The 72089-nt window shown below is 44.9% G+C and overlaps 1 long non-coding RNA gene across 2 annotated transcripts; it reads right to left on the bottom strand.

Moving 5' to 3' along the window:
- Positions 1-4101: 4101 nt before the first annotated feature.
- LOC112546530 (uncharacterized) lies at positions 4102-24658 on the bottom strand. Of its 2 annotated transcripts, none has more exons than XR_012900868.2 (4): positions 24567-24658; positions 8212-8324; positions 5518-5720; positions 4102-4304 (listed from the first exon to the last, which is right to left on the bottom strand). It is a non-coding gene; the product is annotated as an uncharacterized LOC112546530 (long non-coding RNA). The 2 variants fall into 2 exon arrangements; XR_016348698.1 differs by lacking the exon at positions 4102-4304 and adding an exon at positions 4873-5150.
- Positions 24659-72089: the final 47431 nt, after the last annotated feature.

Raw genomic sequence — 72089 nt, forward strand, 5'->3', positions numbered from 1 at the left:
CACTGGGATAAAAATATTATGAAGGAGATTTGTTGGCATTATTCCATTGTGAATCTTGCCCAAAGTCCTACAGGCAGTCTGTGATTGAACTCAAAACGGTCCCAGGTTTTCAGAATCCCAGTATCTAATCTGCAATATGTTCTTTTTCAGTGGCAGGGACAACTGAAGTAACTAGAAGTACAAATTAGGTGTCATTGCCACAATAAATTACATGTATTTCATGTGAAGAGATGATACTTAAATTGTCTCATTCAGCTTTGGATTTAAACCTATGTAAGTAGACAGTTCTTTCCTGTTTTTAGAGCTTTCCTGTTTCAATAGAAGTGTGATGTGAACTGATGTTTAGAAGGTTTTCTTCACAAGCAAAAGCTCTAGAGTGTTTTTATTTAGATTACAGCTCATGTTCTGCTGAATCTATCACAATGGCCAGATAAATATATAAACAGAACTCTCTCTCATTATATACACTCATAATATACTGTGTATATTTGTTCATTAGCATGTCTATAAGCTAACCCTGCCCCCAAGATAAACCCTATAACTGTTTCATAATACCTGTATTTCAGGCATTGGCAAACTTTGGTTCTTGGTCTGTCAGAGTAAGTGGGAAGTGGTGTGGGCTAAGGGATGTGCTGGTTGCCACTTCCTGCCACTCCCATTGGTCAGGAACAGTGAATGGCAGCCACTGAGAGATGTGGGGCTCCACCCCTGCAGACACTCCTGGTACACAAAGTGTCCTGGTGTGCTAGCGGCTTACCCTGATGAACTGGGAGCCAAAGTTTGCCAACCCCTGATCTACAATGACAACATAGACCCATTGATAAGCTGATCCTCACTTTTGGATGCTTCATTTTTTTTACAAAAAAAAATCGGCTTATGAACAAATATGTACAGTATATACTGTATAAATGGAAATGTGTTCAACATATAGATATATAGTATGTGTACATCATCAATAAAATTCATATCGGTAAGCTGAGTATATTTAAAATGTATAGCAGAGATCAGGATTTATAGTATTCTTCTCATCATTCACAGTGAACGTGGAGATGAGAATCCTCACATCCTGCAATTTTCCTCATTTTTAGAACTTCCACACTTACAAAGCTTGTACACAAGCAGCTGCTCTTCTGTATGGGAAGACAGCATCATTTGGGACCAAAATCTCCTTGCATCCCACACAGATTTGGTGCTGTTGCATGTTTTGGTACGTTGATATATCCGTATAGACCATTAGTTAGTTTGATGTTATAAAACAAAAGTTGAACCTGACTTAGGACTCAGAAATTAATGTGTTCTTTCCTGCATCTTTTTGTTTATTTGGCTTCCTTGGTGAATTTATCCTACCCTTTCAAAGCACGGATGAAGTTGGCTCACATTGCTTGTCAGTTTGAACTCTGGAAATTGAAAGACTATGTTGAGTATCTATTTTGTTTTGTTTTTAAAGCTAATCAGGCTACATTATGTTAGATCACCAGCTGATGTAAATTGGTATAGCTCCAATGAAGATCTGGCATGCTCTCTCTCTCTCGCTCTCTCTCTCTCCTGAATTAACACACAAAGCCAGTAGATGAGAATTTAATTCTAGAAAATAACTTCCTAAATCCACGTGAGGTTTGTGTGCATGGAGGAAATGGACCAATTGCTTCTGCAGCACCATTCATTCACACATCTTCTGACATCTGCATGTGGGGAAAAGGAAATATACAGGGCCAAGGGGCCAACAACCCCACCAGGCTCCTTGGGCAAGGTGGGGGTGGGATGAGGCTCAGTTCTGTGCTCCTGGGCAAGGTGGGGGTGGGATGAGGCTCAGTTCTGTGCTCCTGGAAGGGGGAGGTGTGACGGCGCGTTGGGGGTCCCCCGTCTCCTGCACCCCGAAATGGCACAAACAGACTGCACCAGCCGGTGGAATAGAGGAAGTTTATTGCCTCTCCAGGATACAGCACAGCACAGATGGAATCTGGTCACAGAGCTGGGCTAGGATGCCTCAGGCCCCCTTGAGATGGGGGAGACTGGGCCCCTAAACTCCAGCCCCTTTCCCTAGGCTGTCTCCTCCATGCTTCCAGACAGTAACCAACTAACTCTCTTCCAGCCCTGCCCCCCAGCCAGGGCAGCATTCCACCTTCCTTTGTTCCTCTCCATGGGGGGTGTCTGGCCATACTGGTTTGCATAGTGACTCATCCTGTTTTGCTGGGTCGTGGTACCCACGGCAGCCAGTGGGGGTTACCCCAGAGCCAGCAGCATAGAAACCAGCCAGGTACCCCTACTACGTCACAGGAGGGATAGGGTCAGATTGTTTCTCCACCACACTTCTGATAGATTCCCACTGAATTAACCTAACTGCATTTATATCAACGTGAGAAGGGGGTCTTCAGTGCTGTGGAACCACCTTTAAAGCAGGGAAGTCCTGTCTAAGGCTAGGAAAGCAGCAGTGGTCTGAAGTAGCATTGTACAGGTGTAATGCTGACAGGCAGAATCACGCCTTGGACCTCTGGAACTTTGTTCATGAGCCTCTACAGCATGAGCTAAAAGCCAGGTGGCTGGTAGCTAAGGCTGTAGAGCAGACTCATTATTCTCTACTGCGGAGTTATTTCGAAATAACTGATGTTATTTCAAAACAACAAAGTACGCGTCTACTCAGCAAGCCATTTCAAAATAATTTTGAGATGGTGGACTTCTTACTCTGACTTCTGTAACCTTCATTTCACTAGGAGTAAGGGAAGTCAAAGGAAGAGCATTCTTCCTTCGACTTCCTGTTGTGTAGACAGCGCCAAAAGCTGAATTAAGCTATTTTGACTTCAATTACTAAGTTGACCTAGCTGAAGCTGCGTGTCTTAATTCAACTTTTGCCTTGCAGTGTAGACATACTCTGAGTCAGGACAACTCAACTTTGGAAGCCCCAGGGACCACAATGATACTCACAGCACATGACGAGGGCCACAAATTAAGTGTGGTTGTATATATGCAAATAGCTTCTTTCTCACTGACAGGCATGAATACAAAGATTAAGCCTTAAGTCGTGGTGCCGGACTCACACGTGGCCAGTGTAAGCCAGTCAGCACCTCTCAGGCTCTGCCCACAAGTTTAAGCAGCCAGTGTTTCCCACAATGCCCTGGTGCTCCTGGCACCTCCTTTCTGGGGGCTAGAAACGCCAACACCCTGTATCCATCTGTTCCAGCCAGCCCGTCCACTTGTGTCTTTCAATGCTCTCCCCTCCTGGGAGATACCTCACAGTTGCGGAGCGTGTTCCCAGTGGAGGCCACGTTCAAAGGATCCCACCCATGGGCCATGTGTTGAGCCTTGCGTAAACCCAAACCATGCTGTGGGCCACAAATAAACAGGCCACGGGCCACATGCAGCCCATGGGCCATGTGTTGAGTAGCCCTGCTCTACGTAGTCTCAATGACACTAGGTGGGACAGTACAACAAACCCAGAAGGTATGTGTTACACAGGCATAAGGAGTAAAATTGTGGGGCAGCTCTCTACCAGAATGCCTATACAAGGAGAAAACTCTCCTCACCATTTCTAGGGCACCTTCACATCCTTCACACCTTCTTATGTGTTGTGGAGAGTCAGAAACAGGAGAGAAGTTCTAGTCCAACTCATCATATGGAGTGAAATCCTGGGCCTGTTGAAGTCAAAGTCAAAATTCCCAAGGACTTCAGTATAGCCAGAATTTCACCGTTAGTTCTTAGAACAGCTAGATTTGTGATACTAGCTTCTTTTGCTGAAAGCAATTCCCAGTTTTCTGACAGAACATTCTGGAAAACTCCACAAAAGGAATCTGCTTCTGGGATTTGTGCTTGTGGCACAGTTATTTCTCCTTAGCTGTGTCCAGAAAATGAATCAAACTGGTACTGGAAAAAAATGTGGTAATTTAACAGCAGCATGTTGGGAAGGAGATAAAAAGTCATAAGTATGGTGGGGGAGGGGCAACAGACTGAATTCTCTAAATTTAGATGGTGCCTTAAGAAAGTGACAGGTGGTCCTCAAAACTTACTGGAGCAGATTAAATAAATATAGATCTTGAAATTAGATGGCTAGGAAATAAAATATTAATTTAAAAATACATTTAAAGCAAACTCAGACGGAACAAACAATCCTATTTTCATAATTTATTCAAAAATCGCCAATCCTAAAGGCTCAAAAAATACAAGTCAGGTGCCCAAAAATGAGTGATTCCAATTCATCTGATCTAAATATAAAAAAATGGGGTGCTGGTAATTTGTCTTTGGATTTTGAATCTTCAGAGTTCATGCTTTCAAGGTTTTCTGCATCACAATGAATGAGGGATGGGTGGTATCTGGATATGAAATGAAATTGTCATGTAATAAGATAGTTTCAGGAACTATGACTTTAAAAAAACACCAAATATTGAATGGTTTCCAATAAAATCATGCAAAAACACTGAAACTTGTCAAACGTTTCAGCTTTCATAGTAAAAAATATAAATTGTGCAAACTGTTCCCTGCCCTGCTGCAAGCGTGAGATGCACAGGCTCACATTAGGTTAGCATGCTGTTTATGAGGCGCTTAGAAGTCTGAAGATAGTGCACAGGTTACATGGTGATGACTCTTCTTCTTGCTCCAAGGCATCATAATAGAATACATGGAGATATACCTATCTATAGAATTGGAAGGGATCTTGAGAAGTCATTGAATCCAGTCCCCTGTCCTCATGGCAGGACCCAGTACTATCCCTGACAGATTTGCCCCAGATCTCTAAATGGCCCCCTGAGGGATTGAGCTCATAACCCAGGGGTGAGCAGGCCAATGCTCAAATCACTGAGCTATCCCTCCCATTTTTGATTAATAGAAAAGTAACATAGACCATATGGTTAGTTAAGAAAAAAGCATCAAGAAGAAAGAAAACTGATCACACTAGAAAGCTGTAAAATACTTATACACTTTCCTTATACTTCTTTTCCCATCAGCAATTGCTTTAGTTACCATAAGGATGTAATCTAATAAATTACGGGAAGATGAAGAAGGAGGCAGAAGAAGGCATTATGTGTATATAATTGCAGATGGTGGAAGATTCAGGGGATGCTCTTTACAACGTGATCCATGCTCTTGGAAAGTTTTGATGACCTTGACCTTGACTCATTTAAAGTTCATTGCTTCAGTTTTCTAGAAGTCCTTTGTAATCACTGGCTAACAGAAAATCTAATTAAGCTGCGGAGTCAGAAACCCCTGATCAACCACAAAGGGTCATTAAGACACACAGAAACCAACTGTGTCTTACACATTTTTCATTTCTTGCAGTGAATTTTGAGCAGAATATTTTGAGACAGCTCTGAGACTGTAAGGGATGTATGTATATTTCAGCACTGTTTAAATTTAAATTCCTCACATTAGAATTGAAAGTGACCTTTTACTATTGTGAAGTCAAGGAATGAAATAGCAAATCAAAGAATTCCCATATCTGTTATCAGGAAAACATGCTTTCTCATTTAGAAGGAACAGAAGGAAGGAGTTAGGTTACCATAGTGATCAATGAGGAAAGGACATGGTTACCTGGATACAGAATTGCTTCTATCCAGTGAAACAGCCTTTCTTTTATTTGTTTATTGATGAGAGATCAAAGCTAGCTCTTCGCTCACAGAAAAGTCTAAAGGTTAGGATTGGAACAGCTGCTCTGCCTCAGATTTGTGTGCAGGAGAGCAGAGATTTCCAGAACTTTCTTTCTGCAGGATGTCAGCTGCCTTTTTTTTCCTTATCTGAAAAATAATAGTTCTCATCATTGTCAAAACATAAAAAGAGCAGGTAGCTAAATTGGATTAATTGTCACATCTTTTGCCATCTGAAAAGTATCTGTGTATGCACGCGCACGCGTGCGTATGTATATGTTCAACAGACCATTAAGGACGCCTCATTTAGTCTTTCATTGCATTTGTGGAGACAAGCCTTTCCTCGCAAACTATAATTGTGTTCTACAGACAATATTTAAAGTGCCCACACTACCAGCTGCTCCTCCTTATTAGAGCCCTACTCAAGATCAAAATGTCCCTCCATCCCACACACACCTGGTGAGGCTGTATTGTAATAATGGAGCCATTGAAGCTGAAAATAATGTCACAAAAAAACTAACTTGGACCCAAGAAACAATTGGGAAATTCTATTTCTAATAGGGTGGCCAGATGTCCAGTTTTTTTTACCAGACCACCCTGTCAAAAAGGAATCCTGATGGCTTTGGTCAGTCCCACTGACCAGACCATTGAGTGTCCAGTTTGTGGTGGCATGCCATGGGGCTGATAGGCTTCCTACTAGCTTCTACACCATACAGCTTCCAGGAAGCAGCCAACATGTACTGTCCCTCCAGCTCCTATGTGGAGGATCAGCCAGAGGGCTCAGCATGCTTCTTACACCTCAAGCATTGCCCCTGCAGCTCCCATTGGTCATGGGTCCCAGCCAATGGAAGCTTCAGAGGCAGGGCCTGTGGATGAGGCACTGCGCAGAGCCACCTGCCTGCCTGCAATTCTGCATCAGAGCTGGGGGGAGGAGAGAGTCATACTTCTGGGAGCTGCTTGAGGTAAGCACCTCCCACAGCCTGCACCCCTAACTCCTCCTGCGGCATAGCCCCAAACTCTGAGCCCTCCTGCCCTCTGAACCCCTCGGTCCCAGCCTTGAGTACTCTCCTGCACCACAAACCCCTCATCTCCAGCCCCACAACCAAAGACAAAACCCCATACAGAGCCCTCACCCCTTGAGCCAACCCAGTGAAAATGAATGAGTGTGAGGAGAGAGAGCAAAAGTGGGATGGGGAATTGAGGAAGTTGGGGGGGCTCAGAGAAGGGATGGGAGTAGGCAGGGACTTGGAGGTACAAGGCAAGGGTGTTTGGTGTTGTGCAAAGTTGGCACTTTTTTATATGTTGTGGTTTCTGTGTTTGTATAATATCAAGTTGTATATTTGGTCTTTGCTGAAACCTTTCTTGAGGTCTTAGAAGGACTTGCACAGCATTCACCTAGTATTTCAACTGCTCTGGGTGTTGGGGCCAAAGCCCAAGATCTTCATGCCTGGGATGGTGGCCTATAACCTGAGCTCCATCACCCAGGACTGAAGCCAAAGCCTGAGCCCAGTCTAACACCAGCTCTGGTGACCCCATTTAAATCATTCTGAGGTCCCGACCCACAGTTTGAGAACTGCTGATTTTAGCTCATTGTGCAAGGATGAGGGAAATTCATTCTTCATAAGGCAATCAGATTGATTTCTGATGCACTATTTAATTATCAAACTCTGGCTTTTTTGTAGTTTTGCAACTATTAATTTTTCTTAAAATTATCCTGTTAATGTGGTCTGTCTTTCAATGGACTCTTGGTAGCAAATACTTTCTCAGGACAATTCTATGCTGTGTATAAAAAAAAACTAGGGTCTGTAAAAATGACTGTTCCTCAAAGTACTCCTTTTTTTTTTTTTTTTTTTTTGGCCAGTTCTGTTTTCATTGATAAAGATCACTGATACCTTTTTAGTAGTGTAATACCTAATATGCATTTGAGACCTATTTTAATAAGAAATCACTACTTTAAATTATTTCTGTAGTGCATCCATATAATTTTAAGCTTTGTTAGCCTAACATCACTATAAATAAATACCTGTATTTTCTTTATATCCCGTGCTTCCAAACTTACCATAGAAGATAACTTTTAATCAGAATTCAAGAAGCATTTACTGCTGTTGGTATTAATTCTGCAGTTTTTCAGTCACTGCAATTTAGCGATAAGCATGCTATTTATTTTTAATTCATTCAATCCACTGTTGAGTCATAGACAGGATTTTGATTTTCAATTAGGCAAATTGACAGGAAAAACCTAATTTCTCAGAAAAATAAGTAACCTAGAGAACCTTGTCAATTTGTACAAAAGCCATATATTGCTGTTAGCATTCAATAAGTAATTCTCCAATTACAGTGTTTTCATAGCATACTGTCAGGCTTCATGAAGGTGTACAAACACATATCATTACTGACATTTTTCAGATCCCTTGGAGTTAGCACACTCCAAAGTGCAGGTACTAGAAGCTAGCTTGTATTATTTGTTAACCAATTCACTCCACACAATACCAGGCTTTGAATTTAAACCTTAGCTACCTGCTGTTTTCAATAGATAAAACAGTGAAACGGCATTGAGGAGTGAGAAGAATGTGTGAGATAGGGAAAAGGGTATTTTACAACCTTGAAACCCAAAAATAATGGGGGGGGGGGGTTTCTTCACCTGTTACAAAGAGTAGGAATCAGAACAGGAAGGAACTTCAAGAGGTCAAGTCCAGTCCTCTGCACTCATGGCAGGAACAGTGATAGAAATGTAGCCGTGTTAGTCTGGTGTTGCTGAAACAAAATACAGGACTATGTTGCACTTTAAAGACTAACAAGATGGTTTATAAAGCACCTTAGACAGTCTATGACAGGTATTTATCTAACCTGATCTTAAAAATCTCCAATGATGGAGGTTCCACAACATCCTTAGGCAATTTATTCCAGTGCTTAACCACCCTGACAGGAAGTTTTTCTTAATGCCCAACCTAATCCTCCCTTGTTGCAATTTTGGGCCATTGCTTCTTAAACTATCATCAGGAGTTATGGAAAATAATTTTTCCCTTCTCCTTGTAACACCCTTTAAGGTACTAAAACCTATTATCATGTCCCTTCCCAGTCTTCTCTTTTCCAGACTAAACAAAACCAGTTCTTTCAGTCTTCCCTCATAAGTCATGTTTTTTTACCTCTAATCATTTTTGTTGCTCTTCTCTGGGCTTTCTCCAAATTGTCCTCATCTTTTCTGAAATATGATGCCCAGAACTGGACACAGTACTCCAGCGGAGATCGTGTGGATTAAAGTAGAAGAATTACTTCTCGTGTCCTACTTACAACACTCCTATTAATGCATCCCAAATAATGTTGGGGTTTTGGGTTTTTTGCAAGCGTCACACTGTTCATTCATATTCAACGTGTGGTCCACTAGGATCCACTGATCCCTTTCCACAGTACTCTTTTCTATGCAATCGTTTCCTATGTTGTATGTGTGAATCAATTGTTCCTTCCTAAGTGGAGTACTTTGCATTTATATCTATGGCAAAGATGTATTTCCAGTTGCCTCTTTATTTGCATTACAGTAACATCTAGAAATTTCAAGTGTCAGAGCCCCATTATGAAAGGCACTGTACAGACAACTAGTCTCTTTCAAAGAGATCTGATAATGTAGGTGCCCTAGTTTTCTAAACAAGACAAGAATTTGGAAGTTTAGGGATGTCTCTCAGACTCTTCAGAGAACAATATTACGATCCTGAAGTTCTGCTGAGGACAATCGCCTATTATTTTCCATCAGTGTCATTTCCTTCTTTAGGGCTAGCCTTCTGCTGGGATATTTGTCAAGCAATAAGGATCGGTATGTTGTTCGTCTTACTCAAATAAAACAGCTGTTGCTGATATACACTGAATAATTCATGAACATTTAGACATTGAATCTGTCAGATCTGCTTGAGCTGAGCCTTAACTTGAAGTTCAGTGAATTTGCAAACAGCAGCCCATGCTCCAACCTGTAAGCATGAGCTGCAGTTGACAGAGCTACTAAACTGATTTCCACACACCCCCTACGTCTGCTCATCTTATTCTCCATATATGTTGGAGATACATTCTGCTCTCCATCTTCAGATCAGGTGACCCCCAAGTTCTTTGTAGATACTGGCTGATTAGAATAAAATAAACTTTGAAGGGTCTTTAAGGGAAGCAGAGGAAGGAGGCCACTGTGCCCTATCTCTAGGACAACTGGAGCAAGGAAAACATGTTCCTCTGTAAATGACATAGGAACAGTGAAGACCCATAATCTGTGCAGACAGTAACCAGAGTACCACAGGAGATTCCCTGAATACCACACTCTAAAGGAAACACCTTATCTTTAGTATATTCCTGCTGATTTTCTTATGATTAAGAAAAAAATACCTTAGGTTTATCTTGTGTGTGCACTGCAATCAGGGTGTGTGATTGCAGTATGTGTAGACATATTCCAAGCTAATTTTAATCTAGCTAGCTCAGGCATGACACTGGGAGCTTTAATCTAGCTAGTTCTATGCTTCTCTCCCAGAAAAAGTTTAAACAAATGTATTGAGGGGGCTAGTGTGCTCTGTACCACTGCCCTCTACTGAAGGAAATTATGAGTGGTTACTTGTGTGTCAGATTTTGTAATGTATCCCTTCTAATAGTCATTATCCTTTAGCTGAGGTGGTGGCCTCTTCCTTTAGAATAGGATAATATGATTTCTATTCTTCCTATCACAGTTCTGAGGACAGCATAATGACAATACAATACTAAGTAGTCACATAGATGTGATAGATTACAGCATTTGTATGGTCTTTTCTGTTTTCAAAATGTTGCACAAATATTAGATAAAAAGGCACCTTCTACAAAGTTAAATAAGTTAAAAGATAATGAGAGAAGCAATCAGTAGGGACTGATAATAGATTGTCCTCATAAATAAATTATGATTCATTGCTTCATTATTTACCTAACTTCACAGATCCCAAATTAACAGATTAGCAGCATCAGTGAAATAAAATCCACTGAAAGATGCTACATAATCTTCATATAAGTGGAGAATCAAGGAAATAAAGCAGAAGGCAAAAAGGGAAAATATAAAATTGGAACATTTGTTCAGATGAGAAGTTTTGACAGTGTCACTAACTCCTCTCATTGTGAGCAGTGTTCCAATATAATTAGGCAGCTTGTTACAAAGAATCAGATCTAATGACTTTTCTTGTAAATGTTTGCGTGGTAGGGGTTTCACACTGTCAGAGTCTTGGAAGTATAATTGAACAGAAGGGAGGGTTTTACCTTTTGTCTGGCTTATGTATAGAGACAGGTCTGAGGAGCTGGCAAGCATTATTAAAGCTCTGAAGTGGCAATATTCTCCAATACTACAAAATTATTTCCTCACATCTGATAGATTTTTTTCCTCTGTTTGTTGCTCATTCAATATGATCTATTTAACCCCTACTGTTATCAGTAAAGAAGCTGCAGATGTTGTCAATTAACAGAGCAAATGCATTAATGTCTGCGCCTTTTCATGTCAGGCTTATTTTAAGGGCTGCATGAGCCACAGTGTGGACACTGGCTAAATCTGAACCAGTGAAGGCTGAGGGGACTAATTGTCCAGTGTCTTGAAAAGATATACAAGTCAGGTCAAAGCAAGTATAAAAATGTAACCTGATTTAGAGAGTGGAGGGTTCTGTTTTGGTGGCATTTTGCAATTGTGTAAATGTCTACACAAAAGGTAAGCTGGGACTCTATATTTCTTTTTATGAGTATGTAAGTCAATCCCAAAATATGCTTTTGCAGGTTCATTCCTGGAAGGGTCTCTCTGCTCCCACTGACTTCAGTGGGAAGTAAGTCATAAGTACTCAAAAGCTGCATAGGTTCAATAGGGATCTTTATAATGCTCAATCCATTGGTCAAGCTATTGTTGCCTGCCAATAAGGATGGCACCATCTTTTGCTTTAAGGTTTGCTGTCATTTCACAAATTGGATCAAGTGCCTGTTTACTCTATCAGAGGTGCCACAAATATCTCCTCCTTGAAAGCAGGTCTGAATCTTTTTGCACAGGTCTTGCTGGTACTTCTGGACACGCATTCTGGTTGTTTTCTGGACTGCAGCCTTAGCCTCTTAGAAAAGTACTAGGCTTAGTTGGCTGTTGAAGTAAAGTTAGGTGAGCTTGTGGAGAGGGGGGAGGGTTCTGCTCTGTGAGAGGGAGCAACAGATGTTCAGAGGTTGCAAACCAGTCAGACTGGAATAATAAAGGAAAAACAAAGACATCTTTGGCACTCACCAGTGTCTTATTCTTGAAATTTTCCCCACAAGGTGTCAGAGTCAGGGGAAACATTGATAAATACTAGAGGGGTACAAGCACTGACAAAAGACTTCTTGATAGCAAATACTGTATCACAGGGATGGGCAAAGTATGGGCTGCAGGCTGGATCCAGCCTATCTAACGTTTCTGTCCAGCCCGGGGGCAACACAGCATTCAGGCAGGCTACCTGCCTGCCACAGCTCCATAGTACTTCTGGGAGTGGTGTAAAGCCATGATGTGTGGCTCTGGGGCAGGCAGGCAGCTTGCCTGAGCACCCTGCTGTGCCATGGGCTGTGAAACACCTATGGTAAGCCTCTCCCAGCAAGATTCTGCACCTCACACCCCCAACACCCCTCACCCTTTCCTGCATTTCAACACCCTGCACTAGCCTGAAGCTCCTTCCTGTACCCAACTCCCTTCCAGATCCTGACCCCCTCCATTAATATAGTAATACGTGTGTGTCCCATGATGATTTAGCAAAATTTGTGGAGTGAAAAAATTATAGACCATCCCTGCTAAGTAACCTTAGATCATTTTCAGGTTTGACAGACCAGTAAATGCGATAATTTATTTCATCTAGTGATCCAATTTCAGAAAGTCTCATCTCACTGAGGGCTGCAATATTACATACTGGGTCAGACCAAAGGTCCATCTAGCCCAATATCCTGTCTTCTGTCAATGGCCAATGCCAGATGTCCCAGAGGGAGTGAACACAACAGGGAATCCTCAACTGATCCCTCTCCTGTTATCCATTCCCAGCCTCTGACAAACAGAGGCTAGGGACATGGCTGCTCCCCATCCTGGCTAATAACCATTGATGGACCCATGTCTCCATGAATTTATCTATTCTTTTTTTTTTTGTTTTTTGAACCCTGTTAAAATCATGGTCTTCACAACATCAATATATTCACACCCAGTTGATGTGGCTCTCTGTTGATTATGGCTTTTTTCCTAAGTTCACAGTCTTTCAGTTCATGCCCTGCTCACATAGGGTATGTCTAGACTACATGGCTCCATCGACAGAGCTATGTAAATGAGTTTACTAGACATAGGAAAATGACGTGGCAATTTAAATAATCGCCCCTTCATTTACATCAAAATGGCCACTGCGCTGTGCTGATCAGCTGTTTGGTGGTACAGCGGGGCAGTCTGGACGCGCCACAGTCGACAAGGGAAGTCTTTGTCGACCGCTCTGGTATGCCTCGTGAAATGAGGTTTACCGGAGCGGTCAACAAAGGCTTCCCTTGTCGAACACGGCTCGTCCAGACTGCCCCACTGTGCCACCAAACAGCTGATCAGCACAGCGCAGTGGCCATTTTGATGTAAATGAAGGGACGATTATTTAAATCGCTGCTTCATTTTCCTATGTCTAGTAAACTCATTTACATGGCTCTGTCGATGGAGCCATGTAGTCTAGACATACCCATAGTGTGAGCATTCCAATAAGCAATGATTACAGCCAAGAAAGAAATTGAAGTTTTTAGCCCTTCTTTTCTAGGACTTGCCCCAAATCGGGGCCAGCAGGCCATCCCACATTAGGGCTGCTTGCTTATATGAGCTGCTGCCAGACACCTGGGTCTTTCCCCACCAGGATGAAGGACTGGAAAGCATAGTCCTTTGATGTGTACACTTATACAAAACAAGGAAGGTCAGAGGTCCTCTACCTACTCCTTAAACAAGGACTGTAGAACTTCAATGGTAAGACAAAAAGCAAGACAACTGGCATAGGCCTGCTGCAGCTTCTAGACAGAACACCAGTCTGAGCTGAAGGAAGTACCTGCATTGTCACATCTGCAACTGCTCCTTCTCTAAATGGGTGTCATGCAGGCAGAGGTGCCTCCCCCACCCCTGACTGCCTGTGCAGGACTTCAATAGGCAGCTGCACGGCCACGTACCTTAAAGGAAATTTAGGTCCAAGCCAGAGTGAAATTGGGACCGTGGGTCTGAGCTTTTCAGTGTAGATGCAGCCCTGACTCAAGTCCTGGGATTCCATAAAAAGGATCTCTCAATCACATGGGCCAACTTGAGGTGGGCAAACTATGCGCACGTGAGTCTCATCACCAACTAGATTAAGGTTAAATAGTAATTTCAAATGATGGAAATAACATTTTTGGGGAGAGAAATTGACCTTCAAGGGAGTCTGGCCCAAAGAATAAAATATTCAAGTGACGCTGAACTTGCCAAGACCCAAAGATAAAAAGGGGATTCAAAGGCTGCTAAACATATTGCTAGGGTCCAAGCTTCTAGCTCTGGCCCCCTAGTTGCCCTGCTCGGCCCCCTGGCTCATGGACCCCAGATGCTGATGGGCCCCTGGAATCAGGCTCCACTCTTGGGCACTGGGCTCTGGCCCTGGCTCTAGCCCCAGATGCTAAGCTATAACCTCAGCCGCTGGCCCAGCTCTCTGGACTGGCAACATCCATGATCCTGCTGTACTGGTTTTTCCCTGGTTGTGTTCCAACCCAGGAGTATCCATTGGGTCCCTGATGATGCCAGACCACAGATGTTGTGGGACCAGAAAGGGTTAACCTGTAATAACATTGGGTATGTCTACACTACAGAGAAGATCGAAGCTGCTGCTTTCGCTCTTTCAGGGTTCAAATTAATGGGTCTAGTGAAGACGCACTAATTTGAACTGAGAGGGGTGCTCTGATCAATGCCGATAGTCCTGCTTCCATGAGGAGTAAGGGAAATCAAAGGGAGAGTGCTCTCCCTTCAACTTCCTGTGGTGTGGGCAGCGCCAAAAGCTGAGTTAAGGTACTTCAACTTGAGCTACACAATTAATGTAGCTGAAGTTGCATTTCTTAATTCTACCTACTCCCAAAGTGTAGGCATACCCAAAGAGTGGGCCATAGCTCAAGAACATGATGGGGGAGGGATAGCGCAGTGGTTTGAGCATTGGCCTGCTAAACCCATGTTGTGAGTTCAATCCTTGTAGAGGCCATTTAGGGATTTGGGGCAAAAGTTTGTCAGGGATGGTACTTGGTCCTACTGTGAAGGCAGTGGACTAGACTCAATGACCTTCAAGGTCCTTTCTAGTTCAAGGAGATAGGCAATCTCCATTAATTTAAAAAAAATTAATTTAAAATTTTAATTTAAATAAGGGATTCCTTGACTTTGCTAAAATGTATGACTTTCATCATGAGACATCCCAGATATTCTCAAACCCATGGATTAGCTGAGTGGGGAGTGTGTATAATGAAGAACTTGGTCAGAAAAAGCAATGAATGCAAGAGACAATCCATATTTAGCAGTACTCAGTGTGGAAAGTCATCTGACGAACTCTAAAAAAGACATACAAATAATTGGATTATGAAATATGGGACAAAACCAAAGGATTGCTAGGAAGTCTGCGATAGTGAGGAAAATACTGGGCAAGTAGAATCAAGTGAAATATTACAATAAAGGAGAAATCTTCTCCACGGCTAAAAAACAGACTCAAGGAGAATTTGGCAAGATGTGCGCCAGTCAGTCAAGGTGACAATAATCAAAGAAAAATCACCTTGCTTTTACTGATAAAAGACAAAGGCAAAATCTTAGAAAAGGAAGGTGAATGCATAGCTTAAGACAGTAGTTCTCTGGAGGTACTGTAGGGGGTCTGTGGAAAGTTTAGGAAAGGAAAAGAAAAGTAAGGATAGGGCCCACAGCAGGACTGGGACTTTCCACTAGATTATTCTTGCCCAGGGCTCACCATTCACAACCAGCCACATGCACACTGTCTCCCACTCGTGGGAGGGGATCTGGATACCTCAGGAGGCACCATGCCTCCTCCCACTGCCAGCAGTGCTGCTGTTTATGCTCCAGCCGTCTTCCCCTCCCAGTCCCGCGGTGGGTCCAATCCTTACTTTTTTTTTTTCTTCCCCATAGCTCCGTGCCAGGGAAGGTGCTGCCTTTGGCCATAAGACACCCCCCCTTGTGGTATGCTCCATGGATGAGCAGGGAATGGAGGTGGTAGGAGCTGAGGAAGCAGCGCTGGCCAAGGGTCATGCTGGCTGCCACTTCCTGCCGCTCCCCTTGTGGGGGGTCCGTAAAATTTTAACGGATTGAAAAGGTGTTCGTATCCTCAAAAAGGTTGGGACCCACCGGCTTAAGATACCTAATAGCTGAGCTAAGTGACAGCAGACATACCAGGAGAAAACAAGTCATAACCGACCAGTTGTTGAATAAGACTGAACAGTCTGTTACAGACAAGGATGGGCCCAAGGAGGGTTTTCAGATTGGGAAGATTGCAGAAGCATCCTAAGAGATTGATTGAGACATGCTGTTGCGTTATAACCTGAAGTGTTCTTCAGCCAGTTGCTGTATTTATCATTAGCTGAGTTTAACAGCATTTTACTTCAAGAATTTTAGAAAGGGAACTAAAAAGAGCAGATGTGCTATAAAGTAAATCATCTGGCAAACTTTGTAGAGATACCACACTCCCTATATACTCTGTCACAGGAAACCAAAGCCTGCATAAATACTTCTTACTGGGGCAGAAACAAAGAACCACAGGGTTGGGCAATTGTAGGCAGCAGTTACATGGAACAGCAGAACATTTGCTACCTCATTTCTATACTTTGTTCTATTCAATGACCTTAGCAAATTAGAGAAATGGTCAGAGGTCAACAGGATGAGGTTTAATAAAGAGAAATGCAAAGTGCTCCACTTAGGAAGGAACAATCAGTTCCATACATACAAAATGGGAAGCGACTGTCTAGGAAGGAGCATGGCGGAAAGGGATCTAGAGGTCATAGTGGACCACAAGTTGAATATGAGTCAACAGTGTGATGCTGTTGCAAAAAAAGCAAATATGACTCTAGGTTGTATCAACAGGTGTGTTGTAAGCAAAACTCGTGAAGTCATTCTGCCGCTCTACTCTGCACTAGTTAGGCCTCAGCTGGAGTACTGTGTCCAGTTCTGGGCGCCACATTTCAAGAAAGATGTGGAGAAATTGGAAAGGGTACAGAGAAGAGCGACAAGAATGATTAAAGGTTTAGAGAACATGACCTATGAAGCCAGGCTTCATGAACTGGGCTTGTTTAGTTTGGAAAAAAGAAGATTAAGGGGGGACATGATAGCGGTTTTCAAATATCTAAAAGGGTGTCACAAGGAGGAAGGAGAAAATTTGTTCCTCTTGGTTTCTGAGGACAGGACAAGGAGTAATGGGCTTAAAGTGCAGCAGGGGAGGTTTAGATTGGACATTAGGAAAAAATTCCTAACTGTCAGGGTGGTCAAATATTGGAATAAATTGCCAAGGGAGGTGGTGGAATCTCCCTTTCTGGAGATATTTAAGAACAGGTTAGATAGACATCTGTCAGGGATGGTGTAAACGGAGCTTGGTCCTGCCTTGAGGGCAGGGGGCTGGACTCGATGACCTCTTGAGGTCCCTTCCAGTCCTATTATTCTATGATTCTATGATAATAAACAGTTTCTTGACACCGGTATGTTTACCAGCAAGATACTACACCTCTCAGGGAAGGTGATTGCAACTGATTATCATATCCCTGACATCTGTGGGGATTCAGGCTGTTTTGAGATCTTGTCTTCCACTCATTACTCTCACTAAATGTCCTGAATTACTGCTGAAATATACTAAGCTAAATGTTCAATTTATAACATCCTAAAATGCTTATTTTGGTGTTTATGTATACACCCTAGTAGAAGATCTAATGGATGATCTGAGACAAATTTGAAGGTCTGAGAAAAGCAACAGAATGTTTAGGGCTCTAGAGGGACTGATCTCAGATTAAAAGAAATATCTATTTACAGCATCACTAAACACCAACTACATATCTGAAGACTAAATGGGGAATGAAATTTAGGGTAGTAGTCAGGGGTACTATGTAACTAAGAACAAAACCTAAAATTAAAATCTAGGCTGCACATCAGAGAATTCCTAATATTAGGCTATAAAATATTCTTCAAAAGAAAGCATGGAGATTGTAATTTAGGATAGTTTATTTTTAAATTATATTGCATGACTACAGAACAATTCCACACAGGGAAATGGCTGGTACCTTCTCCTAATTATTGGGCCTTTAACAGAAAATTGTTTGGCCAGAGTTAGTTATCTGAAATTTGGCTGAATTCAACTGAATAGCTATTCAAAATTGGATTTAAATACACATTGAACCTCTCCAAAGTGTGAGACTCTTATCTGGCAACATCTGTGGTCTGTCAGGAGCACTGATATTTCCGGACCAGAGAGCCCCAGCAGACTGGAGTCCAGCAGCAGAGTGCCAATGACTGGGAGCCCTGCCAGAGTTGGGAGTCCTGTTGGACCTGCAGCAGTGCTCCCTTATTCAATCTCAACTGGTTATCTCCAGGCAATTTTCCCTCTCTGGGATATTCACCTCTCCAAACAAAATGCTTGGAATGATCCACTTCCACCCTGACTTTATTAGTTTAATTAACATAAGTAACTTCCATCTATCTAATCTATCTAAATTTATATATAAATATAGAAGTTACTTGTGCTAATGAAACTAATCAAGTCAGGCCTGTGGCATTTAAGAAACTAATAGATTTATTAGGGCATATATATATATATATATATATATACACCTGCTTCTGTAACTTCCACTCCAATTCATCTGATGAAGTGGGTTTTACCCACAAAAGCTTATGCCCTAATAAATCTATTAGTCTCTTAAGTGCCACAGGACTCCTCATTGTTTTTACAGATACAGATTAACACAGCTACCCCTCTGAGACTTCTCATAGACAAAGCAAGCTGGCAGTATCTCTATCCAAGTGGTTTTTTTCCTTAGATGGTGTGAGTAAAGCACGCACTAAAACTTTTGACCTCTGATCATATACATAATAGCCACTTGCTTTGAAATTAGCATTCTCTGTTAAAGTCCTTAAAATTTTCATTAGCATTCCCCAAAGATTCTTTGGCATCTGAGTTATTTAGTTACAGTGGCATTTACCATGTAAAACTTTTGCTATTTCATTCTGATAGGAACAGGTAAGAAAAAACAATGCATGTAACATCTCATTGGTTTTAGGCTGCTTAAACACACCATACACTCCTTATACATGTAAGCAGGGGCTGAACTGCTGCTTGCTATCAGCCAGCTAAAAGGAGGGGTGGGTGTGCCCCCTACAATTGTTTAGCTCTGCAAAGTAATTAACTGTTGATATGTAAATACAGCTCAGGAGAAAATATGAGGTGTGGCTCTGTAAATCCCATTCAGCCAGGGCTGATGGAGGGTCAGTGTTGAAATGGAATGTGGAGAATTGTAAATAATTTGGGACTGTTGTGGGGGGTCACTAATCATGTTACCCCTAAATGTAGAAACTGTAAAACATGCCACCAGTGCTTGCAGGAGAGACACCACCATCATGGTAAGAGATCTCGGAGGAACAAGCCTCCCCCCTTCCAGAGTTGAGTGAACTAAGCTGGGGGGAAGGAGTAAAGGACTTGAGTCAGTCTGCTTCACACCTGCTAGGTGTGAGCTGTAAGACTGACCCAACCTGCCCTTTTTCCCCCTTCGTTTTAAGGACAGACCTAAAGCAGACTCCCTGAGGAGTCTTTTCTTTTGCTAGTCTAGTGGAAGCTGGATTCCTTTGCCAGTCCAGCTGGTGGCTAAAGAGTTGAAATCACTGAGAGCTGAAATGACTGGTTTGGCTGAGAAGCAGACCCATTGCAGCCAGTGAAGTGGTGGCAGCCAGCAGAGTGGCTGGTGGGAATCGCTGGCTGGTGGTGTAATGTGGCTGGTAGGAGTGGTGGCAGGCGAGGAGCGGTGACCAGCGGCGGCAGGCGAGGAGTGGCAGCAGGTGTGGCGCGGCGACCAGCGGTGTGGCACGGTGACCAGCAGCGTGGCGCGGAGCGGCAGCAGGCAAGGAGCAGTGACCAGCGGTGTGGCGTGGTGACCAGCGGCATGGCATGGAGCGGTGGCAGGTGAGGAGCGGCAACCAGCGGCGTGGCATGGAGTGGAGGCAGGTGACCAGCGGAGTGTCCAGTGGCATGGGACAAGACAGTTGGTGGAGAGTGGCGGAGTGTCGTAAGGTGCCCTCTATCTATTGCCCCCCACCCCCATTTCTACCCAGGTTGGGAGGTGAAACCCTGTGGGTGAACTTTGAGACTCTGGGTGGCACGGACCAGGGACAGAGACTTTTGGGATGTTGGACTCTTTGGACTTCAGGTGATACTTGACTGGGGGGGAGGGCTTAGCTCATGTTTGGGTTATGAACTCTGTTTGTGGTGGTTTCCCCAAGTTAATGCCGTATGACTTCTCTCTCTGTTTCATTAAATGTTTCTTTCCTACACTCAGACTCAGTGCTTGCGAGTGGGGAAGCATTGCCTCTCAGAGGCGCCCAAGGGTGCGTGAATTTCCCAGATTACTGGGTGAGGGCTTGAGCCGGTTCTGTGTGAGATGGACCCCAAGATATTGAACCCAGCCCTGGTTACTGCCAGGCCTACCCGGCAGAAGGGTTACATACATATAACAATTACATTGATCTACATAAGTGAATTGACCTGAACACACTCTAGCATGATCTAGTCAGTCAGTATCACACAACAGGTGTTTTAGTAAAGCAAAGGTTGTGTGCCAAAAACAGCACCAATAAACAACCTCAACATAAATATACTTTTGCATTAGAATCCAAATGATGAGCTCAATCAACTGCCCAAACTTTTAGCCTCAGCTAGAACTGCCATATTTTGATTAGTTTGGGATCATTCCAAGTAATTTCTCGTCGTTTCCACTGAAACTAAGAAATTGACTTATGAAGGCTCAAAAGTTGACCTGGGCTCTTTAAAAGTTTAACAAACTTTAGAAACTATTTTAGTAAACTTAGACAGAAATTTGGGTGATAACTTTTTGCTTCGGTCTCATTACAAACCCTTTGTATCACTCTTTTATTATCCTAAATTCCCTCCATCCTAAAAACTTCTCAAGGAGAACTGGTTTTTGCATGGTGGACACATTTCAATGTCTTCCCTCCTCAACCCAAGACAATGTTCTGTTATATATAAATAGTACCATGCTCATCTCCATAGTACCTGAGTACCATCCAGTAGTGCATTGAAGAATGTGACTAGCATTCATTACATGGGGTATGTTTTCTCATCCTCTCCCCAAAAGAAGTATGTGCAATACTGTCTCCTTTTTTTAACATATGCCTGTTAGGTGTATATTTGTTAGGCAAGGTCAAAGATACCCTTCCACAGTATGTTTACTTCCTCACTGAAAGCAAAATATTGGTGTCAGACTTGCATGATTTCCAATATGTAGCAAATTTTCATTCTAATTCAGGTTAAATGTAAGCAAGTCAATGTTTGCCATGAGCCAGCTCTGATTGAAATCAACTGGCTCAACCTCTGTTCAAATTGTCAGGCAGTATTAAGTCGCAGGGATAATCAGGGAGGAAAAGATAATAAAATTACTCTGATCAAACCTCTGTTCTGAAACCAGCACTTTAAATCCTTCTAGTTTATTTCTTTATTTCAAAATTTCCCTCAATTCCTTTTTTTTTTAAACAAACACCCTTTACTTATGACTGTGAAAAAATTGCAGAGTGCAGACATGAACCCTTCAATTATTCAGATGATGAGTAGACAGACTTTAATCAGATGTACATAAATTTCATTTTGATTTAATAGAGAATTATAGTAGTACACCAATTTGAGGATGATGGAATGAAACATGCGGTATATTTGACATAGATGTGTCAAATTATTCAGATAATTTCAATCAGTGAGGAGAATTTTTGCAGTCTACTGTTTCATGAACATTGGGAATCCTTTTGTATCTTCTGTTCTAAGATTAAACTGGATTGCACCTGTAGACTCCCTGTCATTCATTTACCTGCTGATCCTTTTGCCCTGGAACATGTGTGATCTGCTACATATGAGTTGTTTAAACCTTCTGCCTCAAACATTTTGCCATCTGGATTAGCTATTATAAGATGATGTCGCATGAAGCAGTTTCCCATAATATAGATATGGAAAAATCATGATGCAAAGATCTTGGCATGGCTATTCACAGCTAAAGATGGCCTTTATTTAAAATAGTGTCTGGTTATGTGTTATACAGCTGGTCTTTTTAGGGCCAAGTCTATACTGGCAAGTTACTGCGCAGTAAATCAGCCCCCAGTGCTGTCACTTACACTGTGTCCACGCGGGCAAGGCATTGAGCGCGCACAAACTCTGCAGTTAGCGACCTCTAGGAAAACCACCTCCGTGAGAAGCGTAAAGCATGCTGCATTCTGGATAGAGCGCCGGGGTACCAGTGTGAACATCCAGTATTGGTGTGCTGGGGTATCAGAACTGCATCCTGAGTGGCCTCTGGAACCCTACTCACAATGCCTGTTCTGGCCTCTCTGGTCAGTGTTTGATTTCCACTGCCCTGCTCGGGTGACCAACCAAGTGACCAAGACCCACTCCTGTCGTCTTTTTGAAACTTTAGGGCTCGGGGGACATCCAGCAATGGACCAAGGCAGGAGGAGGAAGTTGTGGCCGAGTGTGCTGAGGCAGAGAGGGCCCAGAACAAGAGGAGGACTCGACATCTATAGAGGCTTGCAGCCAGCAGCTGACTTGTATCCCCAAAGAGCCACCCGCAGTCCTCGGCCAAACTCTCCTATTAATATGACAATAGTCTTTCTTTTCTACTCTAAATATGCTATATAATTTATCAGCATGAATATCCTATACCATATAGTTACCCCACTATTAAAATTAATAGATTGTGTGGGAATTTCTCTAATGTCTGTGTAGTGAACGGGGGGAGGACGCTCACTGACCCTGAGGGGGGAAGAACCCTTCTCTAAGCCTAGATGGTCCCAGTCCAGTCCTGCCCCTTTAACTCCCCAGAAGCCAAGGGATGGGGTATAAAAGCACAGCTCAGAAGCTCAGTAAGGCCCCAGCTGCCGGATGAAGCAGAGGCCTGCCCTAAGCTCCCAAGCCAGGAGGGTCCTGAGGACCTTGCAGAGGCTGAGGGCTGGCCCAGTGTAGGGGTTAATTGTAGAAGAATTGTGTACGTGCCAAGTATAGGGGTGGTAAGGCATACATTCTCCCCCCCCCTTCTCCTATGTCTGATGAGCCAGAAGCAAGCCTCTAGGAACATACTCCATTTAAGATAAGCAATGGTGCCAGTGTAGCCAAAACAAGTTAGAGATAAGGGCCGGAATGCATATCAATCTTGTTTGACCTTGTTTACATGATCAGTACATTTGGGTAAAGGACAAGTAGTACCTGATCGATAGTTAACAGCTAAACCATACATTAGCAAACATTAAGTAACCCCCAGAAATTTCCAAACTGCAAAACAAGGTGAAATCATGGTATATAAGCTGCACAACAGTTATGCACTTTGGACCTCACTGATGGACTCTGGTAGCGGTGCCTCTGAAGCCTAGATGACCTCCCACTCGTCCGCAGCTGAAATGGGGTTCCCAGCTTGCAGAAGGGACATCAGACGCTACTTTTCCTATCATGTTGTTCTTTTAGTTAAGGGGTACAGCTGAAAACTGTCAGGAAATAAACTGCTTGTGTTTGACAAATACTGGTGGAATGTGTTTTGTACTTAGAGGGTACGTCTAAACTACATGCCTCTGTCGGCAGAGGCATGTAGATTTGTTTGTTCAGCAAAGGTAAATGAAGCCGCGATTTAAATGATCGCGGCTTCATTTACATTTACATGGCTGCCGCGCTGAGCCGACAAACAGCTGATCAGCTGTGTGTCGGCTCGCCGCTAGTCTGGACGTTCCCCCTGTCGACATCAAAGTCCTTTGTCGGCAGCCCCGGTAAACCTCATTCCACGAGGAATAACGGGGCTGCCGACAAAGGGCTTTGATGTCGACAGGGGGAATGTCCAGACTAGCGGCAAGCCAACAAACAGCTGATCAGCTGTTTGTCGCCTCAGTGCGGCAGCCATGTAAATGAAGCTGCGATCATTTAAATCGCGGCTTCATTTGCCTTTGCTGATCTGTCTAATCTACATGCCTTTGCCAACAGAGGCATGTAGTCTAGACACAGCCAGAGAATCCAGTGTTGGACCTGAGACTTACTCTTGCTGGCAACACCCAGATTACCAGGCCCCTGCTCTGAAGAGGAGACCTTCTTTACCCTGCCAAAGGGTGCAGACTGTGATGATCCCAAGAGCTGGCAGACAAACAGGTAAATGCCAAAGGGGAATTAGGAAATGGCCTGGGGAAGACGACTACTGTCAGACTGATCTTACAGAATTTTAGAGTGTGTCAGCGTGTTGCGGGCCGGATCCCTGCTGACTCCAGTGGGAGCCAAGGCTGCCACTGTTAGGGCCCTGGGCCAGGATATGGTGGAGTAGGGAGGGCCCACATCTCCACTGCTATTCCACATACCAGGTGGCTGTCTATCCCTCTCCTCTTTTGCCTGGGGCACTGCATTTGTGTTGCTGTCCCACCCTGAACCAGACCTTAGCCTTATTAACTATGGATCTGTCTGTTTACCTGCCCTACCCTGAACCAGAGCCTGGGCTTACCAGCTGCTGAACTACTATTTGTCTTTGTTTGCCAGGCCCATACTGTACTCTGGGCCAGGCGTTTAAAGGGGACCCCTGGGCATTTGTTTACAGGCCAGAGCACAGGTCTAGGGCCCAGGCCTAAACCAGCTGGCTTGCAATCTGTTTTAAGGCTATGATAGCAAGCAAATGCCTTCCAGCTTACCACTTAACGCTACTTTGTGTATATCAACTACAGGCTGATATTTAAAAGATTTTTTCTACAAATAGTCCATCCCAGTGTAATAAGAATGTTGAAAACTGTACCTCTGCCTCGTATTTCCTCTGCTTCTAGTGTGACCAAAGGAAGATTAGAAGTGAACAAAACAAACAACACAATGAATATGAGCAAACTTGAAGCCAAACTATTTATAGGATCAGATTGTTATGAAATTATCATTGTGACATCATAGAACATAAAGTCCTCCCAGTGCTTGACCTCAGACTTTATGGCCACTTTTTTATGTTACAATAGGCATTTCTTTTTAAATAGATGGGATATAAACATCCACTCAAGGTGCAGTCAAACAATGAACAGAATGTTGGGGATCATTAAGAAAGGGACAGAGAACAAGACAGAAAGTATCTATATAAATCAATGTTACACTCTCATCTAGAATACAGTGGTTGCTTCGTCTCAAAGAAAATATAATGGAAATGAAAAAGTTTCAGAAAAGGTCAACAAAAATGATTAGGGGCATGGAATGTCTTCCATATGAAGAGAAACTAATAAGACTAGGACTTTTCAGCTTTGAAAAGAGATAACTAACGGGGGGAATATGATTAAGGTCTATAAAATCATGACTGGTGTAGAGAAAGTAGATAAGGAAATGCTATTTTACTCCTCATAACACAAGAACCAGGGGTCATCAAATGAAATTAATAGGCAGCAGGTTTAAAACAAATAAAAGGAAGTATTTCTACTCAGTCAAACTGTGCAACTCTGACAGAACGTCGTGAAGGCCAAGACAATAACAGGGTTCAATAAGAACTGGATAAATTCATACAGAATAGATCCATCAGTGCCTATTGGCCAGGATGGGTAGGGATGGCGTCCCTAACCTGTTTGTCAGAAGCTGGGAATAAGTGATGGAATAGATGACTTGAACATCACCTGTTCTGTTCATTCCCTCCAAGGCAGCTGGCACTGGCCACTGTCAGAAAACAGGGTACTGAGCTAGATGGACCTTTTGTCCAACCCAGGCTAGCCATTCTTATTGTGCTAAGTACCTCTGATGGTACATTAGGTCACCTTAGGAAAATGTACCAGTCATTTGGACATGAAAAGTCTTTTCCCAACAGGACCAAGGAACAAATACATGTGTTCTCTATTTTGGAGTTAATTGATTTTAACTCATTTTAGTCAACTTGTATTAAACCTCTTGGATTTCTGAGCTCTCTGTTGCTTCTCAATTAGATTGCATTATTTAGCACTAGACTATGTAACTGAGGTTCGCTTTAATTTTTCTGCCTTAACCAGATCAAGTAGCTATGTTGTGAATTCCCAAAGCTTAGCACCTGTCTCCTGCCCCTAAATCCATCCCTCGGGGATGCAACTCCATGCTCTAACTAAACCTCTGACTGCCAGAAGCTGGTACTGTACAACAGGGAATAGAACACTTGATTACTCTGTTCTGATCATTACCTCTACAGCATCTGGCACTTGCCATTGTTGTAAGACAGGATACTGGGCTTGATAGGCCATTGGTCTGACCCACCATGGTCATTCTTACGTAGCTACATTAGTTGATTAGATAGAGAAATGTCTACTTTACTTTCTTGGCAGTGACTATTGTGTGACTCGTTGCGAACATGACCTGAACTGAGCGAGTTTGATACTGGTGTTAAGAGATTAATCTTACTTTGTCAATGGATATGTGTGATCTGATGGAAAGTCACTATAGTTTAACCTTTTTTCTTTTCTTTTCTTTTCTTTTCTTTTCTTTTCTTTTCTTTTCTTTTCTTTTCTTTTCTTTTCTTTTCTTTTCTTTTCTTTTCTTTTCTTTTCTTTTCTGAAATCCCCTTGACCAGGATTCTCTAAATAATATTGCACTCAAAGCTAAGCACCTTATTATAACTTTTTTCTCTACAGACATTTTCATTGGCATGGAACTATCAGTTCCAATGTGCTATGACCAACTTTTTTGCAGTTTGCATTTGAAAGGACTCTATTGCTCCAGGATCAATTAAAAGTTAGATGCTTGTTATCCAGAATGCTTTGATGTGGCTGGTCTTTGTCCATTAAACTTAATCCATTCACTAAGGGCAAGAGATATTTTTCAGAGTAAGAAAATAACCTTCAGTTGCTTTAGAGTCCCAAATCTCTGGTGGCTCTGGTTAAATGTAATGGATCACACTTTTGCACAGTTATATAAAAGATACACTTAGTTGGTTTTAACAACACATCTCAAACATAAAACTTGCATTTCTCAAAATGTTACTCAGGATGATAAAAAAGAAAAGAACCTAACTGACTTCCTGTTCTACAAAGCCATGCAGAATTCTGGTGAGTTAAGGCCAGTCAGACTTGCAAGAGATTCTGGGCACTAAGAAAAGTGAATATGATTTTACTAATTTCTAGAAAACTGGGAAAAGCTGACCTTTCTGTCTCCTTTATTCAGGGATATGAGAACCTGCAAGGCAGATATGAACCATTAAAGAAATAGGATTTCAACAGGCAGGGAAAGAACAGGAGGTATTCATATAATTAAAGACTATATCATAATGCATCAGGGTTGCACAGGAAAGCTGCTTTTTGGCCTTTCCTAGCTCTTGAATGCTTGACTTTGCAACCTTAATGTTCTGTTAAAGTGGGGATTTTTGTGTAATAATAATGCCATTGCTGTCTCTTAGCAACCATAACTGGTCTTTCAAATGAAGTATTTTTTGTTTGTTTTGGAGTAACCTAGGTTCTGTTGAATAGTATATTGTTAGTAATAACAGACATGTTTATTTAGCTAGTGGAGAATAGAAGTGACATCTGTTTACACCGACTTGTCTTGCTGTCTTTTAAATCTTCATATAGTACTAGGCTGTAAACTAGTTAGCTAAATCAGTTTGCTAATAACCTCAGTCTTTAGAAGACCATGTTAGGTTATTGGGGAGGGAGATGTATGTTTAGCCATACATGTGCACAGTTCCCACAGCAGGTCACTTTGTGTGCATGTAGGTAATTGCAATATTCCTCCTAATGATATTCCAAGTGTGTGTGTGGTGATCAACATGAGAAAAGCATGGCAATGGATACTGTGCCCTTGTTCTTGAAGTATAAAAACTGATAATATATCTGTTCCATTTACAAGCACAGTAGGACTTCGTTTATTTCTGCTCTTGCTGAGTAAGCCTGAGACACCGACCACAGGGATCATTTTCTGATAGTTAGTAAGTAATTAACTGTTTTGCTAAATTCTAAAAACCTCATTTAGCCACGATATTCTCTGGTGAAGGGGCAAAACAAATTTCATTCCAGTGGTTTTACTCACTGCTGGTGGTACTGCATACAGTAGTTCAGCAAGAACTCAGTTCTCCCTGCTTCCCCCAGGGATGTCCCCAACACCTCCCCTCTCCCAGTAACATGCAGTGTTCAGAATTTAGCCTTTGGCTGGAAATTCGACTTGAAAATGAAGCATTAATATGTATTTTAAATGCATATACAGTATATGAGAAACTTTCTGTACCTCAGAAAACATATTGACAAATATGAACAAAGACTAGCTTCCTCATCCCCATAGTGCTATTATTTATGACCATGTCGACATATTTTTTTTGGCTTTATTGAGCTACCTAATAATTTCAAAATATTATTTGTAAACAAGTTCTGAATGAGCCCTCCCCAGACAGCCACTGATAAGCCAATGATGGGTGGAAAAGCTTCAGGAGCAGACTATTTACTTCAACACATTTACTCTACCTAGATACTGCAGCCAAATCTGTGCTGCCCAAGTAATCAGTTTAGGCTGATGTTGGGTTACAAATCACATTAGTGTTAAATGTGAGGGTCATGTTATCCTTATTGTATGAGTAAAGGCAGCAGAATGTACTTAGCCTATCTGAATGAAGGACTCTCCCTCAGTGCCTAGTCTGTGGTAGGGCTTTCCAGTGCTGAGCCTACCACCTCTAGGGTTGGTAGTTTATAGCCCTGGGTCCTCTGGACTTACTGCATCAGTTGGGAAAGTAACAAACTTGCTTGAGCCCTGGCACCTCTTTCATTGTGAATTAAGTTGAAAAAGTGAAGAACTCTCTCACCATATTCAAAAAAAATGTGCATACATGGCTGATGACGACTATTTTCATTTGTGTATTCAAGTATTAATTCAGTGCCTGTTATCCTGATCTCTGTGGTAGGCCAGTAGATGCATTCTATTTGTTCAGGTTATAGAAAACATATTAGTTGTATATGTGACATCTTAGGAGAGTAAAATGCTTCTAAATGGAACCTCAAACAGATGGCTGCTTGTGCATTTGACAGAGCTACAATCTTCTCTGGAAGATGCAGTGGAGTACAAGCCTTGCTCAGAGAAAAGTGTGACTCTAATCTCTCCCATACACACTATGGAGGCCATCTGTTCCAGCTAGTACTAGCATGTGCTGAAGAATCTTTAAAACACATTAAAAGCCATACATTGAATGGCTTTGTTTTTACTCTTTTTCAGCAAGCATCCAAAAGGACTGAACATCTTGAAAACAAATAGAAGATATACTGGAAGTGAAATGTACAATAGTCCAACCGGAGAGAACCTGGTTTTCTCATGAGCAATTCTTGGCTGGTAAATCTACTACTGTTATTACTGGTTTTTAGAAAGTATGTACCAAGATAGATCTAAGTAGTCAGGTTGGTAGACTAGTCTTATAACTAAGTTCAGAGAAGAATAATGCTATTCTCTCTCTTGTAAGTCTTTTACTGAAACCACTTGTGTCATTAAAACAATGTCAGCCAGGCATTTGCTACACCAGTAATAGATCTAGTCCAACAATAGAAAATACCCTTGGATCAATCAGAGAGATCTATTGAAAATATACTGGAAGAAGCAAAGACTTCAGTCCACAAGTTGACTAATGAAGGTTCTTATATTGACTTCTTAAAAGAAGAAGACAAAGTGTTTAAGCCAGCAGAAAAAGTACAGACTTGCATGAAAAGTCAACTTGCATTAATATCATTAATTTATTGTAAACATAATGTTCAAGGGAGGGAAATAAAATGCATTTTTTTTAAATCTCTGAAATTGATCATGTAAAGAAAGCCGGTTAAGGTGACGTCATGAGTAGACGATATCAGCAACTTCCAAGGCAAAACAGTGTTGTGTATGTTACTGGAAAGCTGGGAGTATCCCCATTTGAATGCTATCAAATAAGTTTTCCTAGCCCTGATGTGTCACAAATAAAGCTTGTCATATATATATAAATTTTTTTTTTACTCCATAAGTTCCACATTTCAGTGAAAACTTTGGAACCAAACTATTTCACTCCTAAAATGAAATATGTCAATTCAGAAATGCCACTGTATTCCCTCATACTCACACCCTCCTCTGTAAGTCTCACTACAAGATCATATTACATCTTAAATGATGCACTTCCCATGACTCTTTAGGTGAATAGAAGCAGCACATGCTGGGCATCTTGTGGCTGAAGTGATATTACCTCGGCATTACTCTGGTCTTTAACTCAAACAAGTTTTATATTTCTTCATTTAAATCTCTCCTCTGGGGTGGGAGTGGAGATGAGGAGTTCAGTATGCAGACTACCCCAGAGAAAGGGACGCTCCCAGCCGTCTATCACCGCAGTAGCTTGGGGCTAGGTGAAAAACTCCTGTCCGTAGCTCTCTGAAATATGTAGTAGATAGCTGTCCCTTTCTCCACTCCTGTCCTATGCTACCCCAATGGGGCTATAGCTGCCCTGGTCCCCAACTCTGTTCCCTTACTGCCCCCATGTGGTCATTCTACATTATAAAACTGTACCTTCTACCAGACCCTCCCTTTCCATTTCATGAGAAACAATCGAATTCCAAGCACACCCCATTGTCCTGGCACAGCCAAGCCCTTACCTTGCTTTAAGATAGAAGAAGCTACATTCCAAATTTGGTGTTCCTAACTCTTACCATTTAGGAGGAGTTCTTGAACAGATGGACTCAGACAGATAGACACACATTTCTAAAATATATAGTAAGAAGATACCATCTGGCTAGGAAGTGCAACCCATAAACGCCATGAGGTAATGAAACGACAGATCACATGAGATGCTTTAGCAGCATGTCAGAATCAAAATATTTTAGGGTTTAGACATTCAATATTTTTCAATAAAAATAGACATTTATTCCACAGAAAGTGGAATTTTTCACAAAATTACGTCAGTCAAATCAATTTTCTGTCAAAAAAAAAAATTCAGTTCAGATGGAAAATTTTCAGCTAGCCCTAGTTGCAGAATATCAGACACTAAACTCAGAAGTGCAGTACTAAATATAGCCCATTCTGTATTTCTGGAACATGTAAATTAGGATGGCAATTCCACACATTTTGGAAACAAAAGGAAATGTGTGTGAGTGTGTGTTTTAAATAGCAGCTGTTATAAACTGCTCAAGAGGTTAAAATGTTAGAATATGTTCAGAGGACAGATGAATTGTTGGTAGGTGTAACCGTCACCCTAAAGGCCACCCCGAGTCTGGGTGGACAGACGTCCCAAGCTAGAGGCCTTTTCTACAGCCAACCATTTATCCACAGTGGGCTGCTCGCGATTTCGGCGTGCTTTGGGCTCACTTGGACCCGAGGGGCCGGGAAGGGGGCTCGGGCCCTCCCTCTCTCTGAGCCCTGACCCAGGGCCCTGAGACGGGGATGTTTGGTCCCTTGTCAGTGGAGGGGGTTAAGATCCCCAAACCCTCCACTCGCGGGGTTCACAGTCCCGCCCTGGGTCCCTTCTTCCCGTCCAGTTCTCAATCGGCTCCCCAGCGTGGGAATAAACTCACCCGGGGTCTTCCCTTCCGGGGGTTGTAGAGTGGCGGGGGTCCCTCAGCGTCTGGCCTCTCCGTCAGGGTGTGGGGTTCCTCCCAGGTCCAGGTGCTCTCCCCCTTCTGGCCGCGGCCCTTTTGAATATCCCGCGGGCCGGCATCTCGGACCGACGCCGATCCCGTGTCCGCGGCTCCGCCCTCCTTGGCGTCCCTGCTGACGTCACGTGGCGGCGTCGGACCGAGTCGCTGGCCGCGCCGGCACTCAGCGCCGCTTCTGGGGTTTCGGCGGCTGGCCGCCTGATCCTCCCTCCAGGCGCTCGGCCCCCGCCCCAGCGTCCGTCCCAGTGCGGGGTAGAGTGGATGAACCGCCTGCCCCGTCACAGTAGGTAAGATGGTTAAAAGCTCATAAGTGCTAGTTATCCCATCGCGCTGTAATTTAACACATGGCTATTACATATACGTAGCATATACAACTACAATAATAATTAAAGAGTTTTACCATCCTCCAAGTCATATAAAAATAATTCAAGACACTTCAGAGACTCCCAAAATTTTCAATGAGCTTTGGATCAAGACAAAGTAGTTCATTAGTTTGCTTTAAATCAGCCTAAATGTGATTTACCATGATCCAAATGATCCTTACCATGGGGTAGGATTTTATTGTGAATCCAGATTTTGCAGCTGGAATTTATTTTTATGATCACCCTCGTTATCCCAGCATGTCACAATCTCTAATTTAGATTCACCATTCCCTGGTGAGGCTGGAAAATGCTATTATCCCTATTTTACAGATAAGGAACTAAAGCAGAGAGAAACTAAGGGCACATCTACACTACATAGAAGACCAATCTTCTGGGGTTCGTTTTAGTGGATGTAGTATAGACTCATTAGATCACCGTCAGCACCAATACTCCTCATCAAAGAGTAAAGGAAGTTGACGGGAGTGTTTGCATGAACAGGGATTTAAGATATGTTGACTCCAGCTACATACTTTATATAGCTGAAGTCGTGTATCTTACTTTGACCTTCCTACGTAGTGTAGAACAGGCCTAAGTGACTTGCTGAAGGTACCCCAGGAAGTGGATGGCAGAGCAGGGAATCCTGATTCTCTTGGGGGTGAGCCCTGAAACTCATCATGTACATGTTTAGGAGCATGATCCAGGTTTTTAATGCAAAGTTACAATTTTAGTGACCATGTCCTGCTACCTAAAACTTTCATTCTTGCTTCATGAAGAGAGAAAAATGGTTAAAAGTGTATGAGTGGTTTAATGGTTCACATGTTGTTCACCTTGGTTTTTTGAACAAGCAATGCAAATGTCTATAGAAATAGATGTTTGGCGGTAAAAGGACAGTGACAAATTCAGTATTATATATTGAATTCAGTGTTTTATATCTCCATCAATCTTAACATTTCCTGTAGCACTCATCACTATAGTTTCTAATTCTTCTACGAGAAAAAAAGGTCTCTTTTGCAATGTGCAAAGTGAAGACTTTTATATTTCCCAAGTCCTGGCCTAGACCATCCTCCCTTCTCAATAATCAGAGTCTTTCCTTGGTTCAGCAGTGTCAAAATAATAATAATGATGATCCCCCCTCATTATACTGTTAATTTCAGCACTAAGGACATCTATAAGTCTAAGACTGCCATCTAGTGGAAATGGGGTGCTGAGACTAGCTGCCCATCAGTAAATATTAGGCTAGCATGGATTTAATATTCTCCTGTTCCCTTGGTGCATGACAGTGCTCTTCTGCACCTTCTTGGTGTGCCAACAGTGATGAACAGAGTTTCTCTCTTCAGCAGAGAAAGGAGAACAATTTTCTTAATTTCATCCCATGCACCTGACAAGACCAGTGGATCATTTGAAAGCACATTCTGTCAGGGGGAAAAAGGAAGTTAGTGGACAAAGTCTCATGAGTAGCAACCTTGCAGATTAAGAGTATATAAAATACTGCTGAGAGAGTCCCAGCAAAAAGGAATTCCTCTATAAAAGACAATGGGATAATATTAAAGAAATAGCTGTTGCTTCATTTGGGGCCACTTCAAGATGGATATACGGTGTAGGGCTAAATAGGAAAGCATACATAAAAAAAAGAAATACAGAGAAGAAACAAGGGCTACGTCTAGACTGGCATGATTTTCCGCAAATGCTTTTAACGGAAAAGTTTTCTGTTAAAAGTATTTGCGGAAAAGAGCGTCTAGATTGGCACGGATGTTTTTCCGCAAAAGCACTTTTTGCAGAAAAGCGCCCATGCCAATCTAGACGTGCTTTTGCGCAAAAAAGCCCCGATCGCCATTTTCGCGATCGGGGCTTTTTTGCGCAAAACAAATCTGAGCTGTCTACACTGGCCCTTTTGTGCAAAAGCTTTTGCACAAAAGTACTTTTGCCCAAACGGGAGCTACATAGTATTTCCACAAGAAGCACTGATTTCTTACATGAGATCGTCAGTGTTCTTGCGGAAATTCAAGCGGCCAGTGTAGACAGCTGACAAGTTTTTCCGCAAACGCAGCTGATTTTGCGGAAAAACTTGCCAATCTAGACACAGCCAAGGTGTTTAAGTAAAAGTAAACTCAGAAGCAAAAAGGAAAAATAGATACAAACTAGAGGACTAAAAAAGGATAAAAACAAGTTTATAAACATGGTAGCAGCAAGAGGAATGCTAGGCTATCAAAGGGAAGGGAATTATTCATGTAACAAAAGGTATGCAGAAGGCTAACTGCTCAACTTTAAGGGCCAAAGAAACAGGAGATGCAGGGCATTTCTTCACTATAGGCTGGATCAATGGGGCAGTGATCTATCTAGTGGGAGTTGATTTATTGCCCGTCGACTCCGTTATTCCACAGAATGAGAAGAGTAAGGGGATTTGAAAGGAGCTTTTTTTCTGACAACCCAGGGTAATTTGGACCCTATGGTAAGTAGATCTAAGTGATGTCGATTTGAGTTATACTACTAACACAACTCAAATTGCATAGCTTAGATTTACACTACAGGGACAGATTGACCTGCCCATAGAATCAAGGAATGTTGGAAAATAGGATTATTAGGAGGCAAATACCAGAATACATTGATACTATTTATTTGTACATATTTATTTATATATAATTGCAATTTTGACCATAAATGTACAATACGTTTTCTGAAATTATCACAGAAACGTCATCCCATTTCTTAGACAGATGGAATTTGTCAAAAAATTTCAAGATTTTGAATTTAATGGAGAGGAGGAATTTTATTAATATTTTCACTTGTTCTAATTGGCTCTAGTTGTTTGGAATTGCAATACAATCTAGAGCAGGGCCAGATAGCAAAACATGCATGCGCACGCACACGCCTGCGCACGCACACGCCTGCAAAATCTCCAGATTCTTCAGTGCAAGAAAACATCTTTTATGTTAAACTTTACTGTGCCTAGTATAATGGGGCTCTGATCCATCATGAGGATCGCTAGTTGTTTCCAGAACACAAGTGATAATGCACATAATAATGCACAGAGGAATTTAGTGACTATATAGAATGGGTAGAAAGTAGTATTGTTTCCATTTTCCGTTGGGAACCTGAGCTACAATGAAATTAAATGACCTGCTCAAGTTCACCCAGGATGTCAGTGTTAGATTGTTAGGAAGGAATGTGTACTATACAAAAGATCTAGGGTAGGAATGAGGAGCCTATGGCCTTGATCTAATCTGCTGGCTCCCCACTAGTGGGGGTGGGAGGAAGCCTTAGGGGCTGGATCAAGACAAGCTGTCAGCAGCATCTGCCTGGTAGGGGGAGGAAGTAGCTCTGTGCTGGGAATGGCAGTGAAGCTCTGACCCCTGTGCTGGCTTGCAGGCTTCACTCCAGTTAGTCAGGAATCCTGGCCACTGGGAGCAATGGGGGTGATGCCTGCCAGAATAGGGTGGCATGGAGCCACCTATCCCCCCCAGGAGCTGAGCCAAGTAGGCGCCCCGATTCCCTGTCTCCTCCTGCCCAGACCCACACTGCTACCCCACTCCTGCACACCCCTCCCACTCAGATGGTGCACCCCCAGCTGTCACCTGTACCATACCTCCTGCACTTACACCCTGCTCCTGAATCCTACCATCCTCCCAGAGCCTACAGCCCCACCCCCAGTCCGCTCCTGACAGCCCCCTTCCACACACTGAAACCCTCATTTTTGGCCCCACTCCAGAGTCTCAGGTGGCTCCACAAAATCTACTAGCCCCAAGCCCCCAAAAGAGTTAATCTGTCCCCGGTTGGGGGAAGCCCTGAACCTTGGAGCCCCCTTGCTCCATGGGCTGGAGTTCGGGGGGAACTCTGGTGCCCTGAGTTGCATGAGTGAGATGGGTATCTCTGTTTCTTTTCTGCTTATCATTTGGGGGCTACATCTGTGAGGCTTTCATTTTTTATTTGCTTCTCAGTTGCGTTGTCCCCAACTGACTTTCTGTAGTTCAGTGGTCCATGACCCAAAAAAAGGTCCTTATCCGGACCTAGCGGATAGGCAAGAGAAGGGGGGGGCTGACAAACAGCAAATAAGAATATTATTGAATACTTTGCAAACAGCTCATCTGTGCAAGTTCATAGATTAGCTTTCAAGTATTTGCACCTGCAATTCAATGCTTCATTGCACTCCTTTGTTGTACTGTATTTCTCTCATGGCCACTAGCTGACACTGCAAACAAACTTCTCTTCCCTATCAATAGTTGGCCAGAATGAACACATTTTGTTTTTTCCTGAGGATTTTTCTTCCCTCTTAAAGGAGCTATACCACTCAAAAAGGGGCATGCATTCACGTGTGTAAATCTTTAAGAACTCCTATTTTCATCCTCATGTCATACTGTTTGGTGAAATAAGTCCTGGATGGATTTTCACTTTATCTATTGATATCACTCCTGTCACTTTAATACAGTCCATATGCATAAGAAAGAGTTGTATTCTTTCCAAAAAGAACTCACCATCTTGCCCCTATTTTAGCTACTGTCCTTCGTGTGGCTATTTGATGATTGTCTTCCAGAAGTATCCATTGGCTTTTTGCTGGGGATAGGGGGGTAGAAGCTAACACAACAAGGAGAGTTCAACTCCCATTATTTACGTCATCATACAACTGAGTCCAGGCAGGAACAGCTCTAAGCTTAGCTTTTGAATACAGTTGCCAGCCATGCTCAGATAAGGACCTGAATCTGCAAAAGACTTATGTGTGTACTTGACTTTTCACACTATTGTTCCTTTGAGATCAATCAGAATATTCCAAATTAAAAATGTGCATATTTTTTGCAGGACTGAGGCCTAACTAGAGTAGAAAATTATATTCCCATGTACTGCCTAGTTTTGTTTCCAGTCCTATCTGCATCTTCAGGCATCTAAATACTTTTGAAAATTTGGTCTCGTCTTTGTATTGTAGAGTGTCCACTACATCCTTGGGCATGGTACTACTACTACTAAATAATAATTAATAATTTGTAATTAATGCCCAAGAATACATTCCTTTTTAATATTTTTTCTTCTTCAGTTCTTCATAGAAGTGTTTCATAATGTTGTGTTTCATTTTTTTAAATCAGTTATTTCCCTCGGGACACAAAAGGTTTGTAATACACCTTCCCATTACAATAATTGACACCTTTCAGAGCTGTGGCACCCTTTCTACACAAAAACATGTACAGTTTTTCCTAAACCACATACTGTAATTGATGGCTCCATAGTGTTCCAGATGAGCTATTGCTTGATAGAATATTGTGCTGTTTGTGGTTTTTATGACAAGCCAATTAAAGTCCTTGTGAATATTTGTGAGAATGTAGAAAATTAGTGATGAGACAGAAAGTCTGGATCTAAATTTTTCCAAAATCTGACTCGCTTTGGATCCAAGGCCCTGGTAAAGGCTCCTCGCCAATCAAAACAAAACTAATACATAGTTGTCATGTATATTAGTAGACACACTATTTAGTCTCTGTTAAGTACTGGGAAGGAGGAAGCATGATGGACTGAGAAATGTAGGCCTGGGAGGGAAAAGGGAAAGGATTGATGGATGTGAGGTGGAGAAGATTAATGTATGGGGGAGGATTAGAATCTTGATTTTATCCAGTGATGTATCCTCATTCTCCTTGCACACCCCACTTCCTATTGTTCAATATTGTGGCAGTGTATGGACGCCCTGTTCCAGCAGACAAGGGGGTGCTGACATAGTAGTCACCCGAGTGTTTCAGACCTCACCACGATAAGGTGATAAGGTACAGTGGTCAGATTCAAAATAGCGACCTCTGGAGTTAGGGCTGTGTGGTCTAGTGGCCAGAGTTCCTAGCCCTACTTTTGGGGTCAGGTCTGGGTGGCCTACTAGCCAGAAACCATATCACTGCCCTTGGGGTCAGGTTTGGCTGGCCTAATAGTCCAAGTTAATAAAGTGGACCACCACCCAGGGGTGGGTGGCAGCAGGTATTGCAAGGGAACACACCTCTCCCTCCCCACTGGTTCCCAGCCCAGGGTCCTGTCAGCAGTGCATGTATCATCACCCAGTCAGCAGGGATGCAAGCACAACACACTGAATATCTTTGGTTGCAAGGCACCTTTCACTACATCCCTCTGCACCACTTTCTACCATGAGTAGCTGGAGTCTGTCTGTCACTGGGTCTCCAGGCTCCTTAGTAAGGGTAGCTGGGTGGGACTCCTGTTAACTGGGTGGGAGCAACTGGTCTCTGGTCTCGGCCTCAGACTCTCTGGTTCCTACAAGCTGGGGCAGAAGTGGCTTCCGGACTGGAGCCTCCACCATGCATCCTTCCTCCCAAGCAGTCAGCCCAGAATGAGCAGGGCTTCTTTTCTTTATACTAGTGCAGCAGTCAGAGCAGTGGCCAGAACATCCCTGCACCTGCTTCACCTGCAGGCACTACGCCGCATAGCTCCCAAATGGCCAGGAACTGATAACTGCAGCCACTGGTAGCTGCTGGAGATAGTGCCTGAGAATGGTCAACATCAGTAAAATGATTAACAGCCCACAATCAGATTACCTTCATAGTCTGCATCCATGACACATGGGTTGCCCACCACTGATTTGGAGCATGCTTAGTTTGGTCCAAGCGATGGAACTTCCGCTGCCCATGGTGTGGGATTAACCGTGGTGTATTCAGACCCCATCACAGATACCCGCATGTTGTGTATTGGGTTGTAGATATACCGTATTTTCCGGCGTATAGGGCGACTGGGTGTATAAGACGACCCCCTATCTTTTTAATTAAAAGATAGGGTTTCATCTTATACCCCAGCGCCCCTCTGCCTCCTTTGCTCCCGGTGTCCCTGGTCTGCTGGAGATGGTCCCCAGCAGACCAGAGGCACCGGGAGCAAAGCCGCCAGGAGCGCCTGGGCTGCCCCCCCCCCTCCCCCCGCCGGAGCCCCTCCGCGGCTTTGAAAGCCTCGGGGGAAGCCGGCGGGGGGGCATCCCAGGCGCGCATGGGCTGCCCCCCCGCCGGAGCCCCTCCGCGGCTTTCAAAGCCTCGGGGGAAGCCGGCGGCGGGGCATCCCAGGCGCGCATGGGCTGCCCCCCCGCCGGCTTCCCCCGAGGCTTTCAAAGCCGCGGAGGGGCTCCGGCGGGGGGGCAGCCCATGCGCGCCTGGGATGCCCCGCCGCCGGCTTCCCCCGAGGCTTTCAAAGCCGCGGAGGGGCTCCGGCGGGGGGGCAGCCCATGCGCGCCTGGGATGCCCCCCCGCCGGCTTCCCCCGAGGCTTTCAAAGCCGCGGACGGGCTCCGGCGGGGGGGCAGCCCATGCGCGCCTGGGATGCCCCGCCGCCGGCTTCCCCCGAGGCTTTGAAAGCCACGGAGGGGCTCCGGCGGGGGGGCAGCCCATGCGCGCCTGGGATGCCCCGCCGCCGGCTTCCCCCGAGGCTTTCAAAGCCGCGGAGGGGCTCCGGCGGCGGGGCATCCGGCGTACAAGACGACCCCCGATATTTGGGGGATGTTTTTTAACATCAGAGGTTGTCTTGTACGCCGGAATATACGGTAGATCTTGTTGTTATAATAACTGAGTTAGGTCACTGGGGTCAGCCCAGCTAGTTTGGGCTTGTTCTAGTTAGTTCTGTGCTATGCAATAAAATGGACACTTGCACCTACTCAAACTCTCTGCATTTCCACTGATTTCTTCCTATACTGTAAAACTCCCCACAATATAACACCGCACATGTTGCTTCCCGTCTTAATTATATTTTCAACTCTTTAGGTCAAGAACCATAAATGAAATCCTGTCCGCACTGAAGTCAATGGGAGTTTTTTCACTATTTCAATGGGGGTTGGATTTCACCCAGTGTCCTGTGTGCTTGCATATCATCTAGCACAATGAGGGCCCAAATCTGATTGATTGATTGATTGATTGATTGATTGATTGTGTTAGTGCCTACAAGGACCCATCGTGCACCAGCACCGCCTTGTGCTGTGCAAATACAAAAAACAGTCCCTACCCCCTAGGAATTTACGATCTAAGTGCAGGACAAGAGTTAACAACTGGATAACGAGAGACAGAGTTGGAAGCATAAGGAGACAATGAGACAATATTAGTCTTTATGATAAGCAGTTGTCTCTACATAGCAACTGTCTAACCAGATGCCTATGGCCCTTGGGTGCTATAAAAATATAAATAATTAAGAGCTAATAGCATCAGAGATTTGGGGGACGGGGAGATGAAAGAGGCCCTTGTGACAACTGTGTCAGCACATCATGGAAGATAAATCCAGTTCCTGGCATCTCAAGCTTGGCTTGTGACATGTGCATTGACATTTAACTGGGCATCAGCACTTTGCTACAGTACCTTATACTATATCGTAAAATTGCATAAATCACTACAATGAATTTGCAGGCATTAAATCTAGGGCCATCCCAAAAAAGAAGTAAAAATAAGGCTGATGACTAACTGTAAGATCACTTCTCTCAAGACAGATTTCCTAGAATGCTGTTCTTCTGCCTTTGAATAGAAAAAAAAAAAGCTATTTTATTTGCCTGCTCGGTTAATCCTAAATACGGTAGTTTAGTTTCTATTTCCGTGGAGACTTGTATAGAATAGCATCTCAGCAAAAATGGAAAAGGTTCCTCAGCCTCTGGAGGGAGTTAGTATTTTAGAAATCATTGTATTCTCGTACTAAAATCAATATGAAGTGCCCTCTGAGAAAAATACTGTCTGATGCAGCTCTACCTGTCAATTAATCACTGAATAAAAGCTACAGGGTTATTTAACCCACAGGCTAGTATCTGAGCAAACAAAATTCTCAACGTTTGTTTCATAGGTCTCATGTAAACATTTTAGCTATTTCGTGTCAGTTCTGTTGCAATTTTCCCATAAGTTCTTTGGGCACGTCAGAAAACTTAACAGCGTGAGGTTTCTCATGCTTTTGATGTGTAAGCCATTTTCAGTGAAAAAAATTGCCTATCTCCCAAACAATTGACTAATGTTCAATGAAAACAGACAAAAAACATTGTGTTATTTGGCCAAATTTTCTATAGTCGCAGGTTTGTTTTTGAGTTTACTATAAAACACAAAAAAAGCTGACTTTCAAGTTGTTTAGCAGACTCATAAATATTTCACACATATCTGGAACAGCAACTTATTATGGGAGGAGTGTTGCCATTGTAATATAAAATATTTCATATAGGAATTAAATACAGGATCCTGAATGTATGATTCAGCAAGTGCACTTAATTCTGTTTCTCTAAATTTGTTAAGGACTATAATTGCTCTTGCAAACTCATTTAATTTTTTTTAAATTGGTGTAATAAAAAGTAAAATCTTATGATGGAAAGATCCAAATTGAACTTTCCATTTTGGTCCTTGATTCTAATGTGATCCCTGTTTAGATAAAGGCATTTACAAAATGTAAATGAATAAATTTAGGCCTCCATCTGAAAATAGATACACAATGTTTAATTTCATTCACTGTGATCAGTTCTATTGACTTCAATGGGACTCACTCTGAAGGAGCTGTATACTACAGGTGGGATGGGATTTTCCAAGAAGCCTAAGGGAATCAGGATTTCAAATCTCATTGAAATTTAATAGGAACTAAGCACCTAAATCCTAGGTGGTAGACAGTGAGTGTACAAGATTTCATTTAATTGGAAAAAGAATTGCTGTGATAGGGTGGGCATACCCGCACTAGAATGGGAGGGATGAAAACCCTGTGGTCAGAGGAAGTCCCATCCCTTCAACCAGACTGGGCATGCTCCAAGTGCTGGGGCAGTATAAAAGGCCAGAGAGCAGTTCAGTCTAGGCTGGCCAGTGAAGGGGAAGTTCTCTAGACAGAGCGCCAGTGTTGCTACAGCCCATGTCCCGGACAGAGGGAGCTGAAGTATCAGGAGGCAGCCACTACTCAGCCCCTATGGCGACCCAGGGAGAAACCACATCCAGGGAGCTGGGAGACCCAACTGCTATGTGGGATGATACCCCCGCAAAGCCAGTAGGAAGTGACCTAAGGTGGGTGCAGGAGCTGCCTCTCCCACTCAGGTATTCTCAGCATGTTTCAGCTGGATTCCCTGCTGAGAGGGAGCAATAGGCAGTACCACCGCTCACAGGGTCCTGGGTCAGGACCCGGAGGAACAGGGTGGGCTCGGTTCCCCCCTACAAGCATACTGACTCTGGCTATAAGGCCAAACTGCCCTAAAGTCAGCAGGGCTTATTGACGCTCGCTATTAGGCCACGCTGCCCTGAAGCCAGGAGGGCTTATTTACTCTTGCTACTTCCCTGACGCAGCAGCGTTCACTGACTCGGGTTATTAGGCCATACTGCCCAGGAGCAAGGAAGGCTTATTGACTTCGGCCAATAGGCCATTTTGCCCGGTGAGTAGGACTATTCATGGACTTAGAGTTGTGTAGGGATCAAGAAACTTATGGACGAGTGAGACGGCCGCCAGTCCAGCGACCAATCAGACAGCGATCTCCCCTGGAATAACCTCATTCCTGTGATGGGGTGGTCATATGCTGCCACAGTTGCACATCACTCACTCATCCAAGATTCACCACTTGCTTACCAACTATCTTCTAAATTCTGTTGACCTAAATCTAAATAGCTAGAGAGTAACTTAACAATAATAACCATCCAGTTACTATTGCTGCATCCCTAATTATTTTATAAAATGTTACAGATTTTTAAATTTTTAATAGAATTCACTCTCCTCTTTAACTATTCCTCCTCTGGGAAGAATCTCATGAAATATGAATTATGAATATGTAATGTTTTGCAGTAAATACTGGTTGCAGTATTTCAGCCACATTAGTGCATGCAGCTTCTTTAGAAATGCCATACAAAATGCTTTGTGTATTGTTTTGTTTACAGCGAAGGTTCTAAGTCCCGCATGTTCATTCCAATGCCCTTCTGTGGGTGGAAAAATTAACCACAAAATGATTGATCAAAACAGTTTGTTCATAAAAATGATTGGGCTAACTTATATCATAACTTGTTAATTCTCAGAGGGCAGCCATGTTAGTTTGATGCAGCAGATAAAGTAGTTTTTACACATAAAAGCTTATGCCAAAATAAATCTGTTAGACTACGCCTAGACTGGCATGATTTTCCGCAAATGCTTTTAACGGAAAAGTTTTCCATTAAAAGCATTTGTGGAAAAGAGCGTCTAGATTGGCACGGACGCTTTTCCGCAAACGCATCTGTGGCCAATCTAGATGCGCTTTTCCGCAAAAAAGCCCCGATCGCCATTTTCACGATCGGGGCTTTTTTGCGCAAAACAAATCTGAGCTGTCTACACTGGCCCTCTTGCGCAAAAGCTTTTGCGCAAAAGGACTTTTGCCCGAACGGGAGCAGCATAGTATTTCCGCAAGAAGCACTGATTTCTAACATGAGCTCGTCAGTGTCCTTGTGGAAATTCAAGCGGCCAGTGTAGACAGCTGGCAAGTTTTTCCGCAAAAGCCTGGCTGTGTCTACACTGGCACCTTTTTCCGGAAATGCTTAAAACGGAACAGTTTTCCGTTGTAAGTTTTTCCGGAAAAGGAGCGTCTACATTGGCCCCGGGGTTACCGTTATAACGATGCACTTTTCCGGAAAAGCGCGTCTACATTGGCGGTGCGCTTTTCCGGAAAAGCAGAAGCCCGGAGCCATTTTGAAGAGGGCAAAGGCCACCAGACCTTTCCGGGAGCGGGGCCAGAGTGCCGTTAAGACACGTGCTTAAAGCGGTCTCGCCGGACAGCCGTTGGTCTCCTGCTCCCATGCCTTGGGGCCTCTGCCAGGGACTGACACCCTTCGCAGGGTCGGTGGTTGCCCTCTGAGTTTTGGGGACACCACCCTTTGGCCCCCAACTGCTTTTCCCTGAGTTTTGTTTTTTCTGCCCTGCTCTGTCTGCCATGGAGCCGTGGGTGACCACGTACCTGCTCGGGCCCCTGTTTCAGCTGTACAAGTGCCTGCTGCTCGTGCTGGAGGCCGGTGCCATGGTGTACATGTACCAGGAGGCAGAGATTGCTTTGGACTCCCTCACCAGGGAGGCCCTGGCAACCATGTCACATCAGCACCCCACCGTAGAGAGGCCCGTCTGGAGTTTGGAGAGCAGCACCGACTGGTGGGACCAGGTGGTCCTCGGACTTTGGGACGACCAGCAATGGATCAGGAATTTCCGGATGAGAAAGCGGACCTTCCTGCAGCTGTGCACCTGGCTCACCCCCGCGCTGCAGAGAGCCACCACCTGGCTGCGGGCACCCATCCCCGTGAACAAGAGGGTCGCCATCGCACTCTGGAAGCTGGCCACACCGGACAGTTACCGCTCAGTGGCACAGCAGTTCGGGGTGGGAAGATCAACCGTCGGAGTGATCGTCGTGGAGGTAAGTCCCAGGGGGAGTGGGGAGTGGGGGGGGGGAGGTTGCTGCACTCCAGGCCCAGGGACAGCCAAGACTCCAGGCTGGGTGGCCAAGGGGTTTGGGCCGTCCCTCCCTTGCACAGGCCCGGTGGTGGGGGGCGGGGCCGTGGGGCGAGGGGGGCCCTGGGTGTGGGTGTATGTGTGAGGACAGAGGGAATCAAGGGGGGGCCCAAGGGAACACACACTCACCCCTGCCGTATGTGATGTGTTCCCTTGTGCTTCTCTGCACCCTTCTGCAGGTCGTCCATGCCATCAACGATGTCCTGCTCCCGCGAGTCATCCGCCTGCGCGACGTGGATGATACCATGGCCGGCTTTGCTGCCCTCGGGTTCCCCAACTGCGGGGGAGCCCTGGACGCCACACACATCCCCATCCGGGTCCCGGAGCATCGAGCGGGCCATTTCATGAACCGCAAGGGGTACTGCTCCATTGTTCTGCAGGCCCTCGTGGACCACTGGGGCCACTTCGTGGACATCTACGGGGGCTGGTCCGGCCGGGCACACGATGCCCGCATCCTCCGCAACTCCGGACTCTTTCACAGGTTGGAGGCGAGCACCTACTTCCCCCGGCGGGACTTGACTGTTGGGGATGTGCCTATGCCCATCTGCGTCGTCGGGGACGCGGCCTACCCCCCGATGCCCTGGCTAATGCAGCCGTACACGGGGCAGCCAGACCAGAACCGGGCCCGGTTCAATGACCGCCTCAACCGGGCCCGAAACCCAGTGGAGCTCGCCTTTGGACGTTTGAAAGCCTGCTTCTGTTGTCTGCTCACCCATCTCGAGATGGGTGAGCAGAATGCAACGGAGGTACTGGCCACGTGCTGCGTGCTCCACAACATTATGGAGCGCACTGGAGAGGCCTTCCTCCCTGCATGGATGGCAGCCGAGGCACAGACGTTGGAACAGCCCGACACAGCTGCCATCCGCCAGGCGCACCAGGATGCGGTGCGCATCAGAGAGGCCCTGGTGGACATGTTTGCCCAAGTCCTGTAGTAGAGTCGCCTGGGTCTCCCCAGACTACTCCCTCCCATCCCCTCCCCGTCCCCACCCCCTCCCCTTACCTCTCCCCCCAATTGTAAAGCGTCGGGTCAAAGCACATCGGCCGTCATCGTGACTGTTCGTCGGATGCGTCGGGCTTAGGTAGGGTTTTTCTTTTTAGTTTAGGCTAGGGTTTAGGCCACCATCGCCTGTCCTGAAAAACAGCCAAGAGGATTCGGGGTTCGTGCGGAAGGCTCAAGTCGGCGTACCTGATTCCAGTCGTCTTCCGTCGAGGGATCTCCTGGCTGTTCCTCTCCTGAGGCCCGGAAGGACCAAAGGTTTGAGGTGGCCAGCAACACTACCCAATTGTCCTCCCTGCACCTAGACTATGTTTAATACTCTGTAGTGTGCATCTTTTAACCGTTCTTGCTTGTTTGTTAGCTATGTAAATATAGTTGGTGGTTTACATTTTACTGAAAAGTGTCAGTATTTCTTTGTGCCACAAACCAATGACCACTTACAAAGGCCCCTTCCCCCCCCCCCCCCCCCCCGGTGATAGAGTAAATAATTTGTTGTCCACAGTTTGCAACCCTGTTAAATTTAAGTGGCTAATAGGCATCTCAAATCATTTCTGACAGTTACTAGAGTAACACAATAACCAACACAAGAATGAACTGAAAATTAGACAACTTTTTATTTACAAGGGGGCGGAGGCCTTCAACCGGGACAGGGAGGGAGGCAGTTACTGCGACGGACGGCCACTGTGAGCGCTCCTCCAGGGGGGGGACCTGCACACGCTGGGCAGACCGCGTCGGGGCAGCCTGCACGGGGAGGTGGGCAGGAGCAGGGGCAGGAGCAGGAGCAGGGGCAGGGGCAGGAGCAGGAGCTGGGATAGGAGCAGGGATAGGAGGGGGCATGGGCTGTGCTCCGGGAGGGATGGAGGGGGCATGGGGTCCGGCCATGCCATAGTGGATGGCGTGCACTATATGTGCTGTGAGCATGTCCATCGAGCTGCGCATCCTTCTGCACTCAGTGAGGAAGGCAACTCAGCCCTCCTGCCGCCACTGCAGGTTCCCCTGCACCCGCTCTTCAATGGAGCCTTGGATTCCTTCCACGGCGGTCACGTGGCAGCGCAGAAGCTGGTCCCTCTGACGCAGCCTGCGCCTCCGGGGTTGGCCAGCTGGGGGTGCCGCTGCTGCTGCAGTGGAGGGTCTGGTGCTGGGTCCCGCTGCAGGGAAGAGAAGAAAGGACGGGTCAGGCAGGCAGGCCGTCCACTGTTCCCACACCTCATGCCCTCTACCCCTGAGCCCAGGTGACCCCACAGTTGTGTAGCTTGGGCCCACTCTCTTCCCCTCCTGCCCCCGTGTTGTATGTTGGCAAGGAGGACCGCCCCTGGAGTAGGGTCCTCCCTCCAGTATTGTAAGCACCGGTCTGTATCCTGGCCCCATGGAGGGCGGGAGGGTGCTTGTGCTGCGTTCACCTGTGGAACTCCCTGTCTGTAGAGACTGTGAAAACTTTGGGCTAATCACTGGTGTTTGACAGGGAGCGAGATGCATCCCCACACAGTGCCGGGAGCACATCTGGGCTCTCAGATCCCCTCGCGTGGGATATCTCCTGGACGGAACCAGAAGAGTGACTGGGTGGGGGGGTGTCCCATCCCTGCAGCAAAACTTAGGGGCCCTTGTCCCTCCCAGTATCCCTCCCGCAAGGCCGGTAGTCCAGGGACATGTGTGGCCACAGTGGGGACTTCCCTCGGGGAGCCAGCCAAAGCTCCGGGAGCAGGTGAGGGGCTTGGTGGGGTCCATGGTCACAGGACCATGACGCTGCGGCATACCCAACAGCAGCTGGCTGTGCCTCGCAGCCCAGGACAGTGTGCCGTTCTCTGTGCTGCACCCTTAGCGGAGGTGCGGGCTCTGGGCTGCAAAGACTCACCAGTGGGTTCCTCCCCGGCCTCAGCCTCAGAGGAGCTGCTGGAGGGGGCCTGCTGGGTGGTGTCAACGCTGGCCTCCTCTCCCCCGGACGCACTGCCGCTGTCCTCTCCCTCCCCCGCCTCGGTGGGCCGGATGATGGGGGGGGTGCTGGCACGTGTCCACCGGCACATCCGGGCCTTGCGGGGCTGGCTGGCCCAGAAAAGCGTTCATGCGCTCGAAGTATGGGCAGGCGTCTGGTCCTGCCCCCCTGCCCTCGCTGGCCCGGACATACCCCAGCCGCAGCTCCTTCACCTTGGAGCGGACCTGCTCACAATTGTGGCTGGGGTGTCCCTGCTGTGCCAGGTTGTTGGCATCCGGGTGTAAATGTCAACATTCCGGCGCCTGGAATGCAGGTCATGGAGACCCTCCTCCTCCTGCCAGAGGTCCAGGAGGGACTCCAGCTCCCTGGGGGTCCGGGTTGGGGCCCGCCATTTGCGGCCCCTGGGGGCCTCCTGAGCTGGGGGTGCAGGTGGCTCACCACCCGGAGATGCCATGCTGGGCTACGAGGTGGCTGCTGGGCAGCACAGAGGCACGTGGCAGAGCTCAGGCCGCAGGTCTGAGGCACGCTCCTGCCATGTGCGCCCAGCTGCCTCCGAGCTCTTTAAGAGCTCGGGTTACCTGGAAGTCCAGGGCTCCTACGGGGTCTCGTGGCGTCCAAGCGCTTTTTTCCGTTTCTTCTGCTTTTCCGGAAAAGCTGTCTACACTGGCCCTTTTCCGGAAAAGCTTTTCCGGAAAACGGACTTTTGCCCGAGCGGGAGCAGCATAGCTTTTCCGGAAAAGCGGCTGATTTTGTACAGTAAATTGTCACTGCTTTTCCAGAAATTCAAGGGGCCAGTGTAGACAGCTCGCAGCTTCTTCCGGAAAAGTGGCTGATTTTCCGGAATAAGTGGCCCAGTGTAGACACAGCCCCATAGGCTGTGTCTACACTGGCATGAATTTCCTGAAATGCTTAAAACGGAATACTATTCCGTTTTCAGTTTTTCCGGAAAAGGAGCGTCTACATTAGCAGGCTGCTTTTCTGGAAAAGCCCTTTTTCCGGAAAAGCGTCTGTGGCCAATGTAGACGTGCTTTTCCAGAAAAGAACCCCAATCACCATTTTCACGATCTGGGCTTTTTTCCGGAAAAGACTACTGGGCTGTCTACACTGGCCCTTTTCCGGAATAGTGTTCCGGAATAAGGACTTATGCCCGAGCGGGAGCAGAATAGTTTTTCTGGAATAGCGGCTGATTTTGTACAGTAGAGCATCGTTGCTTTTCCGGAAATTCAAGGGCCAGTGTAGACAGCTCACAGCTTATTCTGGAAAAGTGGCTGATTTTCCGGAATAAGTGGCTCAGTGTAGACACAGCCTTAGTGTTTAAGGTGCCACAGGACTCCTTTGTTATAAATTGTTCATGTCTATCATAAATCAGTGTTGACCTCTGCCTGAAATAACAGATGACTGAGTCTTGGGATCTAATTTTCAAAGCGAGCACAACAGTTTCTAAACATTATGTGCCATTTTATACATGCAGATTTTTCAATTAGACTTCTAACTACCAGAAGATGGGAGTGAACAACAAAGGATGGAACAGTCAGTAATTGCCTATTCTGAAGCATCTGGCCACTTTAGGAAGACCGGAGACTGGGCTAGCTGGACACATGGAAATTCAGTCACAATTATGGAGACTATTTTAAAAAGAGGCCCTAAGTATTTAACAGAACTGGTTGATAGCTGGACACAATAGCACTGCTCCAATTAAAATTGTGGCAATTCAGCTGAATTAAATTGAGAACAGACCACTTAGGGCAGGTCTACACTATGAAACAAAGTTGACCTAATTTACTTAACTCCAGCTATTGAAGTCCATAGTTGGAGTTGATTATCTTAGATCACATTGCTGCTGGATCTCCACTGGGGAAAGTCAGTGGAAGAAATTCTCACATCAACTTCCATTATACTTAACATCTTCACTAGATCTGCTAAATCGTTCTTTGGGGAATCTGTCACTGCAGCACCAATCCTCTACTAAGGGTAAACAAGCCCTTACACTAGCTGAGATTCTGATTTATTAGAAAAGTTAGATCCCATTAGATTTCTACATATAAATGGTAGATATGTAATGATTGATACTTGTAATATATGTGGTAAACATGTGCATTTCTGCAGCCTTAAATATCTCACCTGTTTTCTATTCATTGATCTATTTATGACATCTTCTAACACTTAGAGGCTATGTCTACACTGGCCCCATAAGATGGAAGAGGCATGCAAAGCAGGCAAGTCAGAATAGGGAAATCCGCGGGGGATTTAAATATCCCCCGCGGGATTTAAATAAACATGTCCGCCGCTTTTTTTCCGGCTTGGGGAAAAGCCGGAAAAAAGCGTCTAGACTGGCACGATCCTCCAGAATAAAGCCCTTTTCCGGAGGATCTCTTATTCCCCAAGCCGGAAAAAAAGCGGCGGACATGTTTATTTAAATCCCGCGGGGGATATTTAAATCCCCCGCGGATTTCCCTATTCTGACTTGCCTGCTTTGCATGCCTCTTCTGTCTTATGGGGCCAGTGTAGACGTAGCCCAAGAGTATGGCTACGTCTACACTGGCCCCTTTTCCGGAAGGGGCATGTAAATTTCAACAGTCGTCGTAGGGAAATCCGCGGGGGATTTAAATATCCCCCGCGGCATTTAAATAAAAATGTCCGCCGCTTTTTTCCGGCTTTTAAAAAAGCCGGAAAAGAGCGTCTAGACTGGCCCCGATCCTCCGGAAAAAGTGCCCTTCGAAGTAGGAATAAGACCCTCCGGAAAAGGGCACTTTTTCCGGAGGATCGGGGCAGTCTAGACGCTCTTTTCTGGCTTTTTTAAAAGCCGGAAAAAAGCGGCGGACATTTTTATTTAAATGCCGCGGGGGATATTTAAATCCCCCGCGGATTTCCCTACGACGACTGTTGAAATTTACATGCCCCTTCCGGAAAAGGGGCCAGTGTAGACGTAGCCTATGTCTATACTGCTTTTTATTGTGGAAGAGCAAAATGTGCTCTTTCGGGGAGCCCTGTATTCCTCATTCTATGAGGGATAAGGGCTCCGCCGAAAGAGGAGAATTTTCTGCCTCTTCTGGAAAAGAGATCAGAAAAATCTATGCAACTTGTGGAGTGCAATTTGCATAGCTTTTTCCAAAAAAAACCTATAGGCTACGTCTACACTGGCACCCTTTTCCGGAAATGCTTAAAACGGAACAGTTTTCCATTATAAGTATTTCTGGAAAAAGCGCGTCTACATTGGCAGGATGCTTTTCTTTTTCCGGAAAAGCGTCTGTGGCCAATGTAGACGCGCTTTTCCGGAAAAAAGCCCCTATCGTCATTTTCGCGATCGGGGCTTTTTTTGCGGAAAAGACTACTGTGCTGTCTACACTGGCCCTTTTCCGGAACAGTTTTTCTGGAAAAGGACTTTTGCCCGAATGGGAGCAGCACAGGTTTTCTGGAAAAACACTGACAATTTTACAGTAGATCGTCATTGCTTTTCTGGAAAAGCAAGCGGCCAGTGTAGACAGCTGGCAAGTTATTCCGGAAAAGCGGCTGCTTTTCCGGAATAAGTGGCCCAGTGTAGACACAGCCATAGTGTAGACCTATCACAAATCTCAGATTTACTTCCAAAATTCTTTTCTTAAAGGCTCAGATATTCACTCCAAACACATTACCTAATTCATTCATTACATCCTCACCTGTCACACAATTGTTCATTCAATTTAATACACATAGTCCAAATCATAGTAACAGCCATGGGTAGTAGAGTGACACCCTAATGTTAACCTCTTCATGGGCCACCTTAGGAATAGAATTTCTGAACAAATGCACCATGAAACCAATAAGATACATCAATAGTATTTTTATACTCTGGACAGATGGCTTAAACTTCCTCATAGATTTCTATCATAACTTCAGCCACCACCATCCATCCATTGAACTCTCTCTGGAACACTCATCCATAATCAACTTTCTGGTCACCAAAATCAGTTTTAACAATGCAACCTGACCCCCTCATAGCCAAGATGTATAGAACCTTAAATATTCATTCAATGATTGTGGCAGTGTAGAAGTCTTGTAGGTATTGACCAAATTAAGTTACCATCCCCAGTACGTGTCTCAACTCTGATACATATGTTTCTGCATACAGTCCTCTAAATCCATAGTGTCCAACCAGCTCTGAAGCACTATAGTGGCTATTGCTATAGCAAACTAGCCACATTATTCTGAAAATGTAAATCATTTTGTGAGCCAACTGGCCAAATAGCCACATGTGGCTAGTGTGTTGGACACCATGGTTCTAAATCAGTGGTCTCCAACCTTTTTACACCCAAGATCACTTTTTAAATGACAGACCAAGCCAAGATCTACCGCCCCGCCCCTTCCTTGAAGCCCCGCCCTCTATTCTCCTCCTCTCCATCACTTGCTATCCCCTAGCCTTATACTGCTACTTTAAAAATAAATTCCCACCATTTCTCGCAGCTACTCACCTGTGCTGTTGCTCGGTGAGTAGCTGCTCCTCAAATGAGGAAATCTAATGTAAATGTACTGCGCAGGCACACAGTTCAAAGGGGGCACAAGAGCTACTCTTAGAGCCTCCGAGATCTACTGGTAGATCGCGATCTACTGGTTGGTGACCACGGTTCTAAATGCTTTTAGTTTTCTCCAGGCTAGTAATGATTGCATCTTTGTCTATTGTCTGCTCCAAAAACTCAGTTTGGAGTAGGCAGAAAACACATTTTTCCTTGTTTAGCTTCAATCCAGACTGACTGATTAGGCTATCAAGTTCAATGAAGTTTTGTTATTTTCCTCCACTGAAGATCCATATTCTGTATCAGAATATTTCTCATGAAAATTACAACTCCATTTGTGATTGTTACCAATTCTTCCATCTTTCTTTAGAAAATTTCAAACTCACTGCTAATCCCAAAAGGTAATCTTCAAAAGCAAAATCTCCTAAAGGGTGTTAAATACAGTCATTTTAGCAATTTCTTTGGCTAAAGGAAATTACCGGAATCTGCTTGAGGCATCCAGTGTGGAGAATAATGCCTTCAAAGAGGCTGTCATTCATTGTTAGGAAATAAAATATATAATCCCATCTGTTTCACTAAATCTATTAAGATCCAAACAGATTCATATTTTACCATTTTTCTTTATAGCAGATACCACTGGGGTACACCATGCTGTTGGCTCAGAGTTTGCCAATTCATTCCATTTTCTTTATCTCAGTTTCCACTTTATGAAGCAAGGGGATAGAAGTCCTAGGAGGTGTATGTATACTATCTGGTGCAGTGTTGACTTTTAAGGTTATTTTCATAAGAGCTCCTTTCAAAAATACATCATTACCACATACTGTATTTCAGGATGGCTTAATTGGTCACCAGCTCATTGCTGTGTGTAATGGTTGTAATTTACATTGTTCTAGTGGTATTCTGATCATGCTGTTATATAATTTTAAGTTGTCTTTGCTTGATTGCAATTTCATTTTCCTTTCTTGCATAATGTCAGTGAATTCTTTGTAGCCTAGCATATTCTGTGAAGCCCCTCTGTCCATTTGACAACGTCATGTTGCTTTATGTGCTGCTGTCTTGTTTTTGCAGCCAGTGATAGTCTGAAATTTACAAATGATTTATTTTTGTTATTTTCACTTCATTAATGTTATGTAAGTGCAAAATCTCATACTGTCAGTCACTGTTCACTCCCTCAGCATAATGCATTTTTTTGTTTTAGCTTTTGTTATCTGCACATTTTAGCCTAAGAATTTCTCTTGTCACAGATATTGCAGACTATCTTTTTCCAGGGCCTTTTCCACTATGTTCTTCTCCATAGCACCAACAAGTCGTCTTTGCATTTTTTTTAGTTCCTATGCTTTGTGTTTCTACATTTGCTTTTGCACAAATTTTGCATATTTTTCCTTAGAATTTCATGGTTTTCTTGTGTTAATTAGTGAATAGTCTCTGAGGGTACATCTACACTACACGCTTATTTCAAAATAAGCTATTCTGGAAGAAATACTCAAAAATAGCTTATTTCGAAATAGCACGTCTACCCTACAGGGAAGCCTCAAAATTAGTCAGAGGCAGACTTCCCTAATGTGGACGTGCTACCTTGATCTAGAGCCCCAGGAGGCACCAGGGAGTAATTACTTTGAATGGCCCTGGGGAGGAGCTATTTCTAAATAGCAGCAGTGGAGCATCCACACTACTGCTAGTCCGAAATAGCTATTTTGGAATAGATGTTATTCCTCGTGGAATGAGGTTTACAGAAGTTGGAATAAGCCATCCATTATTTTGAATTTATTTTGAAGTAACGGAATTGCTGTGTAGACGCTCGCATTCTTATTTCAGAATAACAGCAGTTACTCCAAAATAGCACTGCTGTATAGATGCACCCTGAGTCTGTTCCACTGATACTCAGTGAGCTTGTTCAATAGTTTTGTATATGTCTATAATCCTTAGTAGGCAAGCTGATTTGAGCTCCTTTGTTTTTCATCCCTATTATTGATCTATTTCAAATAAGTTCATCATTTAAGATCAAATCAGGAGTTAGACATTTTGTGCAGTAATGCAATATCTTGTTTCTCCAGATTCTTCATTACACATTTCCATATTTTTGTGGATTGAAAATGCCTTTTAAATCGTTCTAGAATTTTACATGTGTCTTCCCAATCTGCTGCTGACATAATCAGATGATGCTGAAACGTGCCAGCCTTTGCAGCTAATATTTTGTTTTTATCCCATCCCATTGGATTTCACACTTTTCCCACTGTGATCTAAAGAACATCAAGTTGCTGAACACATCACCCTTCATGCCCACCTAAATGGGGACAGAAATTAGGTATGGTGCCATGAGTTCTTGGTGGGTTTCTTGCATTTTTATGAAGGGGATTTGATGCTGGATTTGCAAACTTAGATGCTGACTCCATGTAACTGTAGGAACTTACTCACTTCTAATACCATTCAAGTCATAAAAAGAGGACCAAGACTTTATTCCTTCCTCCACAGGTTTCTTTGTTTTCATCATACTTCCTGAAAGCAGAGTTTTTTAAATCCCTAGAAATTCCTCTATGCATAATCATATTGTCAAACTATAATGTACCTGTTGATAGGCAGTTGTACATGCAAGCTGAGGCTAATTATGTGTTCCTCAGTGCCATGCACATGACTGAATACACAGCAAGTTTAGTTTGTGTGACTACTAAGGGTTGTCTGCCCCAGAGCTGGAAGGTAGGTTTTCTAGCCTGGATAGACATATCTATGCCAGCTCTGAATGAGTGAGGCTTTGTCTACACTTACTGGGAGATTGGACTGAGGGGCTCAATCTCCAGCTGGGTTGATTTAGCAGTGCTAAATCAACCACTGGTCACACTCCCGTTGATTCTGGAACTTCACCAGAGGGAGAAGAATAAAGGGAGTTGATGGGAGAGTTTAGTGCGGACACCACGGTAACTTAAACTAAGGTACTTTGACTCCATCTACACTACTGACACAGCTTGAGTTGCATATCTTAGTTTAACATTGCATCCTAGTGTAGACCTTGCCTTAGCGTGTTAAGATAGAGGTTTAGCAGTGACAGCATGAACATCAGGATTGGCTAACCATCTGTGTGTGTGTCTAGGGTCTCAGATTTGATTGCAGTTAGGATAGCTTACCCTATTCTACCACTTACACTGCCAAGGCTACACCTCTATTTTTAGCACACTATCATAATCAGGGCTAGCACAGGTTTGCCTACTGGAGCTTGAAATTATACTTCAAGGGTATGTCTAGACTATATCCCTCTGTCACCAGAGGGATGTAAATTAGACATACTAAAATTGCTAATGAAGCAGGGATTTGAATATCCCGTGCTTCATTAAAGTGAAAATGGCCGCCGCTTTTTGCCGACGTGGCAGTTTGCCAGCAAAAAGTGGCAATCTAGACTGGGATTGATCAGCAAGGAAAGCCTTTTCCGACCGATCCCTTATGCCTCATGCAACGAGCTTTACAGGATCGGTCGGAAAAGGCTTTCCTTGCCGACCGATCCCCATCTAGACTGCCGCTTTTTGCCGGCAAACTGCTGCGTCAGCAAAAAGTGTCGGCCATTTTTATTCTAATGAAGCGCAAGATATTTAAATCCCCGCTTCATTAGCAATTTCAGTATGTCTAATTTACATGCCTCTGGCGACAGAGGGATATAGTCTAGACATACCCCTAGCTCCCATTTAAACATTCCCTTGGAGGAAAAGCTTATGTAACCCCCAAGGAGATTACTTAGATTCCCAGGGCTTTGTCTGCTGGCAGCTCAGGGAGAGGTACTCTGAGTTTGCCTTGGCTCCCCGTCCCTACCAGTCTGCCCCGCAACCCATAGGAAGTGAGATGCCCCTCCCAGGGAGTTCAGGAGGGGGAAGGAGAGGCCATTGTTGAGGGGAGTCTGGAGCCAGCCAGGGCAAGGGGGAGGCTGCCTGTGTGGGAGCTAGTAAGCCCCAGGCCTGCATGCAGGGTTCCCCCTGAGAACTAGCCTCTAGGGACCTGAAGGCAGGATCCCTTAGCTGGGTTTTCTCTCTCCACTGCTGCTTCCCAGTTTGTGGAGTTTGCTGGGAGGCATCCCCAGCCAGGCTGAGTTGGCAGTCCAGCTCCCTGGGTGAGACCAGTCACGCCATGGTCAGCTCTGCTCTGTCTGCTGGTTTGGGGCTGCTGCCTGCTGTGTGTGTCTGAATGCTGGGGTAGGAGATTATAGTTTGAATTTTGGTGTAGCTGTGTGGCCTGCACCTTGAGTCTTGCACCCCTTTGTGGTGAAGGGAAATTCTGGGACCAAAGCAGCCTGATTCCTGCCTGAAGAGGATCTCTGCCAGAAGAGAGCAGCCCCTCTGCAGTGACTGAGTCATCTCTGAACCTGAGGCTCATTCATGGAGTGTGTGAGTGCACCATTTTTTAGTTAGTAAGTCAGGGAATTTGTTTGGGGATTTTATTACCTGCTGTATATTAAACCTGTAGAGGGATTTACTGCCTTCTCCCATGTGAGTCCTTTGGGCTGTACTGGACCTAGTCAGCCCCACTGCTAAACCACTGCAGAGAAGAATTTTATGGTCAAAAGTCATCAAGGGCCCCAACAAAGTACAGGACACTAACCTTACAGTTGCTGGGCACCGGTGAACCTAAAAATAGTGTTTTACCCTGTTCTGTTATATTTGTCTCCTGTTTAATATACTTGTGTTTGTGTTTGTGCTATTTTCTGGGAGTCTCCAACTATCTGGCAAATACGTGGGGATTATCCTGGGTTAGAATTTTCCTTCCAAGCTGCCCTGGTGACCCTGCCAGGAAGGAGTGAGAGAGGTGGAGGCACCACCAAATAAATCCATCGGAAAAAATAAAGTTGAGTAGGTGGCGGGATCCAGAAGAACCCAGACCTATCCATCGAAACCTGTAAGCAGATTGGCTTTAAAGAAGGTAACCAGGTGGAAAGGGGGCACTACACTTACATAGAATTCTTTACCCACAGCATCCTCCTGTAGGTGAGGACAAAGTCAGACCTTGTATTATCTAATCGTTTTCCCACTAGAAAGGAGGAAGGAGAGACTAGGGAAATAGAATATTTTTACCTTCAGATAATGTTAAAATAACAAATATTAAAATATTAAATTATTGAACTTTTCTCAAATCTTTCATCTGAGACTTTTTTGCTGAACATTGAGGAAATGAAACATGCGGTTATAATTTTAAACTATTTTGCAATCTTAATAACCATGCATTGTTTGTTTCCAAAGATATATTATGTTTTTAATTTGTGTGCATATGCTTAGTGCCTTTCAAAATCCCATGAGATATGTATCACTATTTGGCCATTATTTGCTACAATTTTAACTGCAGTTCTGTTTGGATTTTATTTTCAATCCCGTTGTGGAAGGGATTATTTCTACATATGTAGAAGAATGGGGAATTCTCCACTAAAGACTGGGAAGGATGCAACCTAGCTAATTTATAGGGGTAAAATCTGTGACCCCTTACTCCCTTTGAAATTGGTGGGATTAATCAAAATAAAGTCCCATTCACCATGCATGAGAATAGCAGAAATCAGGCCCTTCCTTAATTTACATGTAACCTGCCAGAAAGTCACATTCAAACTCACTCATCTCCAGAGGTGAAAGGTTGATGCTGGATCATTCCTTTAACAAACACTGTGAGAGTGGGATTTTTTTAGAGCTTTTGGTGTTGATCTAACAATGCTCCCACTAAAGTATCTCAGGGTATGTCTACACTACAGCGCTAATTCGAACTAACTTAGTTCGAATTAGTTAATTCGAACTAAGCTAATTCGAACTAACACATCCAGACTAAAAAACTAGTTCGAATTAGCGTTTTGCTAATTCAAACCAGCATGTCCACACTGAGAGGACCCTGAACCAGGGTTAAGGATGGCCAGAAGCAGTGCTGGCAGGGCATCAGATGAGGACTTAGAGTGTGGAGCTGCTGTCTCAGGCTAGCCGAGGGCTGTGCTTAAAGGGACCCGACCCCCACCCCGGACAGACAGTTCTCAGGGGTGACCCGCTTGCAAAGCAGTCCTGGCTTGGATTGCTCGGAGTACCCACACTGGGCACATCACACCACTCGGCCATCAGACCGGCTGCACTTGCTGCAGGCTGCCATCTGGGAAGAGGGGGCAATTGGGGGCTGCAGGAGAGGTTCCACCCCCAGAAGCCCGCAGAGCCAGCCCAGTCCTCCCCATCGGGGGCTCGTACCCCATTCCTCCCTCACCTCCTTCCACTTACCCCTCCCTAGCCCCCCTTCCTGATGTACAAAATAAAGGACAATTGTGTTCAAAAATAGAATCTCTCTTTATTGAACAAAACTGGGGGAGTCTGAGAAAAGGAGGTGGGAGAGGGGAGGGCAACTACAATGATGAGGGGTTTGGAACAGGTCCCATATGAAGAGAGGCTAAAGAGACTGGGACTTTTCAGCTTAGAAAAGAGGAGATGGAGGGAGGATATGATAGAGGTCTATAAAAACACGAGTAGGGTGGAGAGGGTACATACAGAAAAGTTCTTCATTAGTTCCCATAATAGAAGGACTAAAGGACACCAAAGGAAAGGAATGGGTAGCAGGCTTCAAACTAATAACAGAAAGTTCTTCTTCACAAAGCAAAGAGTCAACCTGTGACACTCCTTGCTGCAGGAGGCTGTGAAGGCTAGAACTAGAACAGATTTAAAGAGAAGTGAGATCAATTCATGGAGGTTGGGTCCATGGAGTGGTATTAGCCAGGGGGTAGGAGTGGTGTCCCTGCCCGAAGTTTGTGGAAGGCTGGAGAGGGATGGCACGAGACAAATGGCTTGGTCACTGTCTTCGGTCCATCCCCTCCAGGGTCCCTAGGGTTGGCCGCTGTCGGCAGACAGGCTACTGGGTTAGATGGACCTTTGGTCTGACCCAGTACGGCCATTGTAAGCTCAGGGCTCAGGGTCGGGGGTCTCAGTGGACCACCTTGATTTTCATGCAAACCTGCTCCTGGGTGGCCAGGTTGGCAGCTCTCCTGCCCTAGACGGCCGCTTTCCTGTGCCTAGTGCGGAGGTCGTGGACGAGGTCCACGATGTCTGCACTGGACCAGGCGGGTGCCCACCTCTTGCGGTCCTGGGCAAGCTCCTGGGAGCTGCCAGCCTGGTCCTGGGAAGAGGGGAAAGGCTGGGGGGCATCGGGTGGGTGGCTCGAGCTGTGCCAGGTGCAGGGTCTGCTGGCTGGGTGCTGGCAGGCTTGCACCTGGCACGGGCACCATAGCCAGCCTGTGCCCCTTTAAGGAGTCCGGGGCCGGGAGGAGGGCAATAGAGTTTCCCTGGTGTTGGCCAGAGTGGCTTAGGCTTAGGCTTAGGTTTAGTCCTCGTACAATGAGGTTTACCTAGTTCGAACTAAGCGCTCCGCTAGTTCGAATTAAGTTCGAACTAGCGGAGCACTAGTGTAGCGCTTATCAAAGTTAATTCGAACTAACGTCCGTTAGTTCGAATTAACTTTGTAGTGTAGACATACCCTCAGTGAGTCAGCAGAGTTAAGCCAAAAGGAAGCACTTTTGAAAATCCTATGGCTGAGAAAACCATTTCAGAAAAGATTAATTTTATCCAAATCTTAATTTGAAAGTTGAACCAAATTAACTGAGCTTTTTTAAAAAAATGTTTAAAATGTTTAGGTATATTCCTCGCCGTTATACTTATTTAATTTTTGAGGAGGGCTCCAAAAGTAAAAATGAAGAATATTGTAGAGAAAGACCAAAAGCAGTAGGGCAAAGTTTTGCTTGTATGGACTGATCCTGCCTAAGGTTCTCAACTTTCAAAATTCAAACACACAAATGCACAAATTCAAACACTCCTGCCCCTTCTCTGAAGCTATGTCTACACTGCATTCTTTTTCCAGAAAAAGATACTCAAATTGCGAACCACAATTTGTGTACCTTTTTCCCCTTTTTTTCAGAAGAGGTTTTTCTGACATTTGGCCTATCTACACGGGGCCAAATGTGGGAAATACTTCCTCTTTCAGAAGATCCCTTATTCCTCATATGAGGAATACAGGGCTTCCGAAAGAAAGCGCCCTCTTTTTCGGAAACTGTTCCAAAAAGCGGATGCATTCCCTGGTATCCCAGAAAAACTCTGCAGTCTAGACATACCCTGAGACTCCCACTCACTCCATCCCTTCTCCTTCCATTGTTTGTTCTCCCCCAACTACACTTTCAACAAGCTGAGGCAGGGTTGGGGGGGTGAAGGCTCCAGCTCGGGATGCAGACTCTCGGATAGAGCTGGGGATAAGGGATTTGGAGGGCAGGAGCAGGCTCTGGGCTGGGGCAGGTGGTTGAGGTATGTGGGGGGTGATGGCTCTGGCTGGAGTGCGGGCTTTGACTGGGGCAAGAAATGAGGGATTCAGAGTGAAGGTGTGGGCATGGGCAGTGGGCTGGAGGAGGGATCGAGTGTGGAGGAGGGGAGTGCAGGCTCTGGAATGAGGCTGAAAGGCTAAGGGTGCAAAATGGGCATGGGGTGGGGAGTAGGAGTATAGGGAGCATGAGGGCTCTAGCTGGAAGTATTGGCTCTGGGTTGGAGCTAGGGATGAGGGATTTGGGGTAAAGGAGGGAGTTTGGGAGAGGGTCCAGAGTGTAGGGTCCCAGCAGCTCCCAGGAAGAAGCCTCCAGGCCCCTATGCCCTCTAGGTGCAGGAAGGCTCCATGTGCTGTCCTTGTGTCTGCAGGTGCTGCCCTCACAGTTCCTGTTGGTCATGATTTCCTGCTAATGGGAGCTGCAGAACTAGCACTCAGGGCAGAGGCAGCTCACGGATCCTCCCTGGGCCTAGGGGCTGGGCAACTATGGCAGTAGGGAGTCTGTCTTAGTTCCACCCAACTGCTGAGCCACCAACTGGACTTTTAACAGCCCAGTCAGCAGTGCCCATGGGAGCCACCAAGCTCCCTTTTCAACCACATGTTCCAGTCAAAAACAGGACACTTGGCAACCCTAACCCTGGCCCACGGAGTTGAGAGGGTCTTCTATTAATTCTCTGATGTGGAATCCTACCAGTTAATCACTCAGTAGTAGGTACTCAGGGATTCAGTTCCTGTTTTCTGGGGTTTCGTTCTGAACCAGTGTCACCAGAGAACTAGAAGACTGCTAAGATACCGAGTACAGTCAATGCAAAGGCATCCACTAATTTTAGTGGGCTCTGGATCTGGATTCATTCTTTAGGTCAATCATGTACAAAATAATGATCAGAACTGATTTCAGAATGCCATACCTCAGTACGTACCAACTCTGTCTAGCAATATATGGCACTGCCTTAAAATGAAAAGTTCTTCCCTCATCAGCTGCTAATTAACTGACCATGAAGTTTTTACTCAAATTACATGCTCAATGCATCTTACTTTTTTGGTAACATGCAGCTAGCAGTAAGCATAATAAAACATGGTTTCTGTCTGTCCCAAAAAACAGCCCATAGAAACAGAAAGATTTTGCAGAATGGAAAATAAAGGCAACTATAATGAATGCTTTCAGAACTGCATTCTTTGTTTTTCTAATTTGACTAATGGAGCATTTGGACACAAATACTTCGGATGAAAGAAGCTCTGTGTAATGAGACACATCTGTCTAGCCTAAGAAAACAGATTGGCACTCAAATATCATACTGTTTGCTTGAGCCTTTAATGTAGCTGGGTTTCAGTCACACAATATTTTTTTTTTATGTTGAAGCAAGTTGTGATGGGTTGGGAAGAAAGTGCTGTCTCTCTCTCTCTCTCTCTCTCTCTCTCAATTGGGCCTATGAGGGCAAAGGAAAGAGGAGGGATAACCTTTCTAAAGTCATTCAGCATGAACACAGGGGTTACATGACATAACCCTTGTGGTCCCTTTTAATCCTATGGTTCTTTCAAGTTCTGTGCTCAGATTGTTTTCCATTTGAATGTAACAATACTAGTCTCATCCCAACTACCACTTCTATTTCAGATTCTCCTGTTACAAGGTACTTTTAAATAACATTTTATCATCATTTCTGTTTCTTAGTGATGCTAAAAACAATTTTCATTAGTGCATTAAAAAGAGTAATGTGGATTGTGAATAGCAACACTCTATGTAGAGACCTGCCATCAGAACACAAATAAATAAAAATGACAAATGGTCATTGGGTTAAACACCTAAAACATTTTGAATCCCTCTCTTTGGCAAATGGATGCTCTCCGGCTGACCTTGGGGGGGAGGGTGCACTAGGCGCCTGAACGGCAGGTGTCATTGCCTAAACTTACAGAGTGCACAGTAGCTTAACTTTGACTAACTGCTGTTAATATCTGATATATGGCAATAGGCCTGCCCGGTGTTGGTACCTTGTCAACGCGGGCAGTAGTGCTCAGTGGTGTAACATTGTACTGATCTCTGTTACCAACTGGTAGAGCTTCGCATTTGACAATAAACCTGCTCGATTGATTTCAAACCTTGCCTGCATCTGTCGTTTCTGGGACCTCTCAGAGGTCTCTTGTGTTGACCCAAGCGCACGGGGTCTAACACGCTAGATAAAGGGAGTACCGATTGTTACGCACGCAGCCGAAAGTTTATCACCACCAACGGAGTAGAGGTCCTGTTAGGAGCGTGCCAGGACGACCCTGACCAGACGACGCTGACCACCGAAGGTACCGAGGTACGAAAACACCAAGGTACAACACCTATAAAACAATTTATACCACAGCATAAGGTTAAATTTTAAATGACCTCTTGCATATAATTAATACAACAACGTATATGAGGTAAATTCTCTCATATGTTGAGGTAAGATTTATGTGTCAGTATAAAAAATGCTAGATAGAAATTGATTTATAGTAATAAATTACATTTTATGGTTCTATGAATCTCCCTACACTGAAGTGGAACAACTGCCTTTTGTTGAACAACTACCAGAGAAGAGAGAGCCAGAGAAAGTCTGTGTAATAAGGTCCTGATTCTAAAGCTATGTCTACACCGGGAAGGTTTGGCCACAAAAATGTTGTTGGCATGCAAAAGTCAGCAAAAGTGGAAACTGATAAACTGTTTTTTCTGCCTTCTATTGTCCACACTGTATGGCCTCATTGCCAGGTTCCCTGTCAATAGACAGAGCAAAGCAATGTGGGTATTCTCAACACGTTCTCCCACAGCATTCTCAGCTGCTGAGAACAGCATCATGAGTAGCCCTGTGAGGTCTCCATGCAAAGGAATGTCAAAGCAGCACAGCAGTCTCTCCAGCCCTCCCCCTGCAGCAGCAGCCTGCCTGCTATTGTGTTCCTAGTGGGGCAGAACAGGGGCATTCCAATGATTTGCTCTTTTTATTAGTTCTCCAAATGGAGCCTGTCAGATACTTTCTAGAGCTTTGAAGGGGGAGGGGCACATGCCAAGAGGGCAGCAGAGATCAAAACACTGAGCACAACCATCATGGTAGGCATATTGGGAAGTTGGTGGAAGCCAGTTCTCTTGACAAAACAAACAAGAGTCCACACTGGCTTTTTGCTGACAATAAAGGGAGGGGTAAAGACAAAAGTCTCTCTCAGAGCTAGAATATTTTTGTTACCAAAACTGAGTGCCCCATCTTCTCCCCCCCTCCCCCCAAAAGTTGCATTGTCACTGTTTTGTCAACAAAAGGCAGTTTTACTAAGGCACAATACTGGCAGAGTAACTGGGAATCAGGCCCTGAGTATTTTATTTTTATTCTTCCTTGAGTCCAGGATCTAACTTGAAAATTACTCTATTTTTTAAATAAATTACCATTTGTCTAACCAAGACACAAATGCTACATCTTTTGGGGGATCACAGCAGGAGACAATCAGTGTCCCATATGTTGTCTACTAGGTATTGTTCAAATTCACATTTGAACTTTTTCATGCAAAGAGACTCAGATAGGCCCAGATTTTATCAAAGCCAGAATAACTGTCTTGTAAGCATTAGCTACTACAATTTTTTTTCTTGATGCAAAGGAAACAGCATAATTTATTAAAGCTATAGTGTTTTGAAAGTAGAGCTGACACCTTAATACATCTTTCATAGAAGCAGACGGTGGAGCTGAATTGCAACTGTGTTGTACTCACTCCATTCCATGTGCAGTGTGCATTGACCTGGTAAATAAAGGATGAACATGTCAGTAGGAAATCTGCATCTGCATTCATTCAATACTGGAGTCTGCTGATCCTTGAGACATCACATCTTTTTCTCCGAGTTTTGCACTTTCGTGCACTTTCTTGCAGTGCTTTATACAACTCGTCAGAAAATAGGTGGATTTTCCATGGACAATCTCTAGATAAATATCAAAACCCAAATATTCTAGCTCAAACCCAGGGCCAGCCCGAGCCATTCGCATGCCCCCTGCCCTTGGGCGCCCGGTGCACGCGTGGCCCCGCCCCGGGTGCGCGAAGCATGCGCTGTGCTGCCCCCGCCCAGCCTGGCAGCCCCTCGTGGTGCCCCCTATGATGGGGCTTCCCGGGCGGTAGCCCGCCTTGCCTGTACCTTGGGCCGGCTCTGCTCAAACCTACAGTATTTCAATTCAAACCAATTCTACAGTGCCTCATTTGGAGCTGTAGTTTAGTGCCTTATGCTCCTGTTCGTCTCTATGGATCATGTTCTCTATCCAAAGTTCATCTCCCCTGATGAGCCACTTTCTCCCATCTTGAGAAGGGGCACCATATAAGTTCCACCCTGACTATGCTGCATCTTGAGAGATGATTGGGGAGCATGAGGGTTTTTTTTTAATGAAATATTTAAATTTTCCATAGAAAGCAGACTCTTCATGAAGAACTTTTACCTGAAAACCTTTTTCCATCAAGGAACAGTTTTCATGGGGAGGGGGTATCTTTGACAAATTTGGCCTTTCTTTCATAGGGTTGCCAGGTGTCCGGTTTTCACCCAGACAGTCCGGTATTTGCGGGCTCCATCCGGTAAAAAAACCAGGAAATACCGGACATGTGCAATGTCCAGTATTTCCTGTTTCCCTGGGACAGAGGCCCAGCAGGAACAACTTTCCTCTGCCGTGTCTGACAGGGGCAAGGGAGTGAGGTGCGCGGAAGAGTCTAGCAAAGGGGGGGGGCAGGAGGGAGCATGTGCCAGGCACCATGCTAGGGGGGGTGCCGGGCTGAGCTGGGCGAGGAGCGCACACTGCTCTGGCCCACGTGACTAGCAGAGACCGGGAGCTGGCCACGTGATGCCTCCCTCTCTCTACAACATGAGCTGGGCCAGACAGCAGGAGCAGCCACTTTAAAAGTCAGATTGTTCCTCTGGCTCTGCGGGGAGGGGAGATTTGATTGGAGAGGGGGCTCCTGACGCTGGGGATGCCTGCCTCAGGGGGAGGGGAGAGTGTGCTGGGATTGGGGGATGCTAGGGGGGCCTGGGTCTGAGGCTGGGGTGCATGTATTGGGATGGGTGGGTGTGATGGGGCGGCCCCGTCCCACACACAAGCCCAGGGAAACCACCTGGTGCGGGGGGCAAAGAGGGCCCCACCCACACAGCCCTACTGGGCATGCTCCAAGGGGAGCACAGGTACAAAAGGCTGCTGGCCTGCTCAGCAGGGGCAGACTGCGGCCCGAGCTGGAGCGAGCGCCCACTGGCCAGAGAGGGAGTCGCCAAGAGGGCTGAACGCGCCGCTGCCGGGCCTCAGCCAGGCACGGCCCCAGCCGCCAACTGACCCCTGTGACTCGAGCACAGGACCGGACACTGCCAACTCTGACATTGCCGGGGGAAGGACCAGTCCAGCCACCCGACCAACGCCGACAGGTGGGACACGATGGGCAGGGGGTAGGAAGTGACCCAGGGCAGGGAGCTGGAAAAGCCCCTGACGGCTCGGGATGTTGCGGGGAGGAGCCCCCGCCGAGCCAGTGGTGGGAGCCACCTACCACTAATAGGGCCCTGAGTCGGGACCCGGTGAAGAGGGAGGGCCTGGGCCCCCCTACCCCTGCTGCCTGAGACCCCGGCGAGTGGGGGCTGGGATAAAGAACTTGGGGTGAGGCCGTATTTCCCCTACTGCAGGGGCAGTGAACTTTGGACTAGGCCGGGAGGCCGTATTTCCCCTAAAAAGGGGCACCACGCTTCGGGCCGAGGCCCAAGCTGGTTGGATGATGCCCTGGAGGAGGGTGGCAACACCCGTCAAGGGGGGGGGCCCCAACAGCGGGGCACTAGGGGAGCCTGGGTCTGAGGCAGGGGTGTGTGCATTGGGATGGGGAGACTGGGGTGCCTGGATCAGGGGGATTGCATTGGTAGTTAGTGTGTGGTCCCAAACTGGACGGAGTGGTGCAACTTTTGCTTAACAACTTTGGCTTCCCCCCCCCTCTTATTTTGGTGGGGGGGGGGGTTGTACAGTATTTTTTGTTTAAACCATCTGGCAACCCTATTTCTTTCTCTGCAGTAATTCTGCATGAGCTCTCTCACAGAAGCAGTTTCCAGCAGTTAGCTGTTTTATTTGAAGCTGTCGGTGCTGACTCAGGACCTTAGCACACATGGGTCAACACCAACATGCTCAGCACCCACTAGCAACTACTGTCCTCTGTGTGCTTGTGCAGCTGCTCAGGAGAGATTCAAATGCTGCTCAGCTGATTAGCAGAGCACCCACAGCTAGGTTTTTTTCTACTGGTGGTGCACATTCACGCATGCCTCGGTGCACATACAAATTTATTCCACACATGGATGGGAAAGATTAGAGGGAACAGCACTGGTAACCCTGCCAATCAGCACCTCCCCCGTGTCCCCCACAGATCGGGGGGATGGAATCGGTTGGGAAGAGGTAGGGTCTTGAGGAAAGGGGAAAAATGGGAATAGGCCTGGAGCAGAGTGGGGGATCAAATCACCCCTGGGAAAATTAGAAAGTTGGCCCTCCTGTTTGAAGCCTTCTTAAGCAATCTAAACCTCACACTCTTCCCTCAAAAAGTCTGCATGGGCCCTGTGGCCCTTCCTCAATCTATTCCTTCCACCAGTAACTTCGGCAACCCAAATTCTTTGGCTCCTGCCTGAGTAGTAAAGAACTGCAGACCATCTTCCTTCTGTCCCTTTGGTTTCTGGAACAATCCCTCTCTGGAGCAGTTCCAGTGATGTCTGTGCTCTCAAAGTACTAGTCTTCTAGGGTATGGCTAGAGGTATCCCAAAAAACTCCGCTGCGTCCAGGGCACGTGTTTGATCTTCCACTTTTTTGGAAGCCCCTATATTCCTCGTTCCATGAGGCAGAAGGGGGCTTTCGAAAGGGGGGGGGGGTTCTGAAATTTGGCCCAGTCTAGATAGGCCAAATTTTGGAAAAGCCTCTTCCGATAGATCCTCGCAATATTGCCATACCCTAGATAGCATTGCATTCTCCTCCCTCTACTTCCTGTTGCCCTTTTGTAAAAGGATCAACTAATTAAATTCTATCACTTTTCTCAGGTGGAGCAGCAGGGCTAAACAGCCAGTCAGCTAGTTGCAGTTTATTAAGGATTATTCTTGATTACTAACTAACCTATTTTACCATCAAAAAGAATATTCTGTGTCCCCCCAAGTGGAAGAAGCCCACACTTTTCCCATCATATCTAGGTAAACTTTCTTTTTTGAATTTAGTATATCTTACCTTTCTGAATCACACTAATACATTATGTCAAATTTAGCCTTAATACAAGTAGATGTGATCCCCTGAAAGAAAATGCCAGTTTATGACTTTGCTCATAATGCATAACCTGGCCCAGATTAACACAGAAAAAAATAGTTAACATATAGGACTGCATAATTAGAGCTGCTTTCTCATCAGAAAACCTGCTGAGCTGCCTGACAGATCAGAATAAGAGAAATCTGGCAGAGAGGACTCAAATGGTTTTCTTTTATCTTTAACGTGAAAGAGTATCCACAGGTTTAGCTCTTCAACACTAAGAACCCACAGTATTCCAAAGTTAAACTGTTCCCGTGCATAAATTCTACTTCACTAGGCAATGTGTCTTGACACCAGGCCTGATCTGGGCACAGTTCCTCTATTTAGCTGTCTCCTGCCAATTAAGAAAACATCTGTGGCTGTGTCTAGACTGGCAAGTTTTTCCACAAAAGCAACAGTTGCTTTTGCGGAAAATTTGCCAGTTGTCTACACTGGCCGCTTGAATTTCTGCAAGAACACTGACTTCCTACTGTCTGAAATCAGTGCTTCTTGCGGAAATATTATGCTGCTCCCATTTGGGCAAAAGTCCTTTTGTGCAAAAGGGCCAGTGTAGACAGCTCAGATTTGTTTTGCACAAAAAAGCCCCGATCGCGAAAATGGCGACTGGGGCTTTTTTGCACAAAAGCACTTCTAGATTGGTAGGACGCTTTTCCGCAAAAAGTGCTTTTGCGGAAAAGCGTCCATGCCAATCTAGACGCTCTTTTCCGCAAATGCTTTTAATGGAAAACTTTTCTGTTAAAAGCATTTGCGGAAAATCATGCCAGTCTAGACATAGCCCTGTGTCTTTCTAGCCCTGGCATCAGCGTAGCAGCTTCGGTTTTTTTTTTTTTGTCTGAAACTCAAAGGACAGGATGACAGCTTGTTTTCAACATTCATATACCTTTATAACTAAGCCCCAGACAGGGGATACCAAAGCAAGGACTGCAGTTATATACAGCAACAGACATTTATGACAATTAACACTGGAATTAAGGGACATAGGAAGAAAATTCCCCTGTGCATTAGCTGCCAAATTGTTTAGATAAACTTTAAACAACAAATGGTCTGGTAGCACTTTATAGACTAACAAACCATGTAGATGGTATAATACCATCTACATGGTTTGTTAGTCTATAAAGTGCTACCAGACCATGGGTACGTCTAGACTACCGCGTTTTGTCGACGGAAGTTTTGTCGACAGATACTGTCGACAAAACTTCCGTCGACAAAGAGCGTCCAGACACATTGAGTTCTGTCGACAAAGCAAGCTGCTTTGTCGACAGAACTCCGTAGTCTGGACGCAGTGTTACAGGTAATAACACCTTCTGTCGACAGAGTTCTGTCGACAGAAGGTGTTATGCCTCGTAAAATGAGGTATACGAGCGTCGACAAAACTGCTGAGTTCTGTCGACGTTATGTCGACAGAACTCAGCGGTAGTGTAGATGCTGGTATAGTTTTGTCGACAAAAGTCCACTTTTGTCGACAAAACTAGGTAGTCTAGACACGCCCCATGTGTTGTTTAAGTCTATCCTGTGCAGACTAACTCAGCTACCCTCTGTAGTTGTTTAGATGTTAGTTGGCAATGTAATTCTCTACCTAGTTATATTGCCACGGGTTCTGTACCTAGTTATATTGCCACGGGTTCTGTACTAAAAGATGCTGAGAAATTGCTGTGGAAAGCTGAAAACAGCATGACTTCAAAACGCTCAGGATAAGACAGAACTGCTGGATGGGTGGCTTTGGAACAGCAGATGGACAAGCTGTATTCAAGGGAACAATATGGACAGATGCATGTTAAAATCGGTATCATCTGACAGAGACCCCGGAAGAAGTGTTAGTGCTGGTGTGGTGGAGAAAAATTTGGCAAATATTGGAAAACTCATGTTGGTAAAAAGTCATCTGAAGCAGCTTGCCTTGAATTAAAAACGAGACCGGTGGGACCTTACAGACTAACAAATTTATTAGGGCATAAGCTTCTGAGAGATACAGCTCACTTCCTAAGATGCTTGAATTCCCACTGGACTCCTTGTTGTAACAGACTAACACAGCTATCTCTCTGAAACCTACCACTTTGAATTGAGATTCAGGGGCTGGCTTGCTGTCTGGGGATTGGAACAGGTTACTTCTCTGCATATCTGTGGAGAAAACTGGTTGGGATTTTTTTAATCTTTCTTTGTTAATGACTGTCAATGAACATTTCTTGTCTTTAGCCTCAGACAGGCTTCAGTTTGTTCAAGTAGGACAGCTGTTTTCCAGTGGCTGTCATGACTGTTTTCTTCTTAGAATGTGATTGCTTAATTTGCCATTCTATGGCTTTCTATTCAACAGCATTAGTTATCTGGTCCAACAGCTGTCTCTTCTCCTCCAGTGATGGAAGGCATTTCTGAAAACGTTAACGGACAGTGCCAGACACCTAGATCCTATCCCCACTGGCTCTATAGTGTCCATGATATATCCTAGAAACTAGTATACATGCATGGAGTTGACTAGATATTTTCACAATCAGATATATTGGCACAACTTGCATGATGTGAATTTAGATGTGTGAATCACCATGGGAGACATTTTGACTGGTCATTACAGCAGACCTGCCAATGGCGGTAGGGGCAAAAGGGGGTAATTGTCCTAGGGCTCAGCAATTTTAAAGGGCCCAGGACTCCCGACCTCTACCGGTGCTATTGAAGCTGCAGCAGTGGCTGAAGCCCTGAGCACTTTAGAATGCTCCAGAGCTCCATGCTCTGGCTGGCTCCAAGGGCCGGAGGGGATGGGAGGCCCCTTGAGCCATCCAGATGGTGCTGGAGACTGGCTGCCCCAGCCCTGCCTCTTCCAGATGAGTCCTCACCTATTCTAAGAGCAGAGAGCTCTCACACACATTGCCCAGGGGCCTGATGATCTTGTTGGTTCCCCTGACTTAGAGTATGGGTCACTAAACCCCTCTAGACTGGAGTATGCCTCTAACAAAGCAATAATATTTAACACTTAGTTGAAATGAAAATATCCATAGGCTGGATTCACTGTTGTCTGTAAAGTCCTTTGGTATCCTTGGGTAAAAGATGCTGTAGTGCAAAGCACTATCATATCAGGAGAGTCCGACCAGGTAGAATCTAGATCTACAGAACTCAGGGATCCCCCAAAATGTGGAGGATGCTTATGTTTGTCACCCAGGCTTCTTTTTCTTCCTCTTCCACCCAACATCCTTGATGCCTCTTCCCAGTCCTGCATCCAGGAATATTCTGTCATCCTGTTCAGCCCCTTTGTGTGACAAGAAAGAAATCATCCACCACATTTAATCAAAGGTTAAACTTGCTAACACTCATCATTTATACAGTATACACTAACTCCACAGGCTACATTCTGGAGGATATACCCTAGAGGCTGTGTCTAGACTGGCATGATTTTCCAGAAATGCTTTTAACGGAAAAGTTTTCTGTTAAAAGCATTTTTGGAAAAGCGCGTCTAGATTAGCACAGATGCTTTTCCGCAAAAGCACTTTTTGCGGAAAAGCGTCCGTGCCAATCTAGACACGCTTTTCCGCAAAAAAGGCCCCGATCGCCATTTTCGCGATCGGGGCTTTTTTACGGAAAACAAATCTGAGAGGTCTACACTGGCCCTTTTGCGCAATAGTTTTGCGCAAAAGGACTTTTGCCTGAACGGGAGCAGCACAGTATTTCCGCAAGAAGCACTGTTTTCTTACAGAAGGAAGCCAGCGCTTTTGTGGAAATTCAAGCGGCCAGTGTTGACAGCTGGCAAGTTTTTCTGGAAAAGCGGCTGATTTTCTGGAAAAACTGGCCAGTCTAGACACAGCCTATATTGTTATGATAAATTACAAGGCTCATGTATATTAGGAGCTGCACTGCAAGCTGCATTCAGGACAGCCTATAGAGCATTATGTCATATCTGTCTTCTGTATTTATCTGTTTCCACCCCCATTTTATCATGAGGGGTGTCAACCAAGCAGGAAGATCAAAGATGTAAATATGTGGAGCAGTATTAATGACTTGTCATGCTGTATCTCCTTATGCAAATTGGTATGTGCTGGAAAAAAGTCATACAAAGAACTAATGTTCGGGATGGGGAGGTTGATGGTTTTGTTTCAGTTTGCTCTGTTTTTTTACAGCCTCAAACTTTACTTGTTGTTTAATTCAAAATTATTTAGAACTAGGAATGATTATATAGAAATATAACATGGTTTTGGTAGCATGGCCTATCCTCATTTGAGACACATTAGCTCTGAAAGATGTATCAAATATTTCTCCCCTGCTGCAGTATGCTTGCTAGGTTTGGCCCAATGTTCATTTTTAGCAGTTCCCTTTCAAGATAAATGTCAAACATCCTCCCTCTCCCTTTCTGCTTCTGAAGAGATGCTGTAGGGGAAATTATTCTCCTTATCACTTACACAATGCCACATCAATTTCCAAGCTATTCTTTCTTTCTCCTCTTCTACCTGCCCCAAGACAGATTATCGGCTTCTCTTGTAGGGTGATGGCAGTGCCACATGCTGGGCTGTGCACCAATATGGATTCAAGGATCCACACTAGATCATCCATTGACCTCTGATAGATGCTACACTCAGTGGCTTTATTTGCTGGAATGTCAAACATTTAAAAGTGCTTTGATAACTATGAACTTTCCAAAAGACTCTGAACTAAGTGTGAAATATTATTACAGAGGGATGCACTGGAACAGAGGGTTAAGTGACTAATTCATCATGTGAAAGCCACAGTGTTACAATGGATTTAATATTCGTTTCCCCACCCCCATGCTCCTAACTAGAAGCAGCATTATTGTGTGATACTTGGTATGATAGAGACACGGACACAATACTAAACACAAGATTACAATGATTTAGCATCTGTTCTCACTTTTTTCCAATTTCCCTCATCTTAAATAAGATTACATACTTGTGCTGCCTTTAGTTTCCTTTTGGGAAAAAGGTACAGTCCCTTGTGAATTTATTATGGATCCACTGCTCTTCACTGTTTCTGCTGAGGCCATGTCATAGGGCACGCTACCCGAACCCCCTATAGGGCCAAGCAG

Source organism: Pelodiscus sinensis, chromosome 1 (assembly GCF_052426305.1).
Source record: "Pelodiscus sinensis isolate ZL-2025 chromosome 1, ASM5242630v1, whole genome shotgun sequence".
In the NCBI taxonomy this organism is placed as follows: Eukaryota; Metazoa; Chordata; order Testudines; family Trionychidae; genus Pelodiscus; species Pelodiscus sinensis.